The sequence below is a fragment of the Abramis brama genome (genome assembly GCF_963993115.1).
Source record: "Abramis brama genome assembly, chromosome: 7".
Classification (NCBI taxonomy): domain Eukaryota; kingdom Metazoa; phylum Chordata; class Actinopteri; order Cypriniformes; family Leuciscidae; genus Abramis; species Abramis brama.
In genome coordinates, this window is record NC_139969.1 from 5,047,659 (window position 1) to 5,115,540 (window position 67,882).

At 37.5% G+C, this 67,882-nt stretch overlaps 4 protein-coding genes and 1 long non-coding RNA gene across 5 annotated transcripts; all 5 read left to right on the top strand.

Annotated features, from left to right (window-relative positions):
- Positions 1–2,060: 2,060 nt before the first annotated feature.
- LOC311086668 lies at positions 2,061–8,833 on the top strand. The gene is made up of 5 exons (XR_014607105.1): positions 2,061–3,341; positions 3,588–3,697; positions 3,793–3,836; positions 4,945–5,009; positions 8,487–8,833. It is a non-coding gene; the product is annotated as an uncharacterized lncRNA (long non-coding RNA).
- A 7,298-nt stretch (positions 8,834–16,131) lies between these two features.
- LOC311085994 (CMRF35-like molecule 8) lies at positions 16,132–21,354 on the top strand. Its single transcript, XM_084118617.1, has 10 exons — positions 16,132–16,284; positions 16,463–16,774; positions 16,876–17,184; positions 17,279–17,309; positions 17,475–17,519; positions 17,746–17,846; positions 17,968–18,014; positions 20,736–20,795; positions 20,902–20,958; positions 21,041–21,354. Exons 1-10 carry the CDS (start codon positions 16,224–16,226, stop codon positions 21,086–21,088), a joined length of 1,071 nt encoding a protein of 356 aa, XP_083974743.1. The 5' UTR covers positions 16,132–16,223; the 3' UTR covers positions 21,089–21,354.
- Positions 21,355–28,110: 6,756 nt separating this feature from the next.
- Positions 28,111–29,756, top strand: LOC311086001 (polymeric immunoglobulin receptor-like). The gene is made up of 5 exons (XM_084118629.1): positions 28,111–28,267; positions 28,448–28,762; positions 28,866–29,174; positions 29,251–29,287; positions 29,482–29,756. Exons 1-5 carry the CDS (start codon positions 28,126–28,128, stop codon positions 29,507–29,509), a joined length of 831 nt encoding a protein of 276 aa, XP_083974755.1. The 5' UTR covers positions 28,111–28,125; the 3' UTR covers positions 29,510–29,756.
- Positions 29,757–32,457: 2,701 nt separating this feature from the next.
- LOC311085995 (polymeric immunoglobulin receptor-like) lies at positions 32,458–57,542 on the top strand. Its single transcript, XM_084118618.1, has 9 exons — positions 32,458–32,667; positions 32,842–33,156; positions 33,265–33,567; positions 33,666–33,708; positions 34,141–34,241; positions 34,374–34,426; positions 56,268–56,330; positions 56,439–56,495; positions 56,580–57,542. The coding sequence occupies exons 1-9, from the start codon at positions 32,607–32,609 to the stop codon at positions 56,625–56,627; spliced, it is 1,044 nt and encodes a 347-aa protein (XP_083974744.1). The 5' UTR covers positions 32,458–32,606; the 3' UTR covers positions 56,628–57,542.
- Positions 44,317–48,175, top strand: LOC311086006 (uncharacterized protein). The gene is made up of 2 exons (XM_084118634.1): positions 44,317–44,502; positions 45,066–48,175. The coding sequence occupies exon 2, from the start codon at positions 45,748–45,750 to the stop codon at positions 46,405–46,407; it is 660 nt and encodes a 219-aa protein (XP_083974760.1). The 5' UTR covers positions 44,317–44,502; positions 45,066–45,747; the 3' UTR covers positions 46,408–48,175.
- Positions 57,543–67,882: the final 10,340 nt, after the last annotated feature.

The window sequence follows — 67,882 nt, forward strand, 5'->3', positions numbered from 1 at the left end:
TTTGAGCATATTTTGGGAATGTTGCTAAAGTTAGAGTTTGTACAATGATCTCAATATAACATTGTCCCAATGTTTCATAAAAACAAAAGAGGAACATTCTCTCTGTCACATTAGGAAAATGTTTTGAGGATATCATTGAGAGATGAGAGGTTGAATGTTCTTTATAAAACGTTATTTTAATGTGACGAGTTAACACTATTAGAACATTTTACCTGCAACATTTTGAGCATATTTTGGGAATGTTGTTAAAGTTAAAGTTTGTACAATGATCTCAATATAACATTGTCCCAATGTTTCATGATAACAAAAGAAGAACATTCTACTTGCAACATTTTGAGCATATTTTGGGAATGTTGTTAAAGTTAAAGTTTGTACAATGATCTCAATATAACATTGTCCCAATGTTTCATAGAAACAAAAGAAGAACGTTCTCTCTGTCACGTTAGGAAAATGTTTTGAGGATATCATTGAGAGATGAGATGTTGAATGTTCTTCATAAAACGTTCTTCTAATGTGACGAGTTAACACAATTAGAACATTTTATTTGCAACATTTTGAGCATATTTTGGGAATGTTGTTAAAGTTAAAGTTTGGACAATGATCTTAAAATAACATTGTCCCAATGTTTCATGATAACAAAAGAAGAACATTCTACTTGCAACATTTTGAGGATATTTTGGGAATGTTATTAAAGTTCAAGTTTGTACAATGATCTCAATATAACATTGTCCCAATGTTTCATAAAACCAAAAGAAGAACAATTCTCTCTGTCACATTAGGAAAATGTTTTGAGGATACCATTGAGAGATGAGATGTTTATTGTTCTTTATAAAACGTTATTTTAATGTGACGAGTTAACAAAATTATAACATTTTATTTGCAACATTTTGAGCATATTTTGGGAATGTTGTTTAAGTTAAAGTTTGTACAATGATCTCAAAATAACGTTGTCTTAATGTTTTGTCATAACAAAAGAAGAACGTTCTCTCTGTCACATTTGTAGAATGTTTTGAGGATATCATTGAGAGATGAGATGTTTATTGTTCTTTATAAAATGTTCTTCTAATGTGACGAGTTAACACAATTAGAACATTTTACTTGCAACATTTTGAGCATATTTTGGGAATGTTGCTAAAGTTAAAGTTTGTACAATGATCTCAATATAACATTGTCCCAATGTTTTGTCATAACAAAAGAAGAACATTCTCTCTGTCACATTAGGAAAATGTTTTGAGGATATCATTGAGAGATGAGATGTTGAATGTTCTTTATAAAACGTTCTTGTAATGTTATGTGTTAACACAATTAGAACATTTTAATTGCAACATTTTAAGGATGTTTTGAGGATGTTGTTGAGATAACAGATTATATAATGTTCTCAGTAAAACATTGGCACAATGTTCCATAATAACAGAGGAGGAACATTATCAAATCAACGTTCGTAAAATGTTTTGAGGATATCACTGAGACCTGAGATGATGAGTGTTTTTAAAAAAAATTCTTGTAATGTGACGTGTTAACAAAACTAGAACATTTTAAATGTAACATTTAGCAATCAAACTACACAATTATTGTTAAATTGAGCTTGCTGGTCTGACAGCAGGCCAACAGGGTTCACGATGGAACATATGGTGCATTTAAGTCCTCCTGGGAAGTTTGTATTCATGAGGTTTTACAATTTTGTTTAATGTTTTAAATTAATGAAGCCACTGTAAACTTTATCATCACATATTATACTGTTACATATTAATGCTATCATATTTTGTGCAGGCATTAGCTTACTTCATTGTCACTGCTGAATACCTAAGTATAGTGGTATCCCACAATGTTTCCCACTGACACACCCCTAACTCTTCAAGATCGGGGTTAAAGAAAATCCTGAGCTTCCTACTCATATTCTCATCATTGTGGTGGCGTTCAACTTGTAAATACGATCTTTATGACATGACTTGAATGCACCAATAGCTCTAGCTTAATTAGGGACAATCCATACAAACACTCTTTGCTAAAATACATTACAGACTGTCACAGTGAGAAGTTATTCGTCCTGTATCAACGCTAAAGGCCTAACCACTGCAGTCAACACCTTGGAGTATCCATGCTGTTAAATAAAAGTCTGTAGACAAGGGTTAGGGTTAGGGTTAACCTTAACCCTTAATTTCTAACCCAGACCCGGTTTCACAGAGTTTAGATTAAGCCAGGATTAGGCCTTAGTGCATTTAATTAGCTTTTAAAAATGTGCCTTAGAAAAAAGAAAAAGAAACATTACTGGTGTGCATCTTGAGACAAAATAATGGCACCGACATATTTTAAGATATGTCAGTGCAAGTTGCTTTCAGGTAAAACAGCTCAAACGTGCATTTTAGTCTGGGACTACAGGCTTAAACCTTGCCTGTGAAACCCGGGGTATATGTTGCAACTTGTATAGAATTATGCCAATGTTACCAAAGTGTTGTGTTGGACAGAGGATTAACCCTAAACCAACAGGTTGTGTAACAGTGCCACACAGGGTGAAAAGCAAGTTGACATTATTAGGCATAAGAGTGTTTCTAAAGGAAAGGTCAATATTTTGTTAAAGTGCAAAAGGATCATTATGGGTCACATGAATGTATCTCTAATGTTACCATGATACCAATCCATTAGTTTTTCATGTAGGTAGGTATACAGAATTGTATATGAATAGCCTATACATATGCAATGTTTGCTCTGTTTAATATATAATATGTTTGCTCTTTTAAACTGCTGTTTGGCAGAGCAGTGGTAAATATATGTTGTTATACATGGTATATATTATTTGTGTAATTTATTATTATTATTTATATGTTATTGTAAGTTTATTTATTTTTTATCATGCACTGCAATGAAGACACCATTTAACCAATTGATTAAATATAACAGCCAGCTTACAAATACAACTAAATAAATAGCCGTGCACATTTTTTTCATATTCTTTCTTTTAAAACATGTAATCTTTTCCTGTAATTGCAATGTTACCACATTATTGGCTGTCTCTTCGAGTTGTTTTGAGCATGATTGGCTATTCAGACTGTCATCCAGGAATCTGGCCAATGGCAGCTATGCGCGCCTTTTACTGGTCAAGTTTGAAGTTTGAATATTCGTCTGTTTTAGAGTGAGAGTGTGTGTGTGTGCGCGCTGCTGCTGCTCGGGAGGATCTTCAGTACTAGCCTCCTTCGGTTCTGTGGCTTTTACATTGTTTAAAACATGGATTATTTTGCATCGTACTGTTACATTTTTATTTCGAGCGAGTTGCGGGATGTAAATGGACAACGAATTTTAACAACGTAGCCTACGTGTAACGGACATATTGCAATCTGCGGAAGGTAAATAACTTTATTTTATATAAAAATACATTCTGCTACATCAAAATATAGTGTGTTAAATTGAGAAGCTAATTTTAAATGCGACTAGAGCAATATCGATATTATGTCAATGTTTCAGGCTGCATGTGTAACGTTAGGCTAAATATTGTCAGCTAAGTTAGTTTTTGATAAAAATAAATAAAAATAAACCTCAGCATAGTCTGAGCTTTACAATGAGTGAACTGAGAACATTGTGTCTTTATACAGAGAGGAACTCGACCCACACTATGAAAACTAGGCTTTTGAATGATCGCGGGATATCGGCCTAACGTTACCGTCAAAATGATGAGTCATCATCATAATATGTTTTTGAGCTGGTGAGTAAAAATTTGCAAGCTTTTTATGTCTCTTTTAGTAAGTAAATACAAATAGCTAATAATATTGCTGTATGTGTGTGTTTCCCATTATCCAGGAATTTTGGGAATAAATTATCCAGCCACATGATCTTCAGTTGCGGTGAGTATTGTCATAGTAAAATACACGTGAAATAGAGGCAGAACATGTAAACTCTGCTCAAAGGCACACTGGTCCAAACCCTCCAGTCAAAATTGTACCTGTCTTCTTGATATGAGTTTTTATGGGCCTAGCTGACCCAAACATAAATGTCCTTTCAAAATGAAATTATTTTCAAACCTGTATGACTTACTTCTGTGAAACACAAGAATGTTGGGAATAAAACAACATTGGAACCCATTTTATGGAAACAAATGTTCCCAATGTTTCATGATAACAAAAGAAGAACATTCTACTTGCAACATTTTGAGCATATTTTGGGAATGTTGCTAAAGTTAAAGTTGTACAATGATCTCAATATAACATTGTCCCAATGTTTCATGATAACAAAAGAAGAACATTCTCTCTGTCACGTTAGGGAAATGTTTTGAGGATATCATTGAGAGATGAGATGTTGAATGTTCTTCATAAAACGTTCTTCTAATGTGACAAGTTAACACAATTAGAACATTTTACTTGCAACATTTTGAAAAAATAAAATAAAATAAACCTCAGCATAGGAGCTTTACAATGAGGGAACTGAGAACATTGTGTCTTTATACATAACATAAATGTCCTTTCAAAATGAAATTATTTTCAAACCTGTATGACTTACTTCTCTGAAACACAAGAATGTTGGGAATTAAACAACATTGGAACCCATTTTATGAAAAAAAAAAAAAAAAACAGTGAAGTCATTTCTCAAGATATCTTAATTAAGGTTATACAAAATAAATTCATACAGTTTTGGAACAACATGGAGTACCGGTAAATAACGATAGAGAGTCTATTTTTTGGATGAGCTGTTCTTTTTAGGACATGTTCCCAGGGTCCTTTGCTAAATTAACCATGGTTTTTATTATAGTAAAGTGTAGAAACAATATTTTTATGGTGGATTGATTACAATAATTTATTACCATTTAGTTAGTGTAGCAAAACCATGGTTAATGTTAGTAAGGGTTCTCCAGATTTATATAGCCTAACACTTAAGGAAAACATAAAAAATGGTCCTATGTCACCCAGATCAATAGTCTGTTAACACACATTAACACACTTTTTACATTTTCTTAAGATCAAGCATTGGACCAATGTTTACGGAGCAGAACAGGCACCAACAGAGAAACAAGTCCATCACTAGTAAGTATCCACTGCATTTTATAAAACCGTAGTCAATTTTAAACGCACAATGCACTCCAAAATAAAAATGATCTATTTTTTTCTCCCTCGTGCCAGATTTATATCTGTCCCAGATTTATATCTGACTTTCTTTCCACAGAGATTTTTAGAAAAATGATCATTAAAGAGAATCATATAAAGAGAAATGTGGGAGGAGCTTGAATTTATTGCCTAGCCCTGTTTGTTTGAACCGCGAGAGCCGTCAAAGCTTATGCTACTCCTATGTCATGCACCGACAAGAGCCTTTTATAGTCAACACGTCGGACGCAAGCAACTTGCAGTTTTGCCCCCACCAACAACGCATAGTATTGCATACAACGGTGCGTCGCGTATCAAAAACTGGGACGACACATTTTTCTACTCATAGACGCATATGGCGGCCGAAGTGTAGTGATGCGTAGCCTTGCAGGCGCATATGCGTATCGATGCGTTGACTAACTCTTTGGGCGTAATTTGACTTGCATATGGCTGTCTGCTGGAAGCTAGTTATTTAAGTCGATAAAATTATAAATATGGTAGGGCTGGGGGAATTAACACGTTAATCTTCGCGATTAATTTGAGATGCTTAACGAGTTTATAAAAAAAATGCAATTAACGCAGCACTTTTTTTGCCTCATTTTAATGACTTCCTGTTGCGGAAAAGGCTGCAAAATATGCCGTCCCGCCCCTCCGTGTTCGGCGATCAGGTTTTATTCTCGCGCAGCTTTCATGACCGGGTCTTTTCCGCTCCGCGCTCTCCATTCCGTGTGTGTGTGTCGGCGCACTGACACACACACACAACACTGAGCAAACATTGAGCTCTTTGCTCAATGTTCTGCTCCGTGTTTGCGCTGCGCGTTCTGCTCTGTCGTTAACGGCCCAAACGCTCCAATCATGTACCGATCATGCACTGGAAAAGCAAAGTCAAATAACGTGAAATTTCTCAGTAGTAGACTTCTGTGAAATAGCCCTACTGAGCTGGTATAGTCATGCTGACAACAATGGTAAAATTACCTGCTCTGATCACATGCTCTTGTAATAATAGCTTTGTAGGACTATGTTTTATTTTGATAATTAGAAAAAAAAAATTATAATAATAAATTGTTAAATTTATTATGTTGATTGATTATTGAAAATAATAATATATTGATATATTGATGTTTAATATTATTTTAATACAGGGCTATTTTCTGTTCCTTTTTTTCCTTTTTGTTGTTTAATTAGGTTATTCTAAGTTTAAATATTGATGATTACAAGCTTGGGGGAAATGCAATTAATTGCATTTAATTACAGCAAATTGTGTAAATAATCAGTTACTTTTTTTAATCGATTCCCAGCCCTAAAATATAAAATATGGATATGTTTCTTACACAAACGCATCACTTCGCTTCACCTTTCGCCTTTATTAACCTGCCAGAGCCGTGTGGAGTACTTTTATCATGGATGGATGCATTTTTATGGACTTGTCAAAAAAATCCCACAGGGAGCTACAGAATAAGAAATCTTTGAAGTCCACTTTTTTACTGTCTGTTTCCATCAGTAAAATTACAGTTTTTTTTTTTCTCTCAGAATTGTGAGGCAAGAACACACAATTGCAAGAAAATATCAGAATTGTGAGCTGTCTTTTTTACTCCCCTCAGAATTCACCCTTCGAGGGAGTTTGATTGACAGGTATTTTTTACATTTTTATTTTACCAAAAATATTTTTTTCTAAAAAAATTACACAAATTAAACGTTGAGACTTTGTTTCAACTTTCATATCAAAAGTAACCTGCTCTGTCTTGTCTCTGCGTTTAAACGTTTCAGCGTTTTTTCTGTGATCCGCAATGTATTTTTCATTGCGTGACAATATGATGTGTGGCGTGAGAGCGCCATGGCTTGTTGGACATAGCAACAGTAACTAAAGGGGGCGGGTCTTTGCAAATTGCATTAACCATGGCTGCCTGTTAATTATCACTGGACTACTTCGCTCTCGCATCTCCCAAAAGTAATTTTTTTTTTGTTTTCTTGATTCCATTTTAATGGTTTAATTAAATTGCTATAACCAATTATTTAAAATGTAATGATTTAAGCAAAACGTTCTTCAAAGGTTAAACCAAACTTTTATTTGACGGATTGCCGTGTAGACCTTTGAGTTTCTCTGTGTTTTATGATATGATGATAGTTTTTCTCAAATGAAGCTAAAATGCTGCTGAAGTGACTCTCAGAGCAGCTGTATTGATGAAGTGCATTAATGTTCTCATATAGAAACGACAGCAAAAAAAAAATAAGCCAGAATTGCTTTTTTTTCTCAGGTTTTACTAATTTATCCTGTGATTCTGACTTTCAAACGGCCAATTGCGAGTTTATATCTCGCACTTCTGAGAAAAAAAAGTTTGAATTGTGATTCGCAATTACCTTTTTTAAAAATTGTATTCCATGGCGGAAACAAGCTTTCATATGCACAGACAGTAGCTCACATTTAACATGCAGATTGTGCGCACACAGAAACCTACTGGAGCACAAAAAGTTAGTGTCAACACTGTCCTGTGATTTCTCAATAAGAAACAGAAGTTATAGCATATTTTTCTTTCTGCTTTTGAAGTAACTAAAACTTACAGCTTAGCTAATAGCAAAGAGACGATTCACAGGTATGATTAAATCACACTAGAAATTGTTCTATCTCAAATGCAGTACTACTTTATCTGTATCTGATTTAAAACAAGCAGAAATCTGTAAGAAATGTAACAATCCATAGACAATATAACTGATGAAAATGAGCTGTTACATCAGAGCAAAAGCATCGTGGGCAGTGCTGTGACATGCTGCAGCTGTGCTCAAGGCTACCTGAGTTCGAGGTTCACACTTCTCAAGCCAAGTTTGTAGTTTGTTAAAATAATTTAGCCTCTAGTTGTGTTATTAAAGGGATACTCCACTTTTTTTGGAAATAGGCTCATTTTACAACTCCCTCAGAGTTAAACAGTTGAGTTTTACCGTTTTCGAATCCATTCAGCCGAGTTTCTGATATTTGGAAGAATATCAGTAACCAGACAGTTTCTGGTCTCATTGACTTCCATAGTAGGAAAAAATATATACTATGGAAGTCAATGAGACCAGAAACTGTCTGGTTACTGACATTCTTCTAAATATCAGAAACTCGGCTGAATGGATTAGAAAACGGTAAAACTCAACTGTTTAACTCTGGGGGAGTTATAAAATGAGCCTATTTCCAAAAAAAGTGGAGTATCCCTTTAACATGTATATAATGGATTAAGTATATGTTTTAAATTACAGAAACAAAATAGATACTCATAAGGTATCATATTTATACTTTTAAATAAACTAATCTAATTAATTTCTGATTAATAATTAGGCTGGCTAATTTTGAAAGTTTTCAAAGTCAATATTGCTTGTGATCTTAATATGTAATATGTATTTGTATTATTTTTGTTTACACTGTTGCATGATCTTCTTTTATAGGCTATGAGGAAAAACTCTACCATGCACACAGAGAATGGAGCTCAATTCTGCTAACTGGGATAGCAGCTGAAAAAGAAGAAGAGAAGAACAGTAGAACACCTATTAATGCAGATGACTTTATTCTTTTTCTGCAAGAACCAAGACAACCAAAGACTGATGATGAGCGCTCTGAGCAAACAGCAGTCAAGACGTGTGATTGCACATTGGACTTTACTGAGTTCTTCATTTAATGTTGGGCATCTACTGTACGCAGAACTTCTAATAATTTATGTGAATGCCATTCATAAACCTGTTAGATTTTTGTTTTATTTTAGAGATTAATAAAATTGTATGTTTTAACAATGTTATAGCTAAGCATTTTTTATGTTTAAGAGAACATTTTGGGAACAAAAATAAAACTTCCCACTAAAAAATTTATAAGAATGTTAAGTAGTATTTTTAAGAGTATTTTTAGAGAATGTTATCCTAACTTTTAGAAGAACGTTCTAAGAATAAAAATAAAACTTCCTGCTAAAAACTTTATAAGAATAAAGGGATAATGTTCTAAAAATGTTATGATTAAACATTTATAGAAGGTCATCATCACAAAACATTTTTAGAGTGTTCTTAGAGAATGTTATCCTACCTTTTAGGAGAAATAATGTTCTAACAATATTATTATTAAACATTTTTATAATGTTGTAAAAAAAAATGTTATCTGAACTTTTAAAAGAACATTCTGGGAACAAAAATAAAAACACCCCCTGAAAACTTTCTAAGAACGTTAGAGAATAATGTTGTAAGAATGGTACACCTAAACATTTTAATAATGTTTTTAAATAATGTTATCCGAACATTTAAAAGAACATTCTGGGAACAAAAATAAAACTATCCGCTTACAACATTATAAGAACGTTAGAGAATAATGTTATAAGAATGTTATTACTAAACATTTTAATAATGTTTTTAGAAAATGTTCTCTAAACATTTAAAAAAACATTCTGGGAACAAAAATAAAACTACCCGCTGAAAACGTTCTATGAACATTAGAGAATAATGTTATAAGAACGTTATTACTAAACATTTTAATAATGTTTTTAAAAAAATGTTATCCGAACATTTATAAGAACATTCTGGGAACAAAAATAAAACTACACGCTAAAAACATTATAAGAACGTCAGAGAATAATGTTATAAAAATGTTACTACTAAACATTTTAATAATGTTTTTAGAAAATGTTCTCTAAACATTTAAAAAAACATTCTGGGAACACAAATAAAACTACCCGCTGAAAACGTTCTGAGAAAATTAGAGAATAATGTTAAAAGAATGTTACTACTAAACATTTTAATAATGTTTTTAAAGAATGTTCTCCAAACTTTTAAAAGAACATTCTGGGAACAAAACTAAAACTAGCCGCTGAAAACTTTCTAAGAACGTTAGAGAATAATGTTAAAAGAATGTTACTACTAAACATTTTAATAATGTTTTTAAAGAATGTTCTCCAAACTTTTAAAAGAACATTCTGGGAACAAAACTAAAACTAGCCGCTGAAAACATTTATAGAACAATACATGCTAATGTTCTTAGAACATTTTTAGAACAAAAAATTTCTAGCTGGGGAGTCTGTTGAATTGCAGTTTTATTGTGGAAATGAGCACGAGTGAAACCTTACAGTGTGTGGTGGAAATGTGAGTGTGGGAATTATTTCTGCTGTTCACTCGCAATCACAGCTGTCCATTTCTCCCTCTGTCTGAGTCCAGTGAAGAACCTGCTAATGCTGTGAGTTACATGTATTCATTCCTCTCTCTGCCTGAGTCCAGTGAAGAACTTGCTAATGCTGTGAGTTACACGTATCTATTTCTCTCTCTGCCTGAGTCCAGTGAAGACCCTGCTAACGCTGTGAGTTACACGTATCTATTCCTCTCTCTGCCTGAGTCCAGTGAAGACTCTGCTAACGCTGTGAGTTACATGTATCCATTCTCTGCTTGAGTCCAGTGAAGAATCTGCTAACGCTGTGAGTTACATGTATCTTCCACTCTCTGCCGGAGGCTAGTGAAGAGCCGGCTAATGCCGGAAGGGCCTGCTAATGCTGGAAGAGCCTGCTGATGCTGGAAGAGCCCGTTAATGCTGGAAGAGCCTGAGGCTAGTGAAGAGCCGGCTAATGCCGGAAGGGCCTGCTAATGCTGGAAGAGCCTGCTGATGCTGGAAGAGCCCGTTAATGCTGGAAGAGCCTGAGGCTAGTGAAGAACCGGCTAATGCCGGAAGGGCCTGCTAATGCTGGAAGAGCCTGCTGATGCTGGAAGAGCCCGTTAATGCTGGAAGAGCCTGAGGCTAGTGAAGAGCCGGCTAATGCTGGAAGGGCCTGCTAATGCTGGAAGAGCCTGCTGATGCTGGAAGAGCCTGTTAATGCTGGAAGAGCCTGAGGCTAGTGAAGAGCCGGCTAACGCTGGAAGGGCCTGCTGATACTGGAAGAGCCTGCTGATGCTAGAGCCGGCTAATGCCGGAAGGGCCTGCTAATGCTGGAAGAGCCTGCTGATGCTGGAAGAGCCTGCTGATGCTGGAAGAGCCTGTTAATGCTGGAAGAGCCTGAGGCTAGTGAAGAGCCGGCTGATGCTGGAAGAGCCTGCTGATGCTGGAAGAACCTGCTCCCGAAGAAAAGAGGATGTGGAAGGGACTTTATATTGTTTTTATTATTTAATAAAGAATATTTATTTTTAATTCTGTGTCTGCCTCCTTTGTGTCCACGGTCAGCTCCTCAGGGGCGGCACGCGGGCGGAGGGGTGGGCGGCCCGCTGGCGCTCCACCCCGACCTGTGACATAATGCCCTTTTCACAAGATGTAAAATAAGTCTCTGATGTCCCCAGAGTGTGTATGTGAAGTTTTAGCTCAAAATACCCCACATATATTTTTATATAGCATGTTAAAATTGTCAATTTGTGAGGGTGAGCAAAAACGCACCGTTTTGTGTCTGTTCCTTTAAATGCAAATGAGTTGCTGCTTGCAGCACAGAGGGCGGAGCTTCAAGAGATTGTGTCCTCTTACCTCACACAGAAAATTTAAAAAACTTTTAGCCTTTTATGTTCAAACCGGATTCAGACAATGATGGAGAGACTCAAAAAGAAGTGACAACATGTAGAATGCAACAGGACATTTCTGTATTGAATTGATGAATTTATGTTGCTTATGTGTAGTTATCTTCTAGTCATTGATTAGCATATTTTGTCTTGATAATCTATAAATCGTGTTCTGGGGGCGGGGTTTATGTAAATTATAGGGTTTGTAATGTCACTAACCCGGGAGGAATGTCGTGTAGTCTCTACCAGCCGTTTGTTGTAGTCCTTAAAAAGCGATTTCTTTAAAAGCAAATATCTCCCTTTGCTTTGAACTTTGATTGTCACTGCAGATGTTGTTTATGCTCAAACAGCAACATTACACATTAACTAAATTTAAATAAGTGAAATCATAATCAACCACCCCTTTAAGTAAATTAATGACTAAAGCATAGGCCTATATCATAGGGGTTGGTTATTGTTTGATTATTTGGACAGGCCCCATTTCAAGATGTCCAAATACCCACACTTGGGGTCTTGGCCACTTGAGAGTGTGTGTACATGACAGGAAGTAAGTGTGCAAGATGTCCCTGGTCTGGAAAATGCCACGCTTAACGCACACTAAATCCACACTATCTATGAAATTTCTCACTCTCATGTCGTTCCAAACCCGTAAGACCTTCGTTCATCTTTGGAAAACAAATTAAGATATTTTTGATGAAATCTGAGAGCTTTCTGATCCCCCCATAGACAGAACTTTATAACCACTTTCAAGCCCTAGAAAGGTTGTAAAGACATCATTAAAATAGTCATGTGACTACAGTGGTTTAACCTTAATGTTATGAAGTGATGAGAATAGTTTGTGTGTGCAAAAAAACATACAAAAATAACGACTTTACTCAACAGCTTATTCTCTTTTCCGTGTCATTCTCCTGTGTTGTTGACGTAGTAAACACAGTGCAGAGCTTCTGGGTTCTACGTCTGAACGCCGGCTCATTATTGGCTGACTCCTGCATCAGCATCACACGCATGAGTCGTGGTGCTCACATGAACAACATCAGAGACTGACATGGAAGAGAAGAAATTGTTGAATAAAGTCATTATTTTTGTTTTGTTTTTTTCATACAAAAAGTATTCTTATCGCTTCATAACATTAGTTGAACCACCTTAGTCACAAGGACTATTTTAACAATGTCTTTGCTACCTTTCTGGGCCTTGAAAGGGATTGTAATGTTGCGTCTCTGGAGGGATCAAAAATCTCTTTTAGATTTCTTCAAAAATATCTTAATTTGTGTTCCAAAGATGAACGAAAGTCTTACGGGTTTGGAACGACATGAGGGTGAGTAATTAATGACAATTTTCATTTTTGGGTGAACTAACCCTTTAAGCGTGTCCTGTCATTCATCACCTTGAGGAACATGCCCCAATTTTGCAAAATTTCTAAGAAACGTTCCAGCGTATATGTCCAGATGAAGATGATGGTGATGGTGAGGAATTTAAATACACATGGTGACTGAACTCAAATGACGAACAGGTGATGACTCATTAATCAGAAAACATAATAACAAAAACATTTTTGAATAATATATTTTTAACACACACACACACACACACACACACACATTTCATATTTTAACAACATGAAAATATTGAAAGTACATATTTTATGGCATACATAGTCTCTGTGGTGGCCAGCCTTTACTGCAAAGCGGTATATGTAATGCAAATAGGCCTGTAGCAAGGTATGTTGTCATGGGAAGAAGGAGGCAGGAACCGGCAAACATTCAAACACTTTAATAATGAAACAAACAAACGAAAGTAAAGGCGGCAACCCCATCACAGACGACTGCCGCACACACATAATAATACATAAACAAAACACAACATAAAGTCCAGGCCTGGTCCTCTCTCATCCTTCACTGATGTCGCTCCTGCTTTTATGCTTCCGAAGCTCCTCTGTGAGAGATACGAGACTGCTCATCATCAATCATGCCACCGGCCTTGTGCATTCTCTCCAAGCGGCAACCTCCCCGTCTCTCTCTTGAAACCAACACGGAAGTGAGTTAAACTGCAATTCATTGACTGGCCGCTTGAGGCTGGCTGCACAAGTGAGTCAAATCTGTATCTCCCCCATGTTAAAATTACCAACTTTACAGCAGAAAAAACATGTTTACAGCCTGGTTCGCTATGTGGCTTTGGTCTATACAGCTATTTTTGCCCTTCATAACAACTGTGAGGGGGGTGAATTTTTTTATAACTCATCCGTTTAGTTGATTAATATTTAAAGTTCTGCATAATTAAGGGTGTGGCCACTTGAGTGACAGGTGGATTGCCGCTGATGTCAATGCTAGCCGTTTGTCTGCTGTTACTAGCCGTCACTTCACCTCAGCAAATGTTGCTGCTGAACTTTGCAGTGTTTTGTGCTTTTTTTCGGGATTATTTCATACAATTTAATACAGCCATTACTTCGCCCACGGCTTAGGATTCCGTCATTGTCGTCGAGTATCATTCGAGAGAACAACCAGCGCTGTATTTCAGTTGTTTTCCTCTGTGAACATGCACTAATGGATGTCTGACAATTTCGTTGCTTTTTGGAGTTTTCAGATTTAAAAAAGTCAATAAAGGCTCATTCGTTCTGCTCTCACGGAACAGATAGTATAATTATGATTATAATATTATAACAGATTATAATATGCCTATGTACCGTCAGGTGAAATCCTGCAGGTGTCGGCGCTTTCTCCGTCCGTGCAATTGCAGCTAAATGCACATCCTTGAATGAGCGCGGATTTTCTAGCGCATTTACTTGAACTTCACAGGCAATATATCTATGGTTTAACCCATTTGAGAGGCGGCCAAAATCAGAATTTAAAATGGACTGAATAAGCTCTCTACGAACTTGACGAGCGATGCCGCGCTGATGGACCATAGACTATAAAAAAGAGTGACTGACATGTATGCACATAAATCACTGTCACACACACTCTCTCAGAGTAATATTAAGTTACTGCATAATACATTTTCAACTAGCAGAATAGTACAGAATCACGATACACAGTCTCACTTGTAGCCATGTCTTTTAACTATTATAATATTTCAAAGGGCAAAAATAGGAACTTTTAATTGGCTTTACATCATCAACTGTCACTTTAGCGTGAGGCCCTGTGCAGTCGCAGACTTGGTACTGTCAGTTACCTCCCCAGCCTGAGCTAGCTCGATCACGTCGAGCTAGGTGGGCATGATTTCAGATAGCCAGGCTCCTCAGCCTTTTTGCCCATTTTCTGTTATCTGGGAGTGACGCAAGGCCGGAACGGCGACGGCCGGCTCCGCCCACATTAGGCTTCAAAAATGCTCTTCAGAAACCTACGGGTGACGTCACGGACACTACGTCCATATTTTTTTACAGTCTATGGTTCTCTCACGGCCCTTGGCCTCGTCCTGCTTGGCATATAGCTGAACTATTAGAGTTATAAATTGACTAATATTTCTGGTAAGACTTTTGGGTGGGATGTTGTTATAATTCACAGAAGACAAGAGGAAGTTGACATCAGGTTATAGTGCAGAAGAAACACTATCACAACCAAACCATCATGCTGTTCATTCTATTTTTTCTTTCTTTGGCTCATAACAGGAAAGCATAGGCGGGAGTTAACCAATGACTAAGGAGACGCACTTCCTCTTTAAAAACATTTCAAAAGAATGTCATGAAATAGTTTCAAGTTATGTGTCGCCTATAGCAATAACCTACACATTCCATCATAAACACTCCCGATAAATGATTTGTTATTAAAGAGACCCCAGATAACAACAATATGTTCTAAGAACATTTTCTCTCAACATTATGAGAACAATCATCAAGTACAAATCACATCATGGACTCCCCGAAAACATTATGAAAACATTCGGCAAATAAAAATAACATTATAAGGATGTGCTGAGAATGTTATTCTAAGAATGTTTTCTATATATATATTTAAAAAGTGGGTTGTGGGTTGATGACCATGGGAAAAATAACCAAAGACTACAAGTGTGCTGCTATACTCAGGGAATGAGGACAGCAGCACATCCAGCTCCTCTACAAAGGTACCCAATTGGGGGCGATACATTACCACAAGATGGATTTTAACAGGAGCTATAACTGTAATAGCATGAAATTCAAACAAATTGTTATTGCATAGAGAAGAACTGCTGACAGCATGAGAAGAATGTTAGATATGCTAAATTTTTATTTATATAAAATATATATATATATTAAACAAAATCAGTTACTTGTTTCAGAATGTTCAGAGAACATTACAAAATTATGTTTGCAAAATGGTTAAATTGAATGTTCCCTTAACATGCATATAACCAAGAATTATTTTTTCTAAACACTTAGAGAACATTCAGGAATAACATTTTCATTACTTAATGGGAACATTAGCAAAATGATTTTAGAGCAAATTTTTGTTAGCTGGGAAAGTGTCATCATAGATAATTTGTGACTGACGAGTTTAGTGTGTTACAATTGTCCCCAGACCCCCTACTACTGAAACAGATACAAATGAATGTGTGATCAGAACAAAACTTGGCTTAAAATCTGGAGTCTATCCTCACTGCATCTAGTCAGGTGACACAAGAGTGTTATATGAAGGGAGAAAAGGGAAATGCAGCAGTCATTACAGACACAGTTAGACAACTCAAGATACAGGAAGAGAGACTTTCACAATGGCCACATACGCAAAGGAAAAAGTGGTCTACATTTCAATCGGGTTTTGGCTAATTTTAGGTGAGAATTAAATGTTGTGCTGTCTTCGTTTCTAATGGATCCTGTTTATCATTTTGGAATGACAGATTTTATGCTCAGCTGTTTATGTTGTGTTTACTGTGTTTTATGAGGATAGAACTGATTCAGAAGTGATTTATTGTAATTCCTGGATATTATAACGGTTTGTGTGTTTATTTAGGTGTTGAATGCTTCAGCGATGAGTTAAATTATGTTTTAACTATTAAGCCTGGAGGATCTGTCACCATCCCATGTCATTATGATGAGAAAAACCCACCGCAGAAGAAATACTGGCACTCAGATAATGATCTATCTAATATATACACAAACACAACAGAGGAGAATCTGTCAGTAATTGATCATCCTGATCAGAGTCTCTTTACTGTGACTATGAGAAACCTGCAGAGCAAACATACTGGACACTATTATTGTTTAGTGGAGACTGATGGACAGTCGAGTGCTAGATATAATCTTTATATCAGGGTTGAGTCTGGTATGAGATTTTGTAATTATCTGAATCACATTCTAATGTCAAATTCTCTGACTTCACACATACTGTATGTATTTAATAATCTCAAATGACTCTGTTTTCAGCTCGTGATGTGTCTGTGATGAGCAGCAGTGTATCTGGACATGAAGGTGATAATGTCAGTGTCCAGTGTTTCTACACTTCTGGATATCAGAATAAACTCAAACAGTGGTGCAGAATTAAAGATCAGAGCTGTTACACTGAGAAGAGGACTGACACATCCCAGAATTCATCAGTCCAGATCCGTGATGATGGGAGAAGCTCCTTCACTGTGTTGATGACTGGACTGAGACTCAGTGATTCTGGATGGTACTTCTGCTCTGCTGGAGAGGCACTGAATCCTGTTCATCTCACTGTAACCGAAGCAGAACCAGGTAGGCTACAATTTTTTCTCAATAATTAAATATTTAGCTTCTACATATAAAAATAAAACACAACTAAAATTTCTTTGCTTTCTACTTTTGACAGTAAACCGAGCCACGGACAATCCGAGAGACTCGTTAGTATTTAAATGGTTCTCATTAAAATTAATAATCTTCCTAGAATTATTCTATATTTGTCTGTTTTGTCATCAATGCTCTATTTCCTAAATTTATTTTTCTTTATTGTTTACATAATAATGTCCTTATCACCCTGTTTTTTCTTGCTTTTTCTATCTTTGCAGAGGTGAAACAGAAAATAACAATAATGCCACAGAAGAACCAAATAAGTACTTATCCTGTATTGTTTAAAATAAAATAAAGCTTTAAATTAATTCAAAGACTGGCTAATTCTAATGCTGAAGTGCATTAATAAAGTTTAATAAAGATCTGATGAAAATTTAATTCAGATATGCCTTATTTTCTGTTGCTTTTATTCAGGTGACTTAATCACACACCTTTTCTTCTGAGCTTTTTGAATGAACCGATTTTAAAGTGTTTTCTTGTTTCCCACAGAGATAAAGGTCTTCTGACTGTGTGGCTTCCAGTTTCAGCTGCACTTTTGCTGCTGTTGATTCTGGTCGGTGTTTTCACCTGGAGACGGAAACAGAGACCCAGTCAGTTTGACCTGCACTCTATTCTTAATTTCATTTCATGCCATGTTATCATTTATTTCAACAGCACATATACATAAACTCTGTTAATGTCATATTATTGTTTCCCCTTTTTAAAACAAAGAGCAAGATAAACACCAAAACAGAGAGAGAAACGACAGCAGAACCAATGTAAGTCCTTTAAATTATGAGTTATGAAAATGTTCTGAAAATGTTTGTATGTGTCACACCATCAAAGACTTGTTTTCGTTCACCATTTCTCCCTGCCTTGTTTGTCATCACGGTCACTGATTTGATTTCGTCATTGTGTTCAAGTGTGTGCATGTCATTATCTCCCCTACTTAAATTCAGATCAGTTGGTGTGTCTTTTTGTCGGGTTATGTCAATGTGTATATTGTGTGTGGATTATCGTGGGTTTGCCTGTTGAAATATTAAAGCATGTTTATCTTCTTCATCTTCGTCATGTGTTTTGTCTCTCCCTCACAACAGAATCAAAAGTTAAACGATGAATCGTTGGTGTTTGTTTTTCTTCGTCTCAGTTCATGTTTTTGTTTCGCTTTTTATTTCATCATGGACTTCCCTGCTGTTACTATGCCTTGAGCAGGGAGAACGCTCCCTCGAGCAACATCTGGAGACATTTTTGGATCTGGCTCATCAGACCACTTTCCTGGATGACTGCCTCTGCACGTTTCTTCGGGTTGGCCTCAACACCGCCACTCGAGCTCAGTTGTCCGGGGAACCTCCTTGTGGGAGCTTCGCCAACTTTGTGGAGTGGGTGCTGGTATCCTGCTGATCATTCCTCACCTTTGATGACATCACGAGCCCCACTCCAAACCCAGTGCCCAGCCAGAACCCGTTGGTCGGAAGAAAGCAGTTGGAGCCCACCGTAGACGTCGAGCCCAACACCGAAGCGCGAGGAAGCAACACAATCTTATCTCTTCATCTGTGAATGAAGAGAATCTTCATCTGTCCCCTCAGAACCACCCTGCCTCCCTCTCCCACCACCTTAGAGGACATCCCACATCATCTGACTTTTTCTCCCTTTCTAGCCTCATCCTCAGCCCTCAATCCTGCCATCCACTCCTCACTTTCTTCCACCATTCCCTCTGTGTTTACTCCTCCCAGTGGTGCGGATCCACCTCGGGCCAGCTGTGAACCATCTCAGCCTGGGCAAGAGGAGCCCACAACTCCACCTACAACCTTGGCGGACATCGCTCCTCCTCGACCCGTCTCCCTGACTTCCCTGCACCTGCGCTCCTACCGCCCACCATTCCAGAGAGGACCATCGGCCATTCGGCCTCGCCGAGCTCCCTCAGTCAGTCGGCTCCACCTGGGTCAGACCTTGCATGCCGTCCGCTGTGCTTCGGCCCTCCACCCCTTTGACTACGGCACGCTCAGTCGTCCCTCAGACTCCGTCACCGCCCTCGGTCACCCCAGCTTATCCTCTGTCCTCTGGATCTGCTCTGTCATAGTGTGAGGTTGTTACTGGGGCACGGTTGCAACGGTCTTCAGCGTCGCTCCATCGCCTCGGATCTTCGGCTATGCGGTGGGCTCTTTCTCCAGCGCCACCGCCTCCGGCCATCGCCATGGGGGTGTCAGGACTTCTACCACCATGGTTCTTGTCTCCGTCGATGCCACTATGAGCACAGTTCTGGCTGTGGCCTGGGAACCTGCCATCATGCCCCTGCTCAAGGCTCCTGACTTTCACCACCTTCAGTTCTGTCTCCTCCCGGTCAGCCGTCCTTCTCCAGAACCTCCTCATGTATCCTCTGCCGGTTTCGCCTACCCTTCGCCATCCCTTCGCCATCTCCTCATGCTCCTCCTCTCTACGGCACGAGGACGCACCTTCCGGGAGGGGGCGTTCTGTCACACACACCATAAAATACTTTTCATTCACCGTTTCTCCCTGCCTTGTTAGTCGTCATGGTCACTGATTTGATTTCGTCATGAATCTTCATTGTGTGTTTAGTCTCTCCCTCACAACCTGTGACAGTATGACAATATCTGTGTATTTTTACAGTTTTCCCAATTGCTTTGCCTATTTTTAGTCTCACCATTCTATTTTTATGGGAAATCAAAACCCTATTGCATGTCTGCAAAATGTAGTAACTCGCCCAAAACATTTAATTCATGCTTCAAAACTATTGTGTACGTAAATTGGCCAGTGCCACCAAAATGTAGAAATTATTTTCCAAGTCAACACTGGAATGTTTGCAATATACAAATGTCTTTTTTGTTCTACTTTTTTGTTGACACTGACTTCTTACTGTACTATGCTAGAATGTCAGTTTTGTTCAGCTAAATGTTATTGTGGATCACACTGAGCATGTTAGATACAGATTTCAAAAGTAAACGTTTATTAATCAATAAAGCAGCACACAGAAAAAATATCCCAGCTAACAAGGAACGTTTGTCTAACAAGCATGTTCTCTCAAAGTTATAAACAAACGTTATTTTAATGTTAATAGAACATTATTTCAGAGTTAATAATGTTCACAAAATGTTAGCACAAAAATATTATTTATACATCATTCATGGAACGTTTTATTTCTGAAATATTACTACTTGTTTCAGAAAGTTCAGAGAACATTCAAAAGTAACGTTGTTTGCAAATGTTTGCAAAATGATAAAATGCAATGTTCCCTTAAAAACACTTACAAAACTGTGCAAAACTGTACAGTTGAATTGGAATAAAATAGAATTGAGCCAAAGCGATTGCTACGATCCACATAGAGAGGTGTCATTAAACTCGAGACCAATCCAAAACTTTTTAGAGCGTTTTAGATTTATATTTTTTTCAACCTGATTTCTCACACCATTACATTGGGTTGGCCATGTTGATTTCTTGATGTATCGTTTTTCTTATTTTCTGTGTGTTTGTGTGAAATGCAGATATACTGTGAACCTGAAGAACCTGCAATATACAGCACTATAAATTATGAACGCTCAAGTGTAAGTAAACCAGACATACCACTAACACAATGGCTCAGAAATATGACATATTAAGAGTAAGTTTTCATAAATATATCATGTTTAATGACAATCCCATTCTCCACAGGATCCCAACAAAGACATAACCTACAGTTTTATTGGTGATGCTCCTGGGAGTAAAGCAGTAAGTTTTACAAAAATATATTATTCCATGGATTTATTGTACCATTACTGGCAATATATTGAAAATGATCTCGCACTTCCAGAAGCCTCCAGCAGGTGGAACAATATACAGCACTGTGGCTCCACACTAACAGTGAGAATGACTGGACTAAGAGCTCTGCAGGAGAGGAACTGAACCCTGAACTCAACTCACAGTGGCACTTCTGAAATTACAGTTTTTCTCAAACACTTTGGCTAAATTCTCGAATTGTCGTGGAAGAGCAATAGGAGGAATGTGTGGTGGTGTTAGGGGAAGACATAATATATTGTGTAAAAATGAACAAAGCAACTATGAATTTTATATAATCAGTTTATATAACATATTTCTTCAAAAATAAATGTAATGTATAAATACAAAGGTTCATTGTCTTTTATTGTACTACAGTATTGATCTTTTCCTACTGTCTGAATCTGTATCTAGAGGTTTTTTTTAATTTTTTTTAATTTTTTTTTTTACAATTGCTAACAATCATTTACCAATACTTAAAGTAGTTGTTCTAATCTCTTAACTCAACAACACCACATTTCAGGGTTGCCAACTTTGGGACTTTGGCTGGAGTGAAACTCTGTAAAACTTCAGTGTGTGTGCGCGCGAAGAAAATTTATGGCAACCCTAACCCTAATTTAAAAAATGTCAGTCCTTGTTTACTTAGTATAAAACCTGATTTATGGGGAAAAAAAGAAAAAACTAATAGAATGGAAACGTGTTTTCAAAATGTACAATTAATTTATTGATTGCACTATAAAAAATTTAAGATAGACGTGATTAAATAACAAACATGTAAAACAACAACATCAAAACAATAAAAAAAAAATTAAAACAAAAGGGGCACATATTAGTTACTCCTCCTCTCCGGAAAACCACAACACAGGTTTCACACATTATAGGCCTGTTGTGCCACAGTGGCAGTGTTGGCCTGCTTCACTACCTCTGCAGGAGGCTCGTATCTGAAGCAGGGTTCAATCCGGTCATGAACGTTCATTGCGTCTGTCACGTGACAAATGAACGAAAGACTCAGAAGGTAAAGTAATTATTTATGTTCCCTGTAAATTATTTTTGACTGCATTATAATGATTTCTTAATTCAGAATATGATAAAGACTGTGTAAGTGGATGTGTTTGGGGAATTTGGCTGTTAAAAGTGTAACATTTAAAGCCCCTTAAATGAACGAAATGACTCGAAAAAAGATTCGTTCATTTTAATGAGCGAGGTAGAACAAGTGAGTCAGTAAAATGATCCGAACTTCCCATCACTCACAGGGTGCCATCAAGTGACAGTCTATTCCTGGTGTCAGTCTTGTTTAGGCCAATAACTGAAAAGGTTCGCTCAGCATCCGCATTTGAGTGTGGCAGGCTCAACACAATCTGGGCAACCTTTCATAATTTGGGGAATTTTAAAATGCCACTTGCCCGATTTGCCAAAACATATTTTGTATCATGAGCCTATTTTTATTGAGCAATTAGCTAGCCCACATAACGCACGTCAGACAACGTTCGCAACTATAGTTGAAGTCTGTACTCTCGGCACACAGACTGATTAGGCAAGGCTACGTCTGTAGTGACAAGGCACAACATTTTATTATCTGCTTACCTTGTCATCCAAACTTTCAAACGCGCATCAGTGGCTCCGACTCCGAACCTATACTCAGTCTGAACTCTCTCTGAACTTTTCACACGCAAACTGACGTATCAGGTGCAAGGTTTTCAGCGAATCAACGATCAGAGAATACTGCAGTGAGAACGTTGTAGGCAGATGTTACAGCTGTGTGCCTTAAACTCCTCTCCTGTCATTAATACGTGGTCTAGTATGTAGTCATCAACAGAAAATTAACGGATTGAGAGGGGAGAAAAATGGATTTTGGCGTGACATTTCTTGCGTGTGCGTGAGAGCGTGAGATTGATGCTGAAAGCGTGAGTGTCCCACCAGATGCGTGAGAGTTGGCAACCCTGACATTTTGTTCATTCATATACCAACACTACATTTCAAAATGCAAAAAAAAAAAAAAAGAACTTTTTCTACACACACTTCCTCTGTGAAAACACTGTGGGAAACTCAATTCAGTATCCCAATATTTAATAATTCTCTCAAAATATTATAGTACTACTTTTATATCCAACAGGAACATATAGTCAATCATAGCATTGTTAAGTTCTGAGAATGTATAATATGCATTTGTTTTTAGCTGTGTATTTTACCATGTGTGGTGTGTTTTTGCCATGTGCTTTCTGTCTTCCTCCCTCACTCTGCTTGCCTTGCAGTAAATTAGCCACAGCTGATGCTTGTAAGTTGTACTGAGCAACCACTATAACTGCGTCCAAATTTAGAGGCCTGTGTCACCTCGGCGCAACGAAGATTGTCCCAATCCGAATGCTCCTTCAAATGTGTCCTTTTTGTTTTCCGTGCAATGAAGGATACATTGGAGGATACAATAGAAGGATACTCTCGTTACATGACACCTTTTCAGCTAAAAACTTTTTTGTGTGTTTTGGCCATTCATTTACACGACACAGGCATTTTGTGGGCCTGAAAATGCAAACTTTAGAAAATCGGTTTCAAAGTGCAGTTTTTTTTTAATGATACCGTTATCGTTTCTGTTGTAGCGACTGAGACAAATCAGACATAATTATTTGTTATATGTAACAAATAATCTTTAAAACTCACTCTGGGATCTATGGTCCCATCCCCCCAACAAGGGCAAGAATGGTCTTGGTAACCATGACTACGATCAGATAAGTTGCTGTTAAAAATGTGGTCATGTGGTCAAGGCAGAGACCATATAGGGAAGACAGAAACAGACCTCAAAACAGACTTTGCTGCATTCATTTTGTTTTATGGTGCTTAATTTAACCCCTTCTGGGTCTTAAATATAGACACCTTCTACCTTATTTTGTTTATTCTCAGGTTAGGTAAAGTCAGTCGAATTCGTTCTAAACAATAAGTATATAAATTTTCATACTTACAATTCAGTCGAAAGACTGCTCCGTGGTTTAGTTCAGCTCAATATTTTGTAAAACAGAGACTTAAGGCAAGCGAGCTTCTTAATTTCAATTATATGTATTTTTTATTAAATACAGGTTAACTAGTTTACATAAACGGTACTAATATATAAAATAAAAATAAAAGTAAATCAAAACCAAATAATTTACAAGCTTTCATCTTCATGAGGCGCAATGGCAAGGCATCTAACACCGGAGAGGCCGTCCTTGGTGAAACAGCGTCTGACTTTGACATTCTTTACAATACTTTTTATAGTCCACACGCCCTCCACACCGATTCAGTCCTTTACAGACAATCTGTCCAATCCGAAGTGTTGAACTGTCCTCCGTTCTGGAAACCCCCTTCTAAACTCCATATATAAAGCTCTTTCCTTTGTTCTCCTTTGTTTGCTGCTCTGGACCCTCTGCCTTTCTCCTGCGTCTCATGCTCCTCATCAAACGGGTAATGCTTGCCATTTCTACTTTGCTAAGTTACATGCTTTTCACTACTTAATGTTACTTCTATCTATTGATTAAATGCTTTAACATGAGTACATTATTGTCGTTTCTTGCATGCATTATTACAATAAAAAGTTTATTACAAAAACAAGATGCAAAGTTTTTCTGAATACAACAGTTCAATAATAAAGACCTTTACAAAATCGTCTCCATTGTCTTTCTTAATAAATCAATTTCACAATAAAGGCTCTTACCAAACAAGTTGTACTGTCTTGTTCTTAATAAACCAGTTTCCAATAAAAGGACTTTTACAAAAACAAGTTGCATCGTCTCATTCTTAATAAACCATTTGTATTGTCTCTTCCTAATGAAACAGATTCCAATAAAAACCTCTTACAAAACAAGTTACAGTGTCTTTTCTTATACAACACTCTATTCTAATAGTTTATATAGTTAGTTAGTAACATACATAATTTATATATGAGAATCACAGATTAATACAGAATAAATTGCATCAATATTTCATTTCTAAAACTACATTGGTGATTAATATCATATCAGCCCATGTATATGAGGCATAATAAAAGAATAAATGGCATGTTTACTTAACAATTTATAGACAAACTGATCTATAAATGCACATGCACCCCAGAAAATTGTGTGAATGATTTACTGTCTTGTGTAGTGTCTTTTAATTCTATATTTTCTTAGAATCTTTCTTAGTTTCTTTATCAGAAACCAATCCAGCTGCACATGCAAATGAGCACGCTTAAACCAAAGAGGTTTATTAATCAACCACAGAGGAATTTTCCCGTTTGGAAATTCCACCTTTCTCATTGGTCAAGCAAACCCAGAGAGGTGGGGCCTTTCTCAGGCTTTATTAGAGACAAATTCACAGTGACTCCCCCTCTTCTCCTGGCCTTCACTGCTGCTTCTTCGGGTTGATGTCTGTGGGGACCCCCACCGTGACCACAGCCTGCTATGCCTTCACTCCCCAACAGAGTCAGACTGTATTTTCTTCAGTCCAACTCAGAAGAAAAGTGCAACTTTACCATCACTGAATGGGCATCCACCTTCGACTTCCTCACTTCTTGGTTGCCCAAGGCCGGCAGATCACAATCTGCATGTGGTCAGCCATGTGCTCATGGAGAGAGAGAAAACCTTCAACCAGAACAGAGTCAAACAAACCACTCAATTTCATCATATCCTCTTCATCCAACGGAGAAGAAAACGATTGCAACTTCCACGTTTGACACTCACCGAACCATCAACATCCTTTTCCAAGAGCTTCAAGAATTGTTTCCACTGCAAACACCATGCAAGTATACATTTAATGAGGTGCTCTGAAAATGATAAGCTGATGGTTCTTTTCATAGTTAAATGGATCTTTTCCATAGTCCCATTTCCTGCTTCCGGTTCCATTCTGTCACTCACCATTTTACCTATGCATGTTTGTATGTGTGTTTAGATTAGTTATGTTTATGATTTAGTTAATAAAACTTGTGCACAATACGTATTTGGTTCTGATTCTCTGCTTGCAACAAAGTTTACTTTACAATTTAGGGTCTTAGTAGTACTGTACAATGAGAAAGGCATTTCCCTATGATATGAATATTTCTTAGAATTAATAAACAATTAACGCTGAGTGTTCACGGGACGAACAGGTGGGTTGATTGTAATATTAATTTTACTACATTAAGTTAATTCTATAAACTGATCCAAATATTCATAATCAATTATAACAAGTTATGATTGATTATTAATATTTCTTTGAGCTAACTCGTTACACCGTGTAAACTACAAAGCCAAAATGGAGAAGCAATGTGTGACAAACTAAGTACACCCTATGATTCAGTTGCTTGTAGAACCACCTTAGCATCAATTACTTGAAGTTATAATTTTCTGTATAACTTTATCAGTCTCTCACATTGTTCTGGAGGAATTTTGGCCCGCTCTTCTTTACAATGTTGCTTCAGTTCATTGAGGTTTGTGGGCATCTGTTTATACACATCTCTCTGACGGTCCCGCCACAGCATTTTAGTCAGGTTGAGGTCTGGAATCTGACTGGGCCAATGCAACACCTTGATTCTCTACTTTTTCAGTCATTCTGCTGTAGATTTGCTGGTGTGCTTGGGATCATTGTCCTGTTGGATGACCCAATTTTGGCCATCAAGCTTTAGCTGTCGGACAAATGCCCTCACATTGGTACCCAGAGGAGTTCATGGTCGACTCAAAGACTGCAAGAAGCTTTTTAACATGGAAAAAGAGGGTAACAAGCACCACTTTAATTTACAGGCCCGCTGTCACACTTACCCTGTAACATGTAACAAGAGTATAATTATATATATATATTAAAAAAATGCCATAGTTTTATTTTTACTTGCCTTGAAACATGTAAGCCCAAAAACATCTGCACTTTTGCAATCAAAAATAAATAAATAAATAACTTAATGTATAAATGCACAGATATGTATACCCTGTGATTTTTTTAAAAAGCCTATACTGTATGTATTGGTACACTATTATTACAAAAAGGTACGCAGATGTTGTGTTCGCTAAATTGCTCCCAAATGTAAGATTGTTTTATCATAATATAGAATAAGTATACCCTTAGTCCTAAAATACTTACAGAATAAATAATAATAACAGCATACAATAACAGTATAAATAATTTGTTAATTCTCCTGGTTGTTACTCTTTTATTCCCAAAACATTACATATTGTTTCCTTATACTAACATGTAAGTACTTTATACTACCAAAAGTTACGCTGTAAATTCTTCTTAATTGCCTATTTTTCATTTCAGACTGCACATATTAAGTGAATAAGTGAATAAAATCAGACAGAGCCATCCGTATAGATTACTATGGTGCCACCAGTGTAGTCCGACTCTTATGATTCAATAATCAATCACTCGTTTAAAAAGACTAAATTTTAGCAAACAAAATGGGATATAATGTAATTTCATTAGCCGATGTTACAGTGTGATGGATACTACAATATTTTGTACTGGTAAGATATTTTATTGAACTGATAGGTATAGATGTGTAACTCTCTAACGGTAACATGAGTTCATTATAAATGTTTGACAATATCAGACAAGCATTCGTTATGTCTAACTTTAATGACTTTTTTGTATTTTCATTGAAAGGCTACTCACTGCAGACCCAATGTGTGGAGCTTGAAGATCCCGCCACACTCTATCCCTACCCATAACCCTATCCATAAACCTAAATAAGGTCAAACTCCAGCCATGATGTCCAGAGAGGGGAGCTGGACGTCATTTGGCTCTGCAGTGAACGCCACTTGTTTCCATTGTGTACAGCTGTGCTGTGAACCACATTATTCCACACAGATGAGCAGAGATAAATCACAAAAAAATTAAAAATAATGTACGCAAAACGCATTTGGTGTAATTGTGTAACCGCTAGAGGGGCAAAAGTTTCATAATGTAGCATTAACTTGTCAACATACTGTACAAATCAAACAGATATTATCTAAATTCAGAAGAACCAAAACTTTTGACTTCGTAAGGAAAATGTTGGATATCCAAAATAAAATATTGTTTATTTCTTTGTTGTAATTACTCAAAAAGCGAAACAATCACACATCATGTTCTCAGGCAGAAAAATGGAGCTTGGTGCTGGTAAAGTGTCATCATAAATGATTATGAGCGTTGGCGTTTGAGTGTTATATGAAGGGAGAAAAGGGAAGTGCAGCAGTCATTACAAACACAGTTAGACAACTCAAGATACAGGAAGAGAGACTTTCACAATGGCCACATATGCGGAGAAAAACAATTATCTACATTTCAATCGGGTTTTGGCTCATTTTAGGTGAGTAATAAATGTTGTGCTGTCTTTGTTTCTAATGGATCCTGTTTATCATTTTGCAAAAACCGTTTTTATGCTCAGCTGTTCATGTTTTTAATTTGTTTTATGTGAAAATAGAACAAATTAAGGAGTGAATTATTGTTAATCCTGGACATAATAACGGTTTGTGTGTTGTGTGTTTAGGTGTTGAATGCTTCAGCGGTTTGTCAAATCGCACCGTAACTGTTAAGACTGGAGGATCTGTCACCATCCCATGTCATTATGATGAGAAAAACCCACCGCAGAAGAAATACTGGTACTCAGATAATGATAAATCTAATATATACACAAACACAACAGAGGAGAATCTGTCAGTAATTGATCATCCTGATCAGAGTCTCTTTACTGTGACTATGAGAAACCTGCAGAGCTCAACACATGATGGGGATTATTATTGTACTGTGGAGACTGATGGAAAACCAACTGTCACATATGAGCTTCATCTCCAGGTTCAGTCTGGTATGAGATTTTGTAATTATTTTAATCACATTCTAATGTCAAATTCTCTGACTTCACACATATTGTATGTATTTAATAATCTCAGATGACTCTTTGTGTTCAGCTCCTGATGTGTCTATGATGAGCAGCAGTGTATCTGGACATGAAGGTGATAATGTCAGCGTCCAGTGTTTCTACACTTCTGGATATCAGAATAAACTCAAACAGTGGTGCAGATATAAAGATCTGAGCTGTTACACTGAGAAGAGGACTGACACATCCCAGAATCCATCAGTCCAGATCAGTGATGATGGGAGAAGCTCCTTCACTGTGTTGATGACTGGACTGAGACTCAGTGATTCTGGATGGTACTTCTGCTCTGCTGGAGAGGCACTGAATCCTGTTCATCTCACTGTAACTGAGGCAGAACCAGGTAAAACATATTTAATACTGTATTTAAAAACTAACAAGGTAAAACTCAATCAATTTTTATTTGGTTATTTTGATAGTAAGTGTGACCACAGACACCGGCACTGAGAAGGACAAGTAAGTCTTAACAAATTCTCATTATTGTGATTAATTCTTTAGCAACATCAAAACTTTGTCTTTAATGCTATAAAACGGTTATTCAAGTCTTTCTTCTATCAAAATAATTTCTTTAATGTGTCTAAATTATACATAATCTAGAGAGAAATGTTTAGTTAATATCTGATAGTGTGCTATTGTCTTTTATCTTTCAGATGGCGTTTCTGTCTTTCACAGAACTAGAGTTTTCTCCACATTGACCAGAAAGATCAGATTATCAGAAAACTGCTGATTCTGCTTTTGCTTAACACTCAGTCAGCCGATTAAAGATCTGTGTGTAGAACCTACATTTGCTAAATGCCTATTTTTTTCTCACCATTTTTCTTCAAATGTATTTTTTCTTTTACCAAAAGCGACATAGGCTACTAACGAGGAACGTACCAAATAAAACTACAAAAATAATAAATATGTTCTTTTTTCTCTCTCTCAATTTAGTCATCATCTTTTGTATCAATATAATATCAGACACATCACAGACACTAATTTAATTTTAATGGTTGCCAGTGACAGTATTTGCATCTGTCATCATGTTAAAGGAACACTCCACCGTTTTTTGAAATAGGGTTTATTCACCTTCTTTCATTAAGATAGGTGGGCAAATGCATTTTTGTCTCGGTGCATGGATTGTCTTAGTTTAACAGGGTTGGCGCGAGCTTAGCTTAGCATAATGAATGGAATCCTTTGTTGCCAGCTAGCATGTCCTGAGTAAAAGTGATTTTAAAAAAAATACCCACCTAATTACTCCTTGTGACCTGAGTATTCACAATGAGTACAAATAGCGATGCAGATTAATCACCTAGTTTTCATTTCAGACTACACATATTAAGTGAATAAGTGAATAAAATCAGACAGAGCCATCCGTATAGATAACTATTGTGCCACCAGTGTAGTCCGACTCTTATGATTCAATAATCAATCACTCATTGAAAAAGACTGAATTTTAGCAAACAAAATGGGTTATTGTAATTTCATTAACCAATGTTACAGTGCAATGGATAACTACAGTGTTTTGTACTGGTAAGATATTTGATTGAACTGATAGGTATATAGATGTGCAACTCTCTAACGGTAGCATGAGTTTATTATATGTTTGACAATATCAGACAAGCATTCGTTATGTCTAACTTTAATGACTTGTGTATTTTCATTGAGAGGCTACTCACTGCAGACCCAATGTCTGGAGCTTGAAGATCCCGCCACACTCTATCCCTACCCATAACCCTATCCCTAAACCTAAATAAGGTCAAACTCCACCCATGATGTCCAGAGAGGGGAGCTGGGCGTCATTTGGCTCTGCAGTGAACGCCACTTGTTTCCATTGTGTACAGCTGTGCTGTGAACCACATTATTCCACACAGATGAGCAGAGATAAATCACAAAAAAATTAAAAATAATGTAACACCCTACTCAGACAGAAGGTTCTTCTTTTCAGAGATATTTAGAGTGATCACACGGGTTCTTTTATTTTGTCTCTCGACTAATTTTGGGAACTCTCTTTAAAACTCAACTCACACTATTTTTCTCTCTTATTGATATGAAGCGCAGAAAATAAAACACTCAAAATGAGTATTTAACAACACCACTAACGTTACCACTATTTAAAATACAAAACCAAAGTAAGGAAATTAATCTGTGATTTTACAATAAACAATTACACATTTATTTTGAAAACAAAGTTATTTGAATATAGAATTAAAATAAAGATCTGCCAATAGAAGAAATACAATTTCCCTAGGGTCTCAAAACACCTAGCTTCACTTGTGACTGAGGAAATGTCACTCAATGCAACACGGAAAAATCACTTGAATATCTCAAATGACAAATGGCATGTAGTTTGGTTTTTAACTACATACATTAACCCTTCAAAACAACAAATGACAAAAGGATCCTCTTACTCAGATGAACCAAAGTTATAAAAAAATAATAGTGGGCCCACACACACACACTCTCTCTCACACAGTCTCACGTGCGCGCTTTCCCCCCTCGTTGCAGGCCTGTAGCGTTGCTTGTGTGCGTTGTGGCCTTTAAAGCAAACTCAGAATTGGCCCCTTCACTCCAAAGAGCACAAAATAAAATTGAATAATACCTGCAAGCTGTCCGTTGGGCTTGGCAAACAAGTGTTTCGCTCTCTGGCGGCTCTCGTGATGTATTCAGTGGCTCCGCGTGTCCCACGTGGCCAGAGGAACTCTGAACCTCACGGTAATTCAGAGCGCTATCTGGTTAGTCGTCATTCTTTACGATGATTATGGCTTTACAACGAGTTACCTCAGAAACGCAGCGTTAAACTGCCATCTAGTCCCCGAAGATCGTATCTCGTTCTCTCTCCCATTTTTGCGACCATCGCGGCAAAACAAAAAGATGCTGTCTTCGTTTTGAAGTCACTTTAAACTCAACAAAACATTTATCTTTCACACCCTCATCTTAAACATTAATCACGAATCACTTACTAACGGTTAGATAGTCAAATAAACCACAATATAGGAAAATCAATACGATCTGGATTTCTCCGTTTTCACCTTCTCACTTAGCTTGTCATCTTTCTCGTCTCCCCCTCACAACAACCAATCACCGCCACGAATACCTCTCTAGGAGGTGGGCTCTGCGATCTCTTATCCAATAACAAAATAAAAGATCAAACTGCTTGTAAAAACCACATTTTCCAGCAAGTACATTTCAACCAAACAAAATAAAAAAACTGAATTTTAAAGAAACAGTCAGCATTAAGATTTGTGAATTACATTTAACATAACATGTCTAGTCTACCTACACTACATTCAATTGCTCAAATTCACCCAGGTTACATAATGTACGCAAAATGCATTCGGTTTAATTTTGTAACCGCTAGAGGGGTAAAAGTTTCATAATGTAGCATTAACTTGTCAACATACAAATCAAACAGATATTATTTAAATTCAGAAGAACCAAAACTTTTGACTTCGTAAGGAAAATGTTGGATATCCAAAATAAAATATTGTTTATTTCTTCGTTGTAATTACTCAAAAAGTGAAACAATCACACATCATGTTCTCAGGCAGAAAAATGGAGCTTGGTGCTGGTAGTGTCATCATAAATTATTTGTGATTGATAAAAATGAGTGTAAAAACACAGATGTAAATGAAAGTGTGACAAGAACATAACTTGAAATCTAGAGTCTATCCTCACTGCATATAGCCAGATGGCGCAAGACGTTTGAGTGTTATATGAAGGGAGAAAAGGGAAGTGCAGCAGTCACTACAGACACAGTAAGACAACTCAAGATACAGGAAGAGAGACTTTCACAATGGCCACATACGCGAAGGAAAAAATTATCTACATTTCAATCGGGTTTTGGCTCATTTCAGGTGAGTAATAAATGTTGTGCTGTCTTTGTTTCTAATGGATCCTGTTTATCATTTTGCAGTTTTTATGCTCAGCTGTTTATGCTTTTAATGTGTTTTATGTGAAAATAGAACAAATTAAGGAGTGAATTATTGTTAATCCTGGACATAATAACGGTTTGTGTGTTGTGTGTTTAGGTGTTGAATGCTTCAGCGGTTGGTCAAATCACACCGTAACTGTTAAGACTGGAGGATCTGTCACCATCCCATGTCATTATGATGAGAAAAACCCACCGCAGAAGAAATACTGGTACTCAGATAATGATAAATCTAATATATACACAAACACAACAGAGGAGAATCTGTCAGTAATTGATCATCCTGATCAGAGTCTCTTTACTCTGACTATGAGAAACATGCAGAGCTCAAAACATGATGGGGATTATTATTGTACTGTGGAGACTGATGGAAAACTGACTGTCACATATGAGCTTCATCTCCAGGTTCAGTCTGGTATGAGATTTTGTAATTATTTTAATCACATTCTAATGTCAAATTCTCTGACTTCACACATACTGTATGTATTTAATAATCTCAAATGTCTTGTGTCTGTGTGTTCAGCTCCTGGTGTGTCTGTGATGAACAGCAGTGTATCTGGACATGAAGGTGATAATGTCAGTGTCCAGTGTTTCTACACTTCTGGATATCAGAATAAACTCAAACAGTGGTGCAGATATAAAGATCAGAGCTGTTACACTGAGAAGAGGACTGACACATCCCAGAATTCATCAGTCCAGATCAGTGATGATGGGAGAAGCTCCTTCACTGTGTTGATGACTGGACTGAGACTCAGTGATTCTGGATGGTACTTCTGCTCTTATGGAGAGGCACTGAATCCTGTTCAACTCACTGTAACCCAAGCAGGTACAATTTTTAATTAATAAATATTTTTCTACTATATTTTAAATAAAACACAACTAAAATTGCTTTGCAGTAAACTTTTAAAATTTTACTTTTGACAGTAAACGGGGCCACAGACAATCCAAAAACAACAAAGAGAGACTCGTTAGTATTGAAATATTTCTCATTAAAATCTTCATATAATTATTCTATATTTGGCTGTTTTGTCATCAATGCTCTACTTCCTCAATTTATTTGTCTTTAATGCTTATAATCATTTCCTTATTGCCCTAGTGATTTTTCTTTCTTTTTTTCTATCTTTGCAGAAGTAAAACAGGAAACCAGAATAATAGTACAGCTGAAGGCATTAAAGAACAAAATTAATACATCTGTATTGTTTAAAATAAAAATAAAATAGAATAAGCTTAAACTAATTCTAAGACTATTTACCTGAAAGGCATTAAAGTTTAATGGCCTGGTGGAAATTTAGTTCAGATGCCTTGTTTTCTGGTGCTTTTATTCAGCTGAATTAGTTCCACAACTCTTTCTGAACTTTTTGAATGAACCGATTTTAAAGTGTTTTCTTATTTCCCACAGAGATAAAGGTCTTCTGACTGTGTGGCTTCCAGTTTCAGCTGCACTTTTGCTGCTGTTGATTCTGGTCGGTGTTTTCACCTGGAGACGGAAACAGAGACCCGGTCAGTTTGACCTGCACTCCATTCCTAATCCTTTTTAAAGTTCATTTCATGCCATGTTATCATTTATCTCAACAGCACATATACATAAACTCTGTTAATGTCATATTATTGTTTCCCCTTTTTAAAATAAAGAGCAAAATAAACACCAAAACAGAGAGAGAAACGACAGCAGGACCATTGACACAGTAAGTCCTTTAATTTACAAGCATGTAGTAATGAAAATGTTCATATGACAATATCAGTGTATACAGTTTTTCGTTTTTGTTAAATTTTTTATTCTATTGACACTCTATACTATGCAAGAATGTCATTTTTGTGTAGCTGGATGCTTTTGTGTATCACACTGAGCTGAATAGAAACAGATAGTAAACAGTTAAATGTTTACTGGGAAAAAAGTCAAACTTGAACACAGAAAAAATATCCCAGCTAACAAGCAATGTTCTCAGAACTTTGGCTAATGTTCTGGCAAAGTTCACTTAAAGTTATAAACAAACGTTCCAACAGTATGTTAATAGAATGTTAATATTCTTTAATAATGTTCTCAAAACTTTCGCTCAAAAACATTATACATTATTATTCTACAAGTTTTGAGAACATTATTAAAGAATATTAACATTCTATTAACATAGGCTACGAACGTTTGTTTATAACTTTGAGTGAACTTTGCCAGAACATTAGCCAAAGTTCTGAGAATACATTATTACATTATTATCATTCTTAGAATTCATTCAAAAGTAATGTTCCCATAATGGACCCTATTCATATTTCCGTGTTTCTCACAAGCATAAGTTGTCATGGGAGATGACAGCAAATATAATTTTTCTATTCGAATTTACTCTTATAGCAAAAGAAAAAATCCACGCATTTTCACGACTTTTCTAAAGAAGAACTTGACACTTTTTAAAACTTAATATGAAATACATGAAAATATGTGTAATAGTATGGAATTATTATTGTGCCAATAAAAATGAATGTAACTTTTCAAGAAACTAATGAAAATATAAATTGAAACTAAATAAATTATCTCTGAAACTGAAAAAGAATAAATCGCAGGCAATTTTTTTTACTTCGTTTTTAATACACTGCATGTTTTGCTAACTATTTCTCATATTTCAATCGCTGATCTGAACTTACAAATGCGCTTCCAGAGTTTTCATTTACGCTTCTGAAGTTTTCGTTTACGCTCCCTGAGTTTTCGTTCGCCGTTCTGACACATTTCTCTCGTGGGGGCGGGGCTAGTAGCAGTGTGTTCTCATTGGTTACTGATTTTTTGATTGACAGCTTCGTGACCTGGAAGTGAAGACGTCAGTGGTGTTTATGTGAGCGTCTGTAATCGCAGCTTTCTATTTCAATTTAGTGATATTAAGTTATGTTTGTTTTTTAATTTTCTGTATTTACCTGCTGCTACTACTTAGTTGGCAGAAGCTTTTAGGAGCACAAGATATCTATTCAGTCTATTCAGGTGTAATTGCACATTAAAGTACTGTAGCCTATATAATACTTAAAATATTGTAGTGTCCAATGTTTTCGGAGAATATTTGTTTATTCCTGATGATTCTTTTGCATGTTAGGCTCTGATTAGGTTCAGCTGTTACAATTTAAAGAGAATACTAGCAAACGTGTGTGATATATTCAGCCGTCAAGAAAGTCAAACTTCAACCAGGTAATCAAGGTTGGCAACCATGGCCATCACACTACTCATCGTTAGCATGATATACGTTTACACCATCAAAATTAATGATCATGAATTAAAGACCTCAAAGGGCATTTCATTACATACGTCACACAAAGAATGTTCTTGTTGCCATTTTTTAAATTGATAATTGTATTTAGTTATTTCATTTAATTAACACTATCTTCTAACATTTAAAATTGTAAATATATTTTAACAATCATCAACCATTTCAATCGTGACTTATACAACCAGTTAAATGAATGTAATTGAAAATATGAATTCAAATAAATGTGCATTCTTTATTGTCACTAAAGCATATACACAAGTATCAGAGTGAAGGTCTTGGATGCAATTATGTTGTGACCGGAATCCACAAAACATTAACTGCATAATATACATGTAATGCACAGTATTCTCATGATATACATTACTATACAAAATGCACAATTACAAATACAGAATACATTTTAAAAATTCATATACATTTGAAATGTTGCAATGATTCTTTGAGCAGTTCCTGTTGCAGTACAATAGCAAAGCAGTGACTGGATACAAGCAGTGCAAGGATAGTCCACCCGAAACATGAGGATTCTCTCATCATTTACTCTCCTTCATGCCATCCCAGATGTATATGACTTTCTTCTTGACATAAACATAGACAAAGATTTTTAAGGAAATAATCCATCTCTGTGAGTCCATAATACAAGTGGATTGTAACCCATGTACGTAAGACAGTTGGTCAGAAGTGATTTTTAATAGTTAAAACAGTCATATTATTAGTATTTTTCTTATCTAGCCTGTTTTGACTTTCAGAAGGCATTGATTCATCCACTGAGGTCGCATGGATTACCTTCACGGTCACTGTGTGTGGTTTTTAAAGCGTCTTTAGGACTCGCAGAGATGGATTACTTTCCTTACAATCTTAATTCGTGTTTATCTGTAGAAAGAAAGTAAAATGCATCTGGGACAGCATGAGGGTGAGTAAAATAAGAGAGAATTGTATTTTTGGGTGAACTATCCCCTCAACATTCATATGCTGGTATTATGTTGGTATGCTAATCCAAGATCAGCATAGATTAATAAGAATAAAGTGAAACCTCTTGTGTACTTGTGAACTATGTTTGTTTTAATCTAGAGGAAATTGAAATATTTGCTAGTTTATATTAAAATAAATCAGGTGTCTGAAGATCAAGATCCCAGTCATTCAAAGGTGATGTTTCTGAACAGAGTAAGATTATTGTCTGATAGGGACAGTGGATCTCTGGTACTATCACTCCATCCTGTGTCAGCATCAGAATTTTGTTTATGGAAAAGTTGCTCCACTCCCTGGAAAATGAGAGAGGAAATGTATTATAATCTAACAATACAAACTGCTTATATATTTAAGGGATTTTACAGTACTAAATATTTACTTCAGAGTCAAGCAGCATTTATCATCTGTAATACTGTTGTGTAACCAGTAGATGGCTGTATTGCCCTATATATAAAAATATGGCTGTGTATTCCGTATAGGCCGCTGTACGTGAGCTGTATTGTTCAGTTTCGTTCCGACAAACGGGGCACTAATTTTTCTTTTGCTCAATATAGTAGTGTCCGACGTTTTGAGCCATTCCTACGCACATTGCTTGATTTTTTCCCATCGGACTTAAGTAAAGGGCTGCGGAACTTTCCCACCATCTTTTCCGACATGAAGAATACACTTTACGGGTGTTAATCGAGCTTGATCGCCGCTATCAGATGAAGATGCGCTGCTTACGTCCTCCTCCATGTTTACATGTGCGTAGTGATATTGGCTTGATTTCGGCTGTGACCTACTTACATTTTCAATGCTGATTGGTTGAAAATCTAGCTCAACAGTTTTATATGTCTCAATACGCAGTCAATATAGTGCGCCAATAAATTACAATTTCTCATTAACTGCAGGATAATGCGTGGAGAACTTTTTGCTTGGATACCTTTTATTAACGTTGAACATATTGAGCAAAATAAAAAGTACTGCCCCGTTTGTCGGAACGAAACCCTATTTCTAGGCCTCTTTTAGGCTACCGACAGCGGCCTACTAGTTGCTGGATGTGTTCAGTCATAATTACTTGCATGTATTAAGTTTTTAATTTGGACATATATTATTATTAAAGACTATTAAAGATTAAACATTTTTCTCAGAAATGTTCATTTGAAGTGCACTTTTTTTCATTATTATTAGTCAAATATGGACACAGAAAAATCATTTTGTTACTCATACTAGATACATATAGCCTAACAGCTTTATCAGTCATCTTTATCACACAAAGGTAATCAGAATAAATATTGCAACCAGGGCGATACTTAAAAATAATTGAGTGTTTACATATTACGAACAGAGACGTGGTCTGGGGTCAAGTCGTGTCTCTCCTCTTTCAAAAACTTTGTATCGCAAATTAATCAGCAATTGAGAAATTCAGGTTTAAATAGCTTTATTGGCATGGTAAAAAGGCTTTACATTGCCAAAGTTGAATCAGGCAGTGATTGACAGCGCTCTGGTCCTATGGCATCGGCCCAATGTTGTTTGGGGTGGCTGGGGGGAAATATGATCTAATCGAAGACTGTAACCGAATGTAGATAAACAAGTCATGTAATGATTGGGCTAACAGTAAAATCAAGACAACACAGCTGTATAATGTTATGGGCTCTCACTGAGCTCTAAAATGCCTCTCCACCGGAAAAAAGCCAGTATTATAAATAGTATTAGTATAGCATTAATGAAAAAAAAAAAAAAATCAGACTTACCAGGAGTAGGCTCCTGATATAGCGACGATGACTAATGATAAATATCATTCGTCTGTTCCTTCTATAAGAAATCATCTCAACAATATAGTGTAGCTGTAAAGGACCATTAAATCTCCCTATCTCCGAAGTGGGTCGTCTCCTTTATCTCCAGCCATAGAGGGCAGTGTGGTCATGGAATGCCTTACTAAAAGGGACTCTTACTAAACCTGAGCCAAATGTTAAACCTGAGCTAAAAAACAAAACAAAAAAATCTTTATTTGTTTGTTTTGGTTTATTAATGTTTTTCGCTGAATGCTTATTGTGACATTGTATTTTTATTGTTGTCTTACAAGAGCGTCAGTTACTTACCTCACATGCTCTTATTTTGAAGTCCGTGAAAGGAAGTTCAGCGGGCGCGCGCGCTGTGTGTATGTTGGCGCACTTTCTATGTGACGCGTCATTCTGATTAAAGCTACCAGGGAAGTGAGATGAGAGTTCTGGAGTAGGTGGGGTGTGGAGTGGAGATGGCAGGAAGTGACGTAGGAGTAGGAAGTGAGATGGAGATGGGAGAGGAGGACGCGGGAGAAATTAACAGTGGAGAATGGTATACAATAGTTCGAAACTTCAAAAGGAAAAAGAAAGACGGAAAACTTAATGATGATAATCGTTGGGATTCGGATGTGGAGAGTGTTGTCAGTGCATCTCAAGCTAGAGGGGAAGAGTTTAAGGTAAAACTTCAGTTTGATTCTCCCGGCTCAGTTAACCCATTGAAATTGACGAAAGCTTTACATGACACCGTAGGTACTGTGAATATTAAACCACTTCGAGATGGTAATTTGTTGATTACTTGTTCTGATGCCAAACAGAGAGATGACATGATTAAAATGACTAATTTGGAAGGAAAGAAAATCAAATGTTTTGTTTGGGGGCAAGAGAAAACAGTACAAGGAGTTATTACAGGGATTTCAACTGATTTAACTACTGAAGAAATCTTGGAAAATGTATCTGGAGCTAAAGTAGTGAAGGCTAGGAGACTGATGTATTTCAAGAATGGAACAAAACAGGAGAGCTTATCTATCTTATTGCAATTTCAGGAAGAAATGCTGCCAACAAGAGTTAAAGTAGGATTCATGAGTTTTCAGGTTAGACCATATGTTCCTCCTCCCCTAAGGTGTTTTAAATGCCAACGATTTGGCCATGTAGCAGCGGTGTGTAGAGGCAAACAGCGGTGTGGTAAATGTGGAGGAGAGGATCATGAATATGGCAAATGTAACGAAGGTACAAAAATCAAATGTTGCAATTGTGGGGGTGAACATAGTGCTGCGTATAAAGGATGTGAGGTGCATAAACGAGCAGCGGAAGTGCAGAGAGTCAGAGTTGAAGGGAAAATGACATATGCTGAAGCCATTAAAGTAACTAATGCAAAAAGAAATGTGACAATATCACCAATAGTGAGAATGGCTGAACAGAGAAAGGGTCAGAGTTCTGAGCAGAGACCGGGTCAGAGTTCTGAACAAAGGCAAGATCAGAGTTCTGAGCAGAGGCAAGATCAGAGTTCTAACAAGGCAAGAAGAGATTATGATAGGCCTATAGCAACCAAACCAAATATTGGAGTGGATAGTGTTGTGTTTGTTGCATTTCTGGCAGAAGTAGTCAATTGTTCAGCTCAAACACAAAGCAGAACAGAGAGGATTAAAATTATCATAAAGGCAGCACAAAAATATCTTAATTTGGGGGAATTAACAGTAGATGCAATAAATGAAACACTCATAGCAGGGACACAGGAAACTCAGTCAACATGTGGAGAATCATAATGGTTTTTGCAATTCTACAATGGAATGCCCGGAGTCTTTGCTCTAATGGACAGGAATTTAAAAAATATATTGAAGAAAGAAGTGAGAAACCTAATGTTATTTGTGTGCAAGAAACATGGCTTAGGCCTCAATTAGATTTTATACTACATGGATATGTGGCTATACGCAGGGACAGGGAAAGCGGCAATGGAGGTGGTGTAGTTATGTTTGTTCAACAGGGAATAGGATACAGGATTATAAATATAAGTAAAGACTCTGAGGCAATTGTAATTGAAGTGTGGATAGGGAAAACGAACATATGGATAGTGAATTATTATAATCCATGTGGGAAGCTAAATAAAGGGGTGCTTGAAAAGATAATTGGTGGAGAAATGCATAAGACAGTTTGGTGTGGGGACTTTAATGCGCATAGCACACTTTGGGGTGGTACACACACTGATTATAATGGAAATGTTGTGGAAGAATTTATAGAAGATCAAGATCTAGTTTGCTTGAATGACGGAAGAGGCACTAGAATAGATGTAACAAGAGGATTGGAATCTCCAATTGATCTTACTCTGGTGTCTAAACAAATAGCAAGAGTTAGTAAGTGGGATGTAATACATGATAACACAGTAGGCAGTGATCATTACCCAATAATCTGTGAAATAGGAGTGGGTCCAATTCAGTTGGAGGAAATAGGTTTCCCTAGATGGAAATTAAGAAATGCTAATTGGGTACTTTATAAAGCGACATGTAGTATGAGGTTAGAAGAAATTAGTCAAAATAGGTATGATAATATAGATGACTTTAATACAAATGTTGTAGAAATCATGTACTCCACTGCAAAAGAGGTTATTGGAAAAGGAAGTGGATTAAAACAACATAAGACAGTCCCCTGGTGGTCAGATGAATGTAATAAAGCAATTAAGACAAGAAATAGAGCTTTTAGGAAAGTTAAAGGATCCTTCTCTTTTAATGACCTAATAGAATACAAAAAGGCACAAGCAGAAGTTAGATGGACAATTAGGAAAGCTAAACGAGATTACTGGAAGCAATTCTGCAATAAAATAGGGAGAGAAACGCATATTAGTCAAGTATGGGGAATGATAAGAAAGATGGGAGGAATTAGGAGGGAGTATACATTGCCAGCTATTAAATATAATAATAAAGTTTTGATAACAAATAGGGATAAAGCGGAGGCTCTGGCGGAGACTTTTGTTAAAGTTCATAGCTCTACAAATCTGACACCTGATGCAAGGAAAGGTAGAGAAGAAGTAATGAGAGGAAACTCTAATATCCTAATGGAAAAGGAGGACTTTAATGGAACATCAAATGTTTTCTTTTCTTTATTTGAACTGAAAAGAGCATTGGTAGGAGTCAAAGCAACGTCCCCTGGTAAGGATGAAATATGTTATAAAATGGTTGAAAACTTAAACCATCAAGCGCAGTTGGTGATCCTGAAGTTATTTAATAAGGTATGGGAGTTAGGGGTATTGCCGTCAGCATGGAAACATTCTGTTGTTATCCCAATTGGGAAACCAGGAAAAGATAAAGGTGTAACAACCAGCTATAGACCTATCGCATTAACATCCAATATATGTAAAATAATGGAACGTATGGTCACAGACAGGTTAACTTACATATTAGAGAGTAGGAATTTGCTAATACCACAACAGAGTGGTTTCCGTAGAGGAAGGACAACTATGGATCCAGTGATATGTTTGGAGGATGAAATTAGGAAGGCTCAGGTTAAAAAAGAAATAGTAGCTGCTGTCTTCTTTGATGTGGAGAAGGCCTATGACATGTTATGGAAAGAGGGTCTTCTTATTAAATTAGAATCCATGGGAATTGGTGGAAGAATGTTCAACTGGATCATGAATTTTCTGAAAGACAGGACTATAGAGGTAAGAATTGGAGTATCTTACTCTAATGTTTACTCTATAGAAAATGGAGTACCACAAGGAAGTGTATGTAGTCCTATTTTATTTAATATCATGATTAATGAGGTTTTTTCAGAGGTTGATGCTAGCCTTGGGAGATCACTATATGCAGATGATGGGGCAATATGGGTAAGCGGTCGTAATGCAGCATTTGTTGAAAAGAAACTACAGACAGCAGTCAGTAATGTTGAGAACTGGGGAAACAGGTGGGGTTTTCGGTTTTCTGTAGACAAAACACAGGTTATTTGTTTCTCTAAGAAACGTAACACTCCTGCAATACAAGTTACTCTTTATGGGCAATCAGTTAAACAGGTACAAAATATAAGGTTTTTAGGTGTATGGATGGATCATAAGCTGACATTTGGTGATCATATACAGAGGAATGTTACCAAATGTAAAAAGGCAGTTAATGTTATGAGATGTCTGGTAGGAAGTGGTTGGGGTGCTAGTATGAACTCTCTTAAACATATTTATATTGCCTTAATTAGATCAACATTTGATTATGCATGCATTACATTTAGCTCAGCTGCAAAATCTCATTTGCAGAAGCTCGACCTGGTTCAAGCACAAGCTCTCCGCCTATGTAGTGGTGCATTCAAGACTTCGTCAATTCCAGCTCTCCAGGTGGAGGTAGGGGAGATGCCTCTATCTCTTAGACGTCTTCAGCTTGCCATGGTATATTGGGTAAATTTGCAGGGACATAAGCAGGGTCATCCAACCAAACCAGTGTTGAACGCATGTTGGGAACATGGAAGGAAGCAGTTTAACAGTTTTGGATGGGTGGGAAACAGTCAAGCTGAGAAACTGGGAATTGTGGAATTACATTACAGCTGTACAGTGGCATTATCTGCTATTCCTCCTTGGATATTTCCATTACCAGTTGTGGACCTAGAAATCGCAAAGATGTTAAAACAATACAAGGAATATGGTGTGATAAATGATCTGGTAAAACAATATCTATGTAGTAACTATAATAATAGTATTCAAATATTTACAGACGGATCAAAAGACCCAAGTACAGGAAAGACGGGAGCAGCAGTATATATACCACATTTTCAGAAATCAATTTTTAAAAGAACTTCAGATTATTTAGCAGTGTATACTGTGGAGCTTTTAGCTATTTTACTAGCACTCACATGGATAGAGGAGGTTGGGCATAATCAATATATCATATGTTCAGACTCAATGGCATCATTAATAAGTATAGCAAATTGCAAATCTGTTTGTAGGCCTGACTTGATTTGTGAAATTTTTCATAGTTTATATAGATTAAAAAATCTTAATATTACAGTGTGTTTTATGTGGGTCCCATCTCACGTAGAAATAGAGGGTAATGAAGAAGCTGATCGTTTGGCTAAAAAGACTCTTAAGTCAGACATACAATGGACAGTTCCATTGAGTAAAATGGAAATTAAGTGTATCATTAAAACAAGAATCAATAGGATATGGCAAGAACAATGGGAAAAGGAGGCAAAAGGTCGTTTTTTATATAAAATACAGAAACAAGTGAAAACAAGGAGGCAGGGTGGTTGGAAACGAAGGGGGGAATCTGTTATCACAAGGCTAAGAATTGGACACACAGGTCTTAATCATAATCTCAATCGTTTAGGGAAACACGCAACAGGACTATGCATTAATTGTGACAGGAGAGAAACGGTAGAGCATATATTAATAGAATGTGAAGCATACAGAACAGAACGAATCATATTGTTAGAACAAGTTAAAGAATTAGGTTACACACATTTATCAGTAGAGGGTTTACTTTCCTTTTCTACATCAAAGCCATCAGCATGGCCAGCTGTCATGAGATACCTTAAAGAAACAGAGCTATTTGATCGAATTTAAGAATAATCAAGAATATATACTTTATTTATTTTTTTTTTTTATTTTTTTTTTTTTTTTTTGTTATTACGTGTTAGTAGAAATCCGCATTGAAGCTCCACACCCCAAACAGTTGGTGGCGGTAATGCAACAAATTGGTATGCCAACCGCCAATAAAAAGAAGAAGAAGAAGAAGATGAGAGTTCTCCAATCACCGAAAAGATAGCTTCAAAAAGGGTTTCTTTCTACTTCGTTCTTAGCTCCTGGCTGATGAAGGGCACAAGGTATTGTTTTAATTTTATGTTGTTTGCTAAATTTTGAGAGACTAAAGTGTTTGTTTCGTTTTCGTTGAAGATGTCAGTGGGTCATTAGCATGTGTAAATCAGTGATATGATATGTAGAGTGTGTGTGTGTTTGATTGTTACTGTCACAAGCAGATCACAGTGTAATATTGCTTCGTTTCTCTTGATTTGAACGTCTGATAGATTGTTTACAGGAAATTAGGCCTTTATTTGGTCATTTCATATATTTTAGGTTTTTCTCTCTGAATTGAGATCGTCAGCTGTACATAAATAATTTATAGTTAATTCAGTTGTCATTTAGTCCATATAGCACTTTAAAAGGAGATTGTTGTAATTAAAACAATTTATAATTCATATTCAGTTTTATTACAGTACATTAAGGCAAGGTTATTACATTAGCCCCTGCTCACTAAAAACTTGAGTTTTCACACTATTTAGGCTACCAAAGCCAATTAGATTGTAAATGTGTATTCTCATGTGTTTATGGACATGTATCATTTGCAGTGAGATGTCTAATGTCTGTTTGTTTGTTTACTTTCATTTAGCTCTTACGGTGTTTTGGAAGGTGTTTTTTTTTGGGAATAAAATTCTTCTTTAACATCAGTTCTTGAGAGTGAATCGCATCTGTTCAGCCGGGAATGCTACAGTAAGAGCTTCACCCAGAAGATCAACAGCTTCACCTCATCTGTCCTCCTGTAAAGAAAATGGACGCTTCTGAAAATAACGACCCAGACCAGCAGGTGGATGCGCCTCATAACGGAATGGAAGAGGAGGAGCTTCACCGTTCTGGTCGACAACGCAACCCCACGGAGAAGATGCGTGCATATAAAAAGGAGGAGTCCCTGAAAAAGGAGAAAAGATTGATTCAGCTATACGAACAATGGAAGGACTGTGCTCGCAACACAAGGGAAAAGCTTAAAACAGACGTTAGTGAGAGCCAACTGGTAGCACTTATTAATGCACTTGAGAAGGGAAGAGATGATGTCATGCACGTCTACCTAGAAATTAGAGATTACATCGCTCCTTCCAGTGACACAAGACGCAGAATCGATACTTGTGAAGCTGTGACGAAAGATATTTCAAAGATTATTTTTGACAGAATAGCATGCCTTGAGGACTTTGATCAAGAAAATGTAAAACAGCCTTCGTGAGTTACTCCGTCACGATTATGCTTGCTCTGTCTATGGATCCACAGTCTCACGCACCACATCATCGAGGTCTACAGCTATGTCAATTGCAGCCAAGCGGGCAGACGCAGCAGCTGAATTAGCAGCCAAAGAAGCAGAGTACTCAATTATACAAGAAATTGAAGCTCGAAAGTGTGAATTAGAAAAACTAAAGGCAGAGAAGGATCTAAAAGCAGCTAGAGCGAGACTGCAGGCCTATGATCAAGAAATGGCACAGGAAGCCAGCATTCATAATTCAGACACGAATACAAGGGAAAAGCAGGATGTAAGCATAACAGTGCAGCAGCATGTGGTTCCATTTCCCATCCAATGTCCTACCAACATCACAGCAACAAGCCCTACTGACATCACCGCAACATCCTCACCTCCAAAATCTGATATATCGTATCTCGCTCAAGCTGTCCAAGATAGCATAGCCCTGAACAGACTGCCAACAACAGAACCACCTGTGTTCAGTGGTGATCCTATCCAGTTCATTGAGTGGAAGGCTGCATTTGTGTCGCTCATTGGTGGAAAGGCCATTTCTTCTGCTGACAAGCTGCACTATTTAAAAAGGTATGTTGCTGGGCCAGCTCGGAAGTCTCTTGATGGCATCTTCTATAGGAGGGCGATTCCACAGTTTAGGGCTAACTGCAAGGACAACAGCCTGCAAAAATCAATCTTCATGGAGAAAGCCATTGTCCTCAGGTTAACATCCTGAGAAAACCTGGGGTACAGCTGTGTGAAAGGCAGGATAAATCTGGCAATGGTAAACTAGTAAACTTTGATCAAAGTTGAGTTGATGTCAAATTTAACGTATGTAACATGGACGGAAAAACAATGTAAGTTCAAGCAGAAAGTGTACTTAATCTAATTCAGTTTAATAAAATCTGGTTGAATCCCAGTTCATGTTTTACTTTGTTCCTAATTTGGTATAGTTATGAGTCATGCGTTGTGTATAGTTCACAAAACTGGTAATAGGACTTCCATGCAGGCAGGGTGGCCATCTAATATTATCTGTTCTATAAACTTAAAGGTGCATTTTTGAGTCTGGTATGTTCATAAACTGAAAGCCAGCAAAATTACTAACAAATACCACAGGTATATTTTTCAAATTTATTTGCCAAATGTAGAAGACAAAGGAACTCCTACAAGTGTGCTAAGTTATAACGTGTGTAACGGGGACGGAAAAAATTAAACAATCCTGCAAGATTGCCTTTGTAACACAAAATAATACCATTTCATGAAAACTGGCATAGAATAGAACAAGAATAGAACAAGTTCATAACACATTAAAATAACCTGTCATCATACTATCAAATTTAAAGATCATACAGATTGTGTTAACGCACTATTAACGTGTTAACTTCGTCAGCCTAAGCTATATTCTTACGAACATTGGACAGAAGAAAAAAATCATCAAAAAAACCAACAAAAAAAAAAACAGAAAAATGTCATTGACGATGTTGACTTTCATGAACAGCTTATTGAGTCAAAAATACGCAGAAAACAACGTTGGAAGTTGGACAGACTGAAAATTTCCGTCTAAGTTACGAACAAGATGTGCAGAATCTGTCAAAATGTATAAAACCACCATTCATGCATGCTCTTTCACGATGAACGACGCTTTCGGTCCGAAACCACTCGCAATCATCCGACTTGCACACTCTTTTATCCTTTCTCACCACAATGATCCCATTTAATGTTTACTTAACCAAAGTTTACCACGTTCGTATCATTTTAACGTTCGTAACCTTTTGGACAGAATCCACAAACTTACCCACATTCGTCGAAATCCGTGAAATCCTGTTAACACTTTCTCACACGCAGAGCGACCGTGACCTAGACAATCTTATTTCTTTGATGAGAACCGTTGAGACATTAGGAGATGGAAATTCAGCGCCAGAATAAAATGTTCGAGCGTTATGATTTTTGGACAGAAAATCTCGGCCCCTGTTTTATCCCGATTTATTAACAGTTTATCATGTAGCAACGCATATGAGAATTTAACCCACACAAGATGGTTGTATCGTTATGCTACTGATAGAACTACATGGAAAAATTATATCTCCGCTTCCTTTAGAATCATAGTTTAACGTGCGTAACTGCTTGGACAGAAAGTGTAACGAACGTTAGTAAATGTTTCCATTGCATCGTGGTGGATTAAGGGAATTCTACTTTCAGTGTTAGTAGTAGTATTTTGTAGAAGACACACCAAAATAAATGTTTTGCGCCAAAATTCAGGATTTTATTAAAGGAAATGAAAGAAATGACTTAGGAAAAATCCAGATGCACTGAATGTCCCACCGTGACATCCGCAATTTCTGGGGACGGAAATAAAATAAAGTCTCATTACACGATAATGCCAAGGCCTAGTGGGATAAAAGTAACTTTATTATTTCTTACATCTATCTTTAACAAAATAGTGAACTAAAAATAAAAAAAATGACAACAACTGGGTATTATTCAATCTATATTGTTCATTACACCCCTTGTGGACAGATACTGTGGAATCGCCCAGGAATGATGATGAGGCCTATAATGATGCATGGAACAAACTGAACCAACGGTATGGACAGCCATTTGTCATACAGAAGGCATTTAGAGAGAAACTAGCCAAATGGCCTAAGATTCAGCCCAAAGATTCTGAAGGTTTCAGAGAATTCTCAGATTTCTTAAATGCATGTCATCAAGCTATGCCTCATGTCAAGGGGCTTGAAATACTAAATGACTGCGATGAAAATCAGAAACTAGTACTCAAATTACCAGATTGGGCAGCAGCACGGTGGAACCGTCAGGTCACGCAGACACTGATTGAGACTCATGACTTTCCAAAGCTTATAGATTTTGTGAACTTCATGTCCATGGAAGCAGAGATTACTTGTAATCCAGTCACCTCCTTTAGCGCTCTTCGTGCCTCTGACTCCCCTTCAGAAAAGTGGATCCTCAAGGACAGCAAAAGGAACAGAGCTAACGTCTTTCACATCCAAACAGCTACGGATAACAAACAAAATGATGACAACAAACAAAGGCCACCTAATGGAAGCTTAAAAATGTGTCTCTTCTGCAAAGACATCAAGCATATGATTCACAATTGTACTAAATTTGTGGCAAAGTCATTAGAAGAGAAACGGAAATATGTGAAGGAGAACAATCTCTGCTATGGTTGCATGAAACTAGGCCACAGTGCAAAAGACTGCCGTCACCGTCTATCCTGTGACACCTGCAATGGTAGACATCCAACGTGTCTACATGATGAAAACTACAGAAGGAAAGCAAACTCTGCACTAGCCTCAAACCAAGATGACACTGAGACAACTACTACTACATCTCACAAAGTAGATAATGGTGAGTCATCCACCAATACTTCAATGATTGTGCCAGTGTGGGTATCAACCGAGAGAAATCCAGCCTCTGAAAAACTTGTTTATGCACTGCTTGACACCCAGAGTGATACTGTGTTCGTCGATCGAGAGCTAAGCAAACAGCTACAAGCTGACTCCTGTCCTGTGAGATTGAAGTTGACAACAATGACTGCAAAGGATGTTGTCATGCCGAGTGAAAGAGTGTCAGGTCTCAAAGTAAGAGGCTATAGCTCCCCCGTTGTCCTCAACCTGCCAACTGCTTATACTAAGGACTCCATTCCAGTGAACCGCACTCACATCCCTACTTGTGACACAGCACGACACTGGAAGCATCTCTCTCCAATAGTGGACAAAATTCCACCTCTGCAGGATTGTGAGGTTGGTCTCCTGATAGGCTACAGCTGTCCAAAGGCTTTGGCACCAAAACAAGTGATATTAGGTGGCGATGATGAACCCTATGCAGTCCATACAGACCTAGGTTGGAGCATTGTTGGTCGCTTGTCTTCACACCATGAATCGCAAAGCTTCAACACCATCTGTCATAGAGTCAGCATTAAAGAGCTCCCCCCAGTGACTCCAGCGGATGTTATTAAGGTATTGGAGTCTGACTTCAAAGACGCTGGTGAAGATAATAAAACTGTCTCACAGGATGACATCCTCTTCTTAACCAAACTGCAGCAAGGCATAAGGAAGAACGACCACGGGCATTACGAGATGCCTCTCCCCTTCAAAGAGAGACCTCACTTCCTTAACAATAAGCAGCTTGCCATCGTAAGGCTCAATCATCTTAAAAGGAAATTACAGAAAGATGAACGGTACAAGCAGCATTATGTAAGGTTTATGGAAGAGGTCATTGAGAGAGGTGATGCAGAAGAAGTGCATGATGAAGGAAAGGATGGAGAGAAGTGGTACATCCCTCACCATGGAGTGTATCACCCTAAGAAGCCAGACAAGCTCCGTGTTGTCTTTGATTGCTCTGCCAAGTACCGGGGAACCAGCCTTAATGATCACTTGCTCCAAGGCCCAGATTTAATGAATAAGCTGACTGGTGTTCTTTTAAGATTCAGAAAACATCCCGTTGCCCTTATGTGCGATGTTGAAAAGATGTTCCACCAATTTCATGTGGAAGAAGCAGATCGAAACTATCTCCGCTTTCTCTGGTGGAAAAACGGAAACTTTGCTTTACAGCCACAAGAGTACCGCATGAAGGTCCATCTTTTTGGTGCAACCTCATCACCTGGATGCGCCAACTATGGTCTGAAACACCTCGCAAAGGAGAATGAGTGCATGTATCCTCTTGGCTCAAAATTCATCATGACAGACTTTTATGTAGATGACGGTGTCACCAGTGTAGCCAGCACAGAAGAAGCTGTCCAAGTAGCAAGAGAATCTCGACAACTGTGTGCCTTAGGTGGTCTTAGACTACACAAGTTTATTTCAAATGACAGAGTTGTCCTGGATAGCATTCCTATTTCTGAACGAGCCATTGATGTAAAGGCACTTGACCTCAACTTTGATGACACACCTGTAGAAAGAGCTTTAGGGATCCACTGGCACATTGATTCTGACAGATTCAGATTCTCTATTGACCTCAAAGACCAGCCAGCAACACGCCGTGGCATACTATCCACAGTTGCATCACTGTATGATCCACTGGGCTTTATTGCTCCTTTCTTGCTCAGTGGAAAATTAGTGCTACAGGAAATGTGCAGAAAAGGAACAGGCTGGGATGACCCCCTTATTAAAGAATTGCAGCCAAGGTGGGAACATTGGAAAGCTGATCTTGAGAACTTGGAAAGGATCAACATACCCCGCTGCTATGTGCCTGCAAACTTTGGAAAAGTCATCAAAAGAGAACTTCATCACTTCTCTGATGCCAGCAACAGCGGATATGGCCAGTGTTCCTATTTGAGACTTACCAACGAAGAAGGAAACATCCATTGTGCACTTGTTGCAGGTAAATCTAGAGTTGCTCCCATTAAGGTTCAGACTATTCCCAGACTTGAACTCACAGCTGCTGTCGTCTCAGTTGCCATGAGCAATATGCTCAAACAGGAGCTGGAATATCCAGACATAGAAGAGCACTTCTGGACCGACTCCCAAGTGGTTTTGGGATATATTAACAACGAAGCACGCCGCTTTCACACGTTCGTAGCGAACAGAGTGCAGAAGATACACCTCAGCACTACTTCTCAACAGTGGAGATATGTTCCCACCAATGAAAACCCTGCTGACCATGCGTCAAGAGGTTTAAATGCTGGTGAGATTCTTACGTCCAATTGGTTGACGGGGCCAAAATTCTTATGGAACAAGTATATACCTCCTGTTGCGGATATTGACACAGCACTAACAATTGGAGATCCTGAAGTAAGACAGGCTCAGACACTGAGTGCAGAAACAGCAGAACTTAAGCATCAGTGCCTCTCAGACCGCTTGGCAAAGCTGTCTTCATTTTCTGGAGCTGTGCAAGCTGTGGCTCGCCTCGTCCGCCGAGCCAAAGGAGATAAGTCCAGAAATCACAGTACAGTAGCTGAACGACAAGATGCTGAACGCATCATCATTAAGGACTTGCAGAGAAACACCTATTCAGAGGAAATCAAGTTCTTGAGAAAGGGGGCCCAGCTGTCACCTCGTAGCAAGCTGTATCATCTTGATGCCTTCCTTGATCAAGGAGTACTCAAGGTGGGAGGAAGACTTTGTGATGCGCTCCTACCTAGTTCAGTCAAGCACCCAGTTGTCATTCCTAAAGATCACCACATAACAAAGATGATAATCTCTCAATGTCATGAGAATGTCAAGCACCAAGGAAAAGGCCTCACAATAAATGAGATCAGATCACAAGGCTTCTGGATTCCAGGAATGAGCAGAACAGTAGCATCCCATGTGCATCACTGTGTGACATGTCGTAAGCTCAGGAGACCAACAGAAGAACAAAGAATGGCAGACCTCCCTTCAGAACGTACAAATCCATCCCCGCCATTTACATACTGCGGTATGGACTGCTTTGGTCCCTTTGCCACTAGACAGGGTCGGAAGGAACATAAAAGGTACGGCCTCATCTTCACATGTTTCAGCTCCAGAGCTATTCATATAGAAATGCTAAATGACATGTCTACAGATGCCTTCATCAATGGCCTGCGCTGTTTTGTTGCATTACGGGGAGCAGTGCGCCAAATCAAATGCGACCAAGGCACCAACTTTGTAGGAGCAAAGAATGAACTGAGAAATGCTCTAAAGGAAATTGACACTAATCGTCTGACAGTGTTCTTAGCTGAGAAGCAGTGTGACTTTGTCCTAAATGCACCCCATTCAAGTCATGCAGGTGGGGTATGGGAGAGACAAATCAGAACAGTGAGAAATGTTCTTCGCTCAACTCTCTCACAGTCCTCTGACAGACTGGACGATGCATCACTGCGGACATTCTTCTATGAAGCTATGGCGATTGTTAACAGTAGACCACTCTCAGTTGACAACTTAAACGACCCCAAGAGCCTTGCACCTCTCACCCCAAATAACCTGCTCACTATGAAATCCATTCCAGCACTACCACCTCCAGGCAGGTTCGTCAGAGAAGACATTTATGCAAGGAAAAGGTGGCGTCATGTTCAGTACCTTGCAGAGCAGTTTTGGAGTCGTTGGCGTAAGGAGTATCTATCCAACATTGCCACCAGGCAGCGCTGGCACACAGCAAAGAGAAACCTGCAAGTGGGAGATATTGTCATGGAAAAGGCTGAAGATCTGCCCAGAAATGAGTGGCGGCTGGCTAGAGTTACAGAAACTACTACAGATAAAGACGGGCTTGTGAGACGAGTCAAGGTATGCCTTGGTGACCGGAATCTGGGGAAGGATGGTCGTCGACTCCACAAGCTGTCTGTCATTGAACGCCCAGTACAGAAGCTGATCCTGTTGCTAGAGACCATCTAGCTGCTTCTAAAAACAACCACGTGTATCCTTTTTATCATATTACTTAAATGCTGATATACATTCACCATAGTATGGGCACTTTGTCCGTTTCTGAGTTAAAGGTAACATTTTTATTTGAAAATCATTCGTAATTTATAGTCCTTGACGTTATACAAATCACTCATGATTTGGTGGGAGTGTAAAGGACCATTAAATCTCCCTATCTCCGAAGTGGGCCGTCTCCTTTATCTCCAGCCATAGAGGGCAGTGTGGTCATGGAATGCCTTACTAAAAGGGACTCTTACTAAACCTGAGCCAAATGTTAAACCTGAGCTAAAAAACAAAACAAAAAAAATCTTTATTTGTTTGTTTTGGTTTATTAATGTTTTTCGCTGAATGCTTATTGTGACATTGTATTTTTATTGTTGTCTTACAAGAGCGTCAGTTACTTACCTCACATGCTCTTATTTTGAAGTCCGTGAAAGGAAGTTCAGCGGGCGCGCGCTGTGTGTATGTTGGCGCACTTTCTATGTGACGCGTCATTCTGATTAAAGCTACCAGGGAAGTGAGATGAGAGTTCTCCAATCACCGAAAAGATAGCTTCAAAAAGGGTTTCTTTCTACTTCGTTCTTAGCTCCTGGCTGATGAAGGGCACAAGGTATTGTTTTAATTTTATGTTGTTTGCTAAATTTTGAGAGACTAAAGGCCTCATTATACTTCTGCGTCGGACCTACGCCGGAGCCTATACGCCGTAGGCAACGTGTTGGTTTTAATTTATACTTCTGTGTCGTTGTCCGCGTTGACGCGCACCTAGGGAGCATGTGAAACCCCGAGGGAGGGGTTCTGGCAGACCAATCACAGCGCTTGTGTCCGCGTAGAATTGACGCGTTGTTACATTTTTGGAGAGGTGCACGTCAGGGTACGCCGTAGGGTACGCGCGCTACACACAGCCTACGACGTAGCTACGGCGGCAGTTCGACGCAGAAGTATAAATAGGCCTTAAAGTGTTTGTTTCGTTTTCGTTGAAGATGTCAGTGGGTCATTAGCATGTGTAAATCAGTGATATGATATGTACACAGTGTGTGTGTTTGATTGTTACTGTCACAAGCAGATCACAGTGTAATATTGCTTCGTTTCTCTTGATTTGAACGTCTGATAGATTGTTTACAGGAAATTAGGCCTTTATTTGGTCATTTCATATATTTTAGGTTTTTCTCTCTGAATTGAGATCGTCAGCTGTACATAAATAATTTATAGTTAATTCAGTTGTCATTTAGTCCATATAGCACTTTAAAAGGAGATTGTTGTAATTAAAACAATTTATAATTCATATTCAGTTTTATTACAGTACATTAAGGCAAGGTTATTACATTAGCCCCTGCTCACTAAAAACTTGAGTTTTCACACTATTTAGGCTACCAAAGCCAATTAGATTGTAAATGTGTATTCTCATGTGTTTATGGACATGTATCATTTGCAGTGAGATGTCTAATGTCTGTTTGTTTGTTTACTTTCATTTAGCTCTTACGGTGTTTTGGAAGGTGTTTTTTTTGGGAATAAAATTCTTCTTTAACATCAGTTCTTGAGAGTGAATCGCATCTGTTCAGCCGGGAATGCTACAGTAGCAGCAAATAAATACAGATATAAACTTAATATCACTAAAATGAAATAGAAATCTGCGATTACAGGCGCTCACATCCACACATAAACACACCACTGACGTCTTCACTTCCAGGTCACGAAGCTGTCAATCAAAAGCTCAGTAACCAATTAGAACACACTGCTACTATGCTACTAACTCAGGGAGCATAAACGAAAACTTCAGAAGCGTAAATTAAAACTCTGGAAGCGCATTTGTAAGTTCAGATCAGCGATTTAAATATGAGAAATAGTTAGCAAAACATGCAGTGTATTAAAAACGAAGTAAAAAAAATTGCCTGCGATTTATTCTTTTTCAGTTTTAGAGATCATTTATTTAGTTTCAATTTATATTTTCATTAGTTTCTTGAAAAGCTACGTTCATTATTATTGGCACAAGAATATCTCCATATTATAGCTATATCACAACACAACAACTTGAATAATTCTGTTTTATACATTAACTCCAACTCCCCCGCCATTTCTAGATTTAAAATGAATCGCGCACAAGGACTTGTCACCCTGGGTCACATGACCACAAACGATTAAATTACTTCCTTGAAGTGACCATCGCAACAGAACAGTTCCCTTTGCTAACGGACTTGTGGAAAGGCTCGTGAAGGGATTCAGTTGTTCACTTTCGTTTGGAACGCTGCTACACATGGCGTCCCCTTCCCGTAGTGCCCTTCAAGGGTGCAAAAAAGCAGTTTGGAATTCATACAGCATGTGGGCTAAGTTTGGAATGAATCTGCAGTGGTCAGGTGGTACAGCAGTCACGTGGTAAAAGTAGGAGCTCTCAGACAATTCACATCTTACTACCTGCAATTACGAGCTCTATGAGGATGTGAACAGATGTTTCCGTTGTTTACAAGTCGGATGTTTACAAGTTTAAATCATGTAATTGTGGTAATTACGACATGACGTGAACGCACCTATTTATTTTCCTTCATGTAGCCTAAACTGAAAATTCATATACATGCCTTTTTTAAGTTCTTATATGGTGAACAGAAATTGTGTCACCTTTGTTTATAGCGCTTTATACAAAACAGCTTTGCAGTGACAACAGGGAAATGCTGCATTTCGACTGTTGTTCAGCTAAAGTAAGTTCAGTGTTGATTCAGTTCCGTTGTAAAGATCATCAATTACTAAATTAGTTCATTTCGTCTATAAAGCAGTTCTGCAAAACTGATGTCATCGTCCAGTTCAGTTCAGTTCTCATCCAACGGCGTCAGTACAGTCAGATCAATAATATTGCTGAATATTAAGTGTCCCCAACTAAGCAAGCCAGAGGCGACAGTGGCAAGGAACCCAAACTCCTTCAGGAGACAGAATGGAGGAAAATGTTTTATTATTGTACAAATTGTAAACAATTGTAGGCCTACTGTTTCACGTGTCAAAACGTGTTCAATTTGCATAAATGAATAAGAATTTAAAATCTGCCATGAACAAGTAAATAACTGTTCAGAGATCTGAACTTATTGTTTTGAAAAAAAAAAAAAAACTAATCTCATTTGAGAATTGAGCAACGATCCCCATAACACATTAATCTCCAGGCCAGTCAAAAACTTTTTAGAGTGAAATACGAGAAAAGAAAACATATATAAGATATCATGTGTTGATATCTCGATATTTCTTTTTCCTAATATCTTTTTCTGTGTGTTTGTGTGAAATGCAGATCTACTCTAAACCTGAAGAAGATCCTGTGATATACAACACCATAGATGATGAATGCCCAAGAGTAAGTAAACCAGACATATTACTAACACGATGTCTCAGAAATATGACATTTTAAGAGTAAGATTTCATGAATATATATAATTTTCAGTTGCGATCCCTTTCTCCACAGGATCCCAACAAGGACGTAACCTACAGTACTATTGTTGATGCTCCTGTGAGTGAAGAAGTAAGTTTTACAGAAATATATTATTTCATGTGCAGTATTAATTGTACCGCTGGCAGTATATTGAAAATGATCTCGCACTTCCAGAAGCCTCCAGCAGGTGGAACAATATACAGCACTGTGGCGCCACACTAACAGCAACATTGAGGATAACACAGGAACAGAAGGCTTTTTTTTAGCTTGCTTTACGTGATTTAAATTATGAACATCTAACAGATCCACAGATATAAACACATTAAGTTAACTTTACGTTTGCTTGATCCCCCTCCTTCCCCTATTTTTTTTAAAAAGGACCCATATGAACAGATGCAAGGTTTCAAGAAAAAAGCGCTATACAGACTGTAAATAAATCTATTTGGCGAGTTCATAACTAGCCTTCTTTGACTCTTGAAATGGGATGTCTTTTTTAACAGTGTTATATATTTTGTACTTTTTTACACGTGTTCAATTTGCTTAAATGCAAAAGAATTTGAAATCTAACATGAACAAGAAAGTAATTGTTCAGAGGTCTGAACTTATTGTTTTAAGAGAAAAATATCTAATTTGAGAATTGAGCCAAAGCGATTGATACGAGACTCTCTTTGTTTCCCTCCTCTGGTTTACACGGGTTAACAAATGATAAGATCCACATAGAGAGGTGTCATTAATCACTGACACCAACAGTGAGAATGACACAGGAACAGAATAGGACTAACTATCACAAGAGTAGTTTTTTAAGGCTTGCTTTACATGAACATCTAACAGATCACAAACACATTAAGTTAACTTTACGCTTGCTTGATCCCCCTCCCTGCCCCATTTTTTCAGAAGGACCCATATGAACAGTGTTATACGGATCGTAAATTAATCTATTAGTCGAGTTCATAACTAGCCTTCTTTGAAATGTGATAGTCTTTTTTAACAGTATTTATGTATTTTGTAGGTATATATTTGTGTGCGTATCATTTCTTCACTTTAAAAAAAATACTTTGTTTACTTGTACAGTATTCTGTTTCCATTTGCATTTTTACAAACATGCACATTTTAAAATAAAAAAAAGTTTTGTAGTTCAAAAAATATTTTGACTCCTTTCCTCTGTGGACTTTTCAGTGTGTGTGTGTGTGTGTGTGTGGTTTAGGTATGTTATGGGGACAAAGTGTACCCGAAAATACCAGAAAGTTTTGATCTTGTGGGGACATTTTTTTTGGACCCCATGAGTAAAACAGCTTATAAATCATACTAAACTATGTTTTATGAAAATGTAAAAATGCAGAAGGTTTTCTTAGATGTGTAGGATTGTTTTGGGTTAGGAGATAGAATACAGTTTGTACAGCATAAAAATCATTATGTCTATGAAAACCCCCCATAAAACATGGAAACCAATGTGTGTGTTCGTTCTCCAAATGTCCCCACAAAGATAGAAAATTGTGTCAAATTTTGACATTGTGTCAAGTTTTCTGTGATGGGTTAAGTTCCTATTGGCTCACTGAGGAGTTAAAGGCCACCGTCGGAGTGACCTCCCTCCTCTCTCTTCTCTGCGTCTTCTGGTTGCTGTTCGAGTGTGAACTCACCCGTCCTCAGAGCTCACACACCACATCAAGACACAGGCCTCAACACATCAAGACATGTGTAACTTCCTCAACCCATTAGAGAGTCAAATTAAAATTGCAAGTTCATCATCATTTCTTTGTTTAACATGGAAGAAATTGATTGCAACTTCAACACCATTGACTCAAGAATCAAGTCATCAAGCATCAAGTCTTTATTCTGAGACTGCATCCAGACGCTTGTTCAACAGAACATCTACTCTCCACCTACTGACATAATGGGATTTAAAGTTTGGCTGGAGACCCAAGTTTGCTTTGAAGACGAAAAAAGTTCCAAGTACAATGTTCTCTCACCATTCCTGATCTCTACTCAACACATTCGGTTGGTCTAGTGGCTGTCAGAGCAGAAACGAAAGCTACTGCTCTCTGTGTGTTTTTCTGGTTTCTCCGGTCATATGTTAATATGTAAATTGCGTGAGCTTATTTCGTCCATTAGATCGAAAGATCTGAAAAAGTCCATACATTTATAGACCCTCCCCTCGAAGAAATCAGGACAGAAGTGTTTGAAAGTGGACAAAAGAGACGGATTAAAACACCAGGTGTAAACATGTATGTGTCTCCCTCGTCTACTTGTGATCCGATCGACCAAAACATATCTTAATACCAGCTGTAAACAGGGCCAAAGATACTGAAACCTAACGTGTGTGTGTGTGTGTGTGTTCTGTTTTGTTTGCCTTTGGCTTCATGTTCTATTGTCCTCAGGGTTCGAAATGACTTAGGACTCTTGGGGGGTCCCCTAAAATTTAATTATTAAATATTAAAAATTCTGAAGACTACCTTGCTACACTATATACTGTAGGCAAAATTATATGGACCAATGTTGAAGGTGGGATAATGGTCTTGGGATGTTTTTCATGGTTTGGGCTAGGCCCAGTATTGTAGTGGTGTCTGGAGAAGTGGCTATAATCTAACAGGTAAACCTCTAACTCTGGAGCAACAAAGTTACAAGTTATTTTTCCTCTTTTTCTCTCCATGATGCAGGATTCTAAATTAAGAAAAATAATATTAGCTTCCTAGATAGCTTACCAAGCTCTCATGTATATACTCATTCATGCTCAAATTCACTTTAATCAACTCACAAGTCCTGGTTATCTTTCGTAATCACTGACTGGACAAGTAGGTTGTTAAGCTAGCTTTGAATAACTAGTCTAGCTGCTAGGTCTTCTATGGAAGCTTGTTTTCGCCAATTAAACATTTTAAAAGATAACTGCGACTTTTTATCTCACAATTGCTAGTTTACATCTCACAATTCTGACTTTATTTCTCAGAATTGCGTGATATAAAGTCAGAATTGCGAGACATTTAAAGTCAGAATTGTGTGAAATAAAGTCGCAATTGCGTCTTATAAAGTCAGAATTCTGACTTTTTTTCCTCGCAATTCTGACTTTATAACACATAATTGCAAGTTTATATCTCGCAAATCTGACATCTTTTATATAATTTAATATAAAGTCCAATTCTAAGGGAAATATATATATATATATATATATATATATATATATATATATATATATATTATTTTTTTTAACTCAGAATAGTTTATATCTCGCAATTCTGACATCTTTTCTCATAAAGTCCAATTCTAAGGGAATTTTTTTTTTTTTTTTTTACCTCAGAATAGTTTATATCTCGCAATTCTGACTTTATAACACGCAATTGCGACTTTATATCATGCAATTCTGACTTTATATCTCCCAATTGCGTATTATAAAGTCAGAATTGCGAGATATAAACATGCAATTCTGAGAAAAAAAAGTCAGAATTTCAAGTATATTTCTCGCAATTGCGAGTTTATATCTCGTAATTTTGACCTAATAGCACACAATTGTGACTTTATAACCTGCAATTGCGACTTTATATCACGTATTTCTGAGATAAAAAGTCAGAATTGTGAGATTATAAAGTCTCACTTTTTTATTTTTCACTCTGTGGCGGAAACAAGCTTCTGCTGTTAGCTGGCAGATGATTTGGCTTCATATAAGTTAACGTTTCAGCTAGCAAGAAACGTTGACAAACGCACTCTTCTAATCATTACACTGGGTATCTAGTTAATGCAACTTTTGATATAGGAACTCGAACTCCTAATATTTTACTATAAGCAATTATGGAGATATAAACATAATCGAAGCACTTACAGGATTTTCACTCAGGATTTCACTCTTTGTGAGGTTTCGTTTTGCCGCGTTCAGCTACAGTGAGTGCGTGTCTGCGGGAGCACCACAACAACAATTTGTGACGCTCTAGCAACTCACACGGCTAATAGCTGCCCTGATTGCTGCCTCGCGCTAGGAAATAAATTAATTACTGTTATAAATATAAATCGTCACTAAAGACCTATAATTTTCACAATCATTTTTAATGTTATATATATTTGTAGGGGACCCCCCAAAATCCAAAAATAAATTCTTATGGGGGGTCCCTAATGACTTATGGAGGGTCCGGGACCCCCCCAGACCCCCCTCATTTCGAACCCTGATTGTCCTGTCTTGTTTTGTAATGTGTAGGGGAGACCTGAAATGAACGCTTCCAATTTTTCCAACTAGGAACAACACACACAAACACACAAATAGTGTTCTGCTGTTGAAGCTGGTGCACATTTGCTCATTTTATTCAGTTTTGTTACACACACACACACACACACACCAATTACGTTAAAAAGCCTGTGTTGAATAAAAAGCTTTCAATATATATATTTTTTTACATTCCTAATGTTACATATCACCCCGGTGAATATCATAATGTTACATCTCACCTCAAGGTATGTTTCAACTAACCTGGACTATGCGGTGTATTGTAACATTTCACTCCTCGTTTGAAACTATAAGCCACACCTTTTTCTGTTTGTGTTGCAAAGATAACAGCCATGTCATTTAATAGCTGACACTTGTAACTACTAGTTCCTGAATCACATTTTGAACGGGCTTAAAAATAAAAGACACAGACAGAACACACACACACACAAAAAAAAAAAGGAAGGAGGGAGGACAAGCATATGACATTTCACCACAGAGTTGTGGTCACTAAAAGATATAAAAGCATAATATATAATTTCTATAGGCTATAGGCCCATGCAATTACTTGTTAATTATGTTAAAATATGTAATTACTTTTATTATTTATGCTACTTTGCTCACTTGCTGACGCTTATTTTATGTGGTTTCAGGCGATGATATTTCTGCTCTGAAACGGAAACAGGAGGAAACAGAGACACTTCAAGAGACCAGCTCCTCTCATACACACACACTCCACTATAGCACACACACTCCACTATAGACATGATTTACCTTCTGATTCTCTCTGGGATTTTACTTTACATCTCAGGTAAGAAAATATATATATATATATATATAATTTTGTTTAAAGTATTACTAAACCATTGTACAGTCTGTTGTTAAATTTTTAAAATGGTTTAAATTATAATTCTACTATATACATCATGTGCAGTTTGTGTTTTATGTTTTCTCCCATACGTTTATTCTTGTCTACAGGTGGTGCTAGAGTTAATACACTGGAACTTAATATAGCAGTGAAATCTGGATCATCTGGCATTATTCCATGTGTGTATGATAAACAACATGAAGGAAACCGCAAATATTTGTGTTGGGGGAGAAATTGGGGCACTTGCCATATATATGCAGGAAAGACAGGAAAATATTCCATCACTGATTATCCAGACCAGAGTATTTTTACAGTGCGATGGGACAAACTGGAGATCTCCGACTCTGGATGTTACTGGTGCGCTGTGGAGATTGGTGACTATGGCACTGTAGACGCTGGTTATAAATTGTATCTGACGGTCCAATCAGGTAAAAAACTTCTTTCCAAATTACAATTTACGAATTACAGTTTTTTTTTTCTGACAATGCAATTTATTAAACTAGAATAAAATATAAATATGAAGCTATAAATAACATTATAAATAATGTAAAAGGTAAGTGTTGTTGTTGGGTTATATATTTATTATAAATATAATAGCCTATAATACAATATAAAAATGAAATAATGAAGCTATAAATAACATTGTAAATAATGTAAAAGGTAGGCTAAGTGTTGTTGGGTTATAATATGTAGGCCTGTACACACAAGTAAACCGAATTACACCTTTAAAGTATTGGGTTTCAACTTACTCAAATATCTATATGTAAAAAAGATGTGATTAGTTTACAGATTTATAAGATTAGCCTATATACTCTTTATCATAGAAATGGACCATGGTGAACATATGTAGACAGTTTGTGAACCCCTTTAAAGGCACAATATGTAACTTTTTTGCTTTAAAAATACCAAAAATCACTATATCTATGTTATATATTTTTTTTAGTTGTGTACGTACATTATCCCGACTGTTTCCAACAACTTTCAAACCAGGAGAAATTTGTAATTTAATTCGAAGACACGTCCCGTTTCTTTATTTCCGTTTTGTCGCCGTCAATCCGCGTTGTCCCTGGTTTCCGCTCATACTGCCATGAAACAGGCCCTGAAAGAGGCACGCCACTTCCGACGCATAAGTTGTGATTTATAAAAACAAACTTGACGGGAAATTTTGCGCACCTGCACGCAAACTCTGACCCATGCGTACAAACGTTTTGGAGATGGAGCAGTTTGGCGACACCGATGGTGAGCTGGAGATTAGTGTCTTTTTAGACAGAAAATCTAAAGAAAATTAATCATCTACAGAAAAGATAATACAAATATAATTTCACTCACCAAGCCTGTCACTTGAAGCAAATATCCATCCCTTCTTAAATGTCCGTGCCAGCGAGCGCGTTGGGCCGTTTAGTGAAACTGACGCAGTTTAAATAAATAAAATAATGATTTAAACTATGTTTTACTTCTGATATAAACATTTAGATTAAATATGCCATTCAAATTATGGAGTTAAACACTTAAACATGAAATCATTACTGGGAAGTTACAACATTTTTTATATTCAATCAATAGAAATATTTGTTGTGGATGCAATGTTTTTTTTTAACACTTTTCCTGTGGCGTGCTGTGTTTTAATGTTTTAACCACAGAGATAATTGCTTATCATGATAATACCAGATTGTCTGAGAAAATAGTTTCGTGCAAATAATGTCCAAGGTCTATCCGTTTCCATTAAAAATAGAAATCAATTAAAAATACAATTCGGCCAGTGGAAAATATTGAGAAAAAACTTTCTCTGAAATGTATTTTACTCTATTTGATTTATGTATTCAAAAACAAGGCAAGGATAGGCAACTACTTGATTTTTATTAATGTAATGTGTCTTGTACCGTTAAACGTTATCACATGGATGAATAATTATATGCAAATGATATGCAGATGAGGATCTGCATAGTAAAACTAGGCGTTGTAAGCTCCATATGGTTATTTCGGAGTGGAGACGCATGTGCGCACAATCTTCCGCTGACTGGGATTTATAAAGTGAATTCTGCGCAGGTTCTGGCGTACGAACGGTTTTATAAGTCTGAATATTTTTTTTTGTGTACGCCATTTTTGGCTTTTGGGCGCACGTACACTTTTAGTAAGGATCCTATGCACAGTTTTATAAATGAGGCCCCAGATCCCTCTGATAGTAACCAAGGCGACAGACGTGGACAACTGTTAGTTCGCAATGTCTATTTGCACGCTGTTGTTGTTTCGTTCAAACATTATGGACCATGGCAAGCAGACTTTGGATAAAAAAGGAGAACTAAAACGAGAATCAATATCAGCGCGGTGTTTTCGAGATGCCTAGAGCTCCACGTCCGAGACTTCGACCGCTCCTACATGTACTTTATTAAACAGGTGAGCACATTTACATAAAACTAATCAATGTTATATAGTTCAACAATGATAAAATGTTAGAATATGATCTGTATGTTATTCTAATGTTGATCTAGCTTACTGCTAGTCTCATACAGACAAACTAACACATACATTTCAACACATTTAAATGCAGTTTAGTGTGATAGTGTAATGTTAGACCAAGTGAAACAGCGCTGCGTTACCTCACAAGTTTAATTTGTCTAATAAACTGACCTGTGAGTTGTAATTCTGCACTTGCGTGTAGTTCGGTAGAATGAAATGTCCATATTCCTTTTATATCCGCGGGACTCGCGTCGCGTGTGGAGCTGATAGCTGTCTCTTAGCAATCCCGACCTGCTTCATATCACAGTCATAATAAAAACATCGATGTATTTACTCATCCATAAACATTATTAGATCGGTCGGCTTGACGTTGACGACAAGATCCATAATTCTTAGCAAATGTTGCGTCATCAAACTACGCCTTTGTTATTGTAAGAAAAAAAATACATACTGTATGTTTAAGAGAGTTTAATATAACTTTCAAAAAGTCCAGTACAAACGTTACTGCCACTCATCAACGGCAGCTGTCACAGTTGGCGACAAGAACAATCCTCCGTAGGCTAGACCGTCCCATTTAACAACGTTCAGTCCGACCTTCGTGGCCTTCGAATGATCCAGCCTTCGAATTGTGACACAGCAGTTGTTAGCCAACTATGGTCACAAGTTCTATGGTCGCAAGAAGCAGCAAAAAGAACCGTTTGGGAATCGGACAACATTGGTTCTGCTGTATGTTTTAGGCTTGTTCGACTTGAAGCGGCGCTGCACAGACCGATCAGTGTATGACATCAAAGTACCGTGACAGCGATTCAAAAGCATACAGTGTCGTCTGCTAATCGCTCTCGCTATGCATTCATGTCATACACCGATCGGTCTGTGCATCGCGGCTTCAATGTGAACAAGCCTTTTAACTTACTAAAAAGAATCGACTCGTAAAGTCATAAGGCTCGTTTGAGATGCGTCTCGCCTGAATATAGGCAAGAGTATGCGGTTACAGTGATGAGGAGTGAAAAAAGTGCAGGCAAGATAGATGACATGGCAAATAAACAAATAAACAATTCTGAATAAGAGACAAATTGACTAATTTTATTTTCTCTTAAGTTAAGGCCAGCAGTCATACAGTCACACAGAGTGGCAAAGATGAGATGGCAAGTTTTAAAGTTGAGGCACTCACTCACACACAGATATATAACATCTAAAACTTTTTGTATAAAATGTATATTTGCAACAGTTATGTTAACAGCAATAATAAGAAATGTCTGTTGTAAGAACAGATATTCAGCTGATGGACACCGTCTGCATTGTCATAGGAACATCCCAGGTGAAAATAATGAGGAAACTAGTTCGTTGCTCCCTTCGCCAAGTGGCACCGCTACATAATGGCACACAAGTGCCGTGCTCACTCCAAAGTCCCCACTTGAAGGGAGTAGGGCATAGGGATTGCTCACGAGCAATAAGCACGTCCCAGCCAGGTTCATCATTTGCGTTGTGTTCTGTGCTATTTGTAGCGCGTTTCGATATTTGGTTGTGTTGTGAACTTTTGCAGCGTGTTTCTGTATTTGGTTGTGTTGTGAGCAGGGCCTGAAGTTAACTTTTTTGACCACCAGCCACTGTGGCAGGTGGATTTAAAAATCCACCTGCCACAGTGACTTTTTACCAGCCAGTTTTTTTTTTTTTTTTTTTTTTTTTTTTTTGCCTCATAAAAGGTGAAAAAAAAAAAGGAATTGAACAAACATTTGTTCTTTAACTTGTAAGAATACACATTTAAGTGCTGTCAAGTTATTAACGAGATTCATACAAGTAATAATAACTCTTCGAATACAGATATAGACCTAGTGCAGCTCGTATGTAAACAAATCACACGCGGCTGTGTTGATGGCTGGGCAGCTGTTAGTTACAGCGTTCAGGAACCGTTAAGCAGAACTAAATTAATATTGTTATTACTGGTAAAGTTACCGGGTAGGCATTTTCTCACCGGGGCCCAACTCCCAACATCTGTGCAATTGTCATTGTAATGTAGCTTATGTCAGCGTTGCATTATCTCATCTCATCTCACCAACAGTTTAATACTTAACTCACATATTATTCAAACGTAGTCAGAGAAGGGCCTCATCGTTCTCTCCGATCACATATACGTTCCGAAACACTCAAACTGCGCTGCTTTCACAGATGCTTTCTGTACTCCAGTAATATGCCGCCACATTTTTAGCTAAAATCCAACGAAATGGCTGACTTCGTTTAAATGTCAAAGAACAACAGTTGAAAAAAAAAAAAAAAAAACCCCGCAAAGACCCGGCCCCTTTAGTTACTGTTGCTATGTCCGTCAAGCTACACCGCGCTCACGCCAAACCATGATCTCATTCAATGAAAAACACATCGCGCAGCAGAGACACTGACAACACGCTGACAGACAAGACAGTCCAGGTTACTTTTGATATTAAACAAAGTCTCAACGTTAAAATTTGGTCATTTTTAAAGAAATTTAGACAATACCGTTTTTTGGCTCTGTAATGTGTCTTGACAGATCGCTGCGGTGCCTCAGTTAAAGCTGCTCGTGAACCGATCATCTCTTCCTTCTAGTTAATTTATAGCATCAAATAAACATGAATGAACATAAGAAGGAATGTAGTTTTAACTGCGGAAAGATGTCAGTAGGCCTACTCAGTACACTCCGTTTTTCAAGTTCAAATCATCCAACGTTGAACTCTCCTGACTGCTTTGTCGGACAAAAAAAAGGCGGATTCGGCGGATTATGATTGGCCAGATCGCCGTCAATCAAACTCCCCGCGAAGGGTCGATTCTCATTGGCTACCTGCCAATGTGGCAGGTAGATTGACAGTGTTACCCGCCAATTGCAGAATTCACCCGCATTTGGCGTGTGGTCGGGTGTTAATTTCAGGCCCTGGTTGTGAGTATTTGGAGTACACGTGTGTTATAAAACTGATGAAGATGTTTTCTTAAAGGGGTGGTATAATGCCCTTTTCACAAGATGTAAAATAAGCCTCTGATGTCCCAATAGTGTGTATGTGAAGTTTTAGCTCAAAATACCCCACAGATATTTTTATATAACATGTTAAAGTTGTCACTTTTTGAGGGTGAGCAAAAACACAACCGTTTTTGTGTCTGTTCCTTTAAATGCAAATGAGCTGCTGCTCCCGGCACAGGGGGCGGAGCTTCAAGAGCTTGTGTCCTTTTACCTCACACAGACACGCACTGAAAATTTCAAAAACTTTTAGCCTTTTATGTTCAAACCGGAGTCAGAAAGATGGAGAGACTCAAGAAGTGACAACATGTACAGTAGACAACATTTCTGAATGGTTAGTTGGTGAATTTATGTAACTTATGTGTAGTTATCTTCTAGTCATTGATTAGCATATTCTGTCTTGATAATCTATAAATAAAAGAAAATATCTCCCTTTGCATTGAACTTTGAGCGTTGTAACTTTGCAGATGTTGTTTATGCTCAAACAGCAACATTACACACCAACTAAAGTTGGAAAAGTGAAATCATAATAAACCACCCCTTTAATTTGCGGGTGTTTTTCTATTTGCATGTGTGTTCTTCAGTTGCAGTGTGTTGAGCTCTCTCGGCCACCGTAGGGCCTCCTGTCACGTACCAACACGCTTTTACCATTCCAATTAGAATAGGGATTGTGTGTGCTCTTTTACTGTCCATATGATGACACACGCATCTTAAAGATAAAACTTCTCGTAGTGGATCAGACACCTTTGATATCAAGGGTGGATATCGCAGGATTCACACTTGTGCACTTTGTTGCTGATAAAGTGTTGCTTAAGTTCTGTTGCTTTTATATGAAAATAAATATGATGAACGAGACACCCAAAGTACTTGTTATTTATTTCCATTTAAAAGATATGTTTATTAGGCCCACAGATATGTTTTTATTTATTTTTACAGGCCTAAATACAGTGCTATGTATAAGTTTAGACACCCATGCTAAAGTTGACTAA

What these genes read in the sequence shown, in the direction of transcription:
- LOC311086006 (XM_084118634.1), top strand. Translation starts at nt 45,748, where the DNA reads ATGTCAATTGCAGCCAAGCGGGCAGACGCAGCAGCTGAATTAGCAGCC.
- LOC311086001 (XM_084118629.1), top strand. Translation starts at nt 28,126, where the DNA reads ATGAAGGGAGAAAAGGGAAGTGCAGCAGTCATTACAAACACAGTTAGA. An exon ending in CGGGTTTTGGCTCATTTTAG is followed by an intron (nt 28,268 to 28,447) that starts GTGAGTAATAAA and finishes TTGTGTGTTTAG; the next exon opens with GTGTTGAATGCTTCAGCGGT. An exon ending in TGTAACTGAGGCAGAACCAG is followed by an intron (nt 29,175 to 29,250) that starts GTAAAACATATT and finishes TTATTTTGATAG; the next exon opens with TAAGTGTGACCACAGACACC.
- LOC311085994 (XM_084118617.1), top strand. Translation starts at nt 16,224, where the DNA reads ATGGCCACATACGCAAAGGAAAAAGTGGTCTACATTTCAATCGGGTTT. An exon ending in ACGGACAATCCGAGAGACTC is followed by an intron (nt 17,310 to 17,474) that starts GTTAGTATTTAA and finishes CTATCTTTGCAG; the next exon opens with AGGTGAAACAGAAAATAACA. An exon ending in ATGCTCCTGGGAGTAAAGCA is followed by an intron (nt 20,959 to 21,040) that starts GTAAGTTTTACA and finishes TCGCACTTCCAG; the next exon opens with AAGCCTCCAGCAGGTGGAAC.
- LOC311085995 (XM_084118618.1), top strand. Translation starts at nt 32,607, where the DNA reads ATGGCCACATACGCGAAGGAAAAAATTATCTACATTTCAATCGGGTTT. An exon ending in ACTCACTGTAACCCAAGCAG is followed by an intron (nt 33,568 to 33,665) that starts GTACAATTTTTA and finishes TACTTTTGACAG; the next exon opens with TAAACGGGGCCACAGACAAT. An exon ending in AAAACAACAAAGAGAGACTC is followed by an intron (nt 33,709 to 34,140) that starts GTTAGTATTGAA and finishes TATTTCCCACAG; the next exon opens with AGATAAAGGTCTTCTGACTG.